Below are 68784 nucleotides of genomic sequence, written 5' to 3'. Positions count from 1 at the left end.
TATCTCATCATCACCGAGGCTGGTGCTTTTCTTCCATGTGGGCTTTGTTGCTTCTCAGCTAGATGGCCGCTTGTTCATCTTCAAGACCCAGGTGCTATAGCTTTTGATAGCCAGACACCATCAGCTTTCTTCACCACATTTGCTTATGCACTTATTTTGTCATCAGTGATAGTGCTGCTTTTCTTTTGGTTTTGTGAGCATTATTGTCTATGCATGTCTATTTGTACAAGATTGGTGGGATGAACAATCTGAAGGAGAGAACATGGGATTGACGGTTCCAGGGGTACATGGGAGACGGGAGGTGGGGGAAAAGAAGGAGGTTGCCAACAATATCGGGTGCAAAGGAAAAATAAGTGTTCTGAAATTGATGGTGAGGAGGGCACGGGATGCTTGGGGAGGCTATATCAAGGGCAATGTAGCTGAGAGGAATTACCAAAACCGGAATGAAGACTGAACATGATAGTGGGACAGGAGGAAAATAAAAAAAAATAGAGGAAAGAACCGGGAGGCAAGGGACATTTATAGAGGTCTAAATACAGGCATATATTATATATACATATATACAATATATACATTTATATATAATTATAGGGGAATAGGTCTATGTCCATATATTTATTTGTAAAGTATTAAAGCAGCAGATGGACATTGGGCCTTTACTCAACTAGTCCCTCATGAAAGAACACTTTGTTCTATTAACCCAGAACTCTGTGAGGTTCACCTATCCTGGCATGGTTAATAGATGATATGTTTTACATACTTTTTTGTTTAATAATCAATATTTTGTTAAGGATTTTTGCATCTAAGTTCATTAGAGGTTTCATTTTGTAGTGCTTGATTCCTATAGGATGCTTGCCTTGCGTGGGTATCAAAGTTTTACTGGCTTCGTTGAATGAGTTTGGGAGTTCGGCATCTTATTTTATGCTCTGGCATAATTTGTGGAAGATCGTTGTCAGCTATTCCCTAAATGCTTCATAGAATTTTCTTGTGAATCTGTCTGGTCTGGGATCTATTTTCATTGTTAGTTTCTAGATAACCATATCTATTTCTTCTTTTGCTATGGGTCTGTTGAGGTTCTTGACTTCCATCTGGGTTAATCTAGGGAGGTATTATTTTACCAACTATTTGTCCATGTTTTTCACATTGTTATATTCATTAAAATACAGAGTTTCATAATATTTGTGTTTATTCTCTTAATCTCTTTGGGGTCTGTTGTGATTCCCCTGGTTTCTCCCCTCACTCTGGCTATTCATACTTGCTCCTTCATTTCATTGGTTAGATTTTCCAGTGGTTAGTCAATTCTGCTGATCCTTTAAAAGATCCAGCTTCTTTTTACATTTATTTTGTGCATTATTCTCTTGTCTTCCCATTATTTTTAATATTGCCCTGATTTTTAATATTTATTTTTTTCCTTTTGGAAAGGTTGTTCTGTTGACTCTGTTCCAGTTGCTGGAGGGTTTATAAACTTATTTAAATCATTTTATTCGGGGTTCAAACAACTCTTACCATCCATCCACTGTGCCAAGCAACTGGAGGGTTTATGATAGCGTATAAACCATAAGTCTCTCTTTCTTTTAAATATAATCATTAGTTGCTATCACACATCATCTGATAACGGCTTTTGCAGTATTCCTTAGGATTGTATTCTCATTCTCATTAATTTCTAGACACTTCCTTCTTTCCATTCTAATCTGAGCCAATAACCATTTGTGTAGCAGAAGATCGATGGCTATTCATCCTTCAATTGTTTGCTCCTGTTTTTCTGGTTGTCCGTTTACTGGTCTCCAGCTTTATGGTATAGTAGTCCCAGAGAGACATCTGAATGACCTCTAGGTGTTTGAATTTACTCAGGTTTGACTTGTGTTCTAGCATATATATTGTCTATTTTCGGAAATGAGCCTGTGCATTTGAAAAAAATGTGAATTTTTTTGGCACTTGGATGAAGAGCTTCAGAAATGTCTATCTGTTCTAGCCACCCAATTGTTGTGCTTACCTCAGTAGCCTCCATGTTGAGTTTCTTTTCCTGTGATCTAGCTTTCTCTGATAGCAGTGTACTAAAGTCATCTACTATGACTGTTGTGTCTGTGATTTCATAATTCATCTTTTGAATAGTTTGACGAATTTCATGGGTCTCTCATTAGGCTCGCATATATTTATTTTGCTCACGGGTTCCTGTTCTACTGATCCTTTTAACATTATATAGTGCCTATACTTGTCTCTTGTTATAGTTGGCACCTTGAGGTCAATTTTGTTGGAGATAAGGATTGCAACCCCTGCAATAGATGAATGGGTTATATTTTCTAAGCGTGTCTGCTAACCTTTCTCTTTTAATGGAAAAATTCAGGCTGTTGACATATAGAGTTACTACCATCATCTGTGGATACATTGCTGTCATGTTGTATCTTTTGTGATGGGTGTTTTCCTGTCTCATATCAGTGTGCTTACATATCAGTGTGCTTTGTTTATGAGGGTGCCCTCATTCTTGCTTTCTATTCTCTCAGAGACAATGTTAACTTAGCAGTTGTTTGTGGCTAGTTGACATCTGGATTGGTTTGCATTATATGGCAGTAGTGTTTATACTTGGTGGATGTTGGTCTTCTGAGCACAGTGAGCTGTAAGGATTTTCTGCAGGGTTGCGTGTCTTATGGCATATTCCTTTGTGTTTTCCTTGTCTGGAAAGACTCTTCCCTCACTGTCTATCTTAATAGATAGCTTGACGGTGTAGAAAATTCTCAGGTTGGCCTTTTTTTCTTTCAGCTCTTGGAAGATGTTACTCTACTCTCTCTTCCTCTTCATGGTATCTGCTGATAGGTCTGATCATATTCTTTTTTAAAAATCTTTTTATTGGGGCTCATAAGGCTTTTATCACAATCTGTACATACATCAATTGAGCAAAGCACCCTTATACATTCGTTGCACTCGTCACTCTCATAATTCACCTTCCACTTGGGTTCCTGGAATCAGCTCGGTTTCCCTTTTTTCCCCCCCATCCCCATCCTCCCCGATCCCACCTCTGATCTCTTGATAGTTTATAAATAATTATTTTATCTTACACTCCCCGGCGTCTCCCCTCACCCACCTCCCCATTGCCCATCTCCCAGAGAGGAGGTTACACATAGATCTCCGAGATCGGGTCTCCCTTTCTACACGCCCTTCCCTCCTGGTGTCGCCACTCCCACCGCTGGTGTTGAGGGGTTCGTCTGTCCTAGATTCCCTGTGCCTCCAGATCTCCACTGCACCGCTGTACATCCTCTGGTATAACCAGGTCCACAAGGCAAGGTAGAATTGGGGTCATGATGATTGGGAGGGGAGGAAGTGTTCAGGAACTAGAGAAAGGTTTTGAGTTTCATTGTTGCTACACTGAACCCTGAGTGGCCCATCTCCTCCTCACTACCCCTCTGGAAGGGGTGTCCAGCTGTCTACAGGTGGGCATTGGGTCCCCATCATGCACTCCCCCTCTTTCACGGTGATGTGATTCTCACCACCACCCCACCTTTGTTGTTGGAGACCTGGTCTCCTCTGTCCTTCATGGTCACCTATGTTGGTGTGCTGCTTCCGTGTGGGCTCGGTTGCTTCTGGGCTAGATGGCCGCTTGTTTGCTTTCAAGCCTTTAAGTCCCCAGACGCTATATCTCTCAGTATCCGGGCACCATCAGCCTTCTTCACCACACTTGCTTATGCACACTTTCGTCTTTAGCAATTAGGTGAGCAAGGTGATCACACAATGATTGTTTGTGTTCCTTTGTATCTGCTACATGGTCCATTCAACACCTTGTATTCGCTTAGGCCGTGTGCTTCTTCTCTGTGGGCTTTGTTGCTTCTGAGTTAGATGGCCGCTTATTTGCCTTCAAGCCTTTAAGACCCCAGACGCTATATCTTTTTGATAGCCGGGCACCATCAGCTTTCTTCACCACATTTGCTTGCACACACGTCTGTCTTCAGTGATCATGTCAGGAAGATGGGTATCCTGCAATAGCTGTTTAGCAGGGCGAGGTGCTATTGTATTGGGGGACTGATCATATTCTTACTGCCTGTTTTTCTCTTGCTGCTCTTAAAATTTTCTCTCTCTCTTTGAAGTTGGGTAATTTAACTAATATGTGCCTTGGTGAGTTCTTCCTGAGTTTTAGTATAATTGGTGTACTCTCTGCTATCTGTATTAATGTCTGATTCATAACCATTAAAGTGGGGAAGTTTACTTCAGGAATTCCCTTGCTGATTCAGTTGTTGTCTTCTTCATTTTGTCTTACTCTAGTAGACCAATTATTTGAATATTGTTCCTATTCATCGCATTATCATTGTTCTCAGGTTTTTCTGCCTCTGATTATGTTGTTTGACTTCATTTCCCATTTGTTGAAGTTGACCTGATTGTGGTCAAAAATCGGTGGTATGATTCTCTGCCTCTTTTATTATGTTGGTCATGTCTGTTTTTCTCTTGTTGTTGTGTTTTCCCTTCTGTTACCTCATTCATTATTCCCTGTATTTCCTTTCGGTGAGTGGGCTTCATACCCTGTATCATGGACCTCATCTCCTCTATCACTATGTCTTTATTCTGTGTTGCTTCTCTTATATCCTGTATTACTCCAATTAGCATTCTGAAGATTTATTTTTGTTCCAGATTAATGTCTGCTTCTTCTGTGAGCATCAGAAGTTTTAGGATTTCCTCTGCTATTTTGTTTTGTTTTTCTTGTTGAGGTTGGTGTGGTAGATTGCTGTCCTTTTGTCATTTTGGAAGAATTAAGCACCATATTCCCGAGAGAGCAAGGGGCCCTAAGCTCTTTCTCTGTGAGATTGGCAGGAATGTTTTGAGGGACTACCCATGGCCCACTATGGTGGTGGGTCAGACTTCTGTGTAGATGAGATGCCAAGGTGATTCAATGGCTGGTAGGGTGGGCCTTGAAGAGTGGGTTTAGTGAGAAACTCCTGTACTGGTATGAAGTATGAGCATGGACCTGGTGTAGGATGTTTGACCACTATTTAGAGTCTTTCAAACAACCTCTGTGGAGCCCCAAACATTGAGAGCCAGTTTGGGACTTGGGCTGAGGCTTTCAGCTCCTGTTTGCGTTTCCTGCTTTGTTATATTAATATTTGAGCTGTGGTCAGATAATGTGAGTTCTGCATGTATTATTATGTTAATGGATCAGGTTTCTGCTGGCTTACATTCAAAGTTGCACAAATGAGCACAGCCTGGGATGGAAAAAGTGTTGCTTTTATTGTTTTATAATCGGTTTGTGGGGTGCCCTGGTGTCGGGCTGTGTCGCACTATCCCCCAAGGAAGCTGGATCAGATTAGCTGTGTGTGTTTGTGGCCAGCTGGATCTGAGTGTCCCCCACACCCCACCAGCTGCACTTCTGTGTTACTCCCAGCTCTGTCATGCACATCACCTCAGGCTTGCTCCAGGGATCTGTGCTCTGTCACGGGTAAGAATCCCAGGTGCTCTTCAATTGCAGCAAATCAGTGCCTAATTATCTAGAGTTACCCATACTGGTATTGTGGAGCTGGGTGAGGGGAAGAGGGAATGGCTGATCTGGTTACTCTTTTCCTGGCTGGGGAGGGAGGAACCAAAGCCCAAGAGTGCAGGAACAGGGAGCACATCAGACAGGTGCATTCTGGTGTGAATTCTTATGGCTTGCTCTTGGAGGCTCTCTTTGAGTATGGAATTATGATTATTTTAGATAGCAACGTGGGGAAATTACCTCACACTCTGGGACTCAGATCTTGGGCACAAAAGGGGTGTCGGACGTCATCCCAACGGACCTGAAAAGGGATTAGTAGAGTCTGAGGGCAGTAACAGTGAATTTAGAGTGTTTCATTGAGTAAAAGAGGCAGGGGTAGGTCAGACCCACAGACCCAAGTACACTAAATTTATTTTCAGAACCCAGCCTCCCAATTTTGGCCTCCTTTCCTATCAATTTTCTGATCCATCAATGGAAGCACTAGGCGGATGATACTACCTAGATGCAATCTTGACTCCTCTGTCGAATTTAGTCTTTTTGGTATTGATTCATAATTAATATTGAAGGTTGCATTCCTTGACCTTCATCAGCAAGTGCTTCAAGTCGTCCTCACTTTCAATAAGTAAAGTACTGGCAAATGCATGTCTCAGGTTGTGAAAAAGCCTTCGTCCCATCCTGATACCACATTCTTCATATAAGCCACCATCTTTGATGGTTTGCTTGGCTTACCGAGCGAATATGTATGGTGAGAGGATATAATCATGGGATACACCATGTTGTTAAATCATCTAGTATTCCCTGGTTCTGTTCTCACAACTGCCTCTGGATCTATGTGTAAGTTGCTCATAAGCACAATGAAATGTTCTGAAATTCCCATTCTTCTCAAAGTTATCCCAAGTTTATTTTGATCTACAAAGCTGAATACCTTGGCATAGTAAAAAAAAAGCCACAAGTATGCATCTTTCTGGTATTCTCTGCTTTCAGCCAAGGTCCATTTGACATCAGCAATGACATCCCTTGTTCCACATTCTCTTCTGAATATGACCTGAACTTGTAGTTGCTTCCTATTACTCTACTGCTGCAACAGTTGTTGGATGATCAGCAGAAGGGTTTCATTTGCATGAAATATCCATGATATGGTACTATAGGTTGAGCATTCTTTTGGGTTACCTTTCTTGGAACGGGCACAACTATGGATGTCTTTCACTCAATAGCTGGCAGTAGCTGTCTTCTAAATTTTTTAGAATAGACGAGAGAGTAGGTCCAGTGCTTCATCAGCTTGTTGAAACCTTTTAACTTGCATTCCATCAATTCGTAGACCTTTTTCGGGTGTGTGTGTGTGGGGGGGGTTAATGCATTTAATGCAGCTTGAATGTTTGCCTTCAGCACCATTGGCTTGGCTTATATGCCAGCAGTTCTCAACCTGTGGGTTGCATTCCCTTTGGGGTTTCAATGATCACTTCACAGAAGCAAAATTACAGTTATGAAGTACCAACAAAAATAATTTATTGTTGGGGGATCACCACAACAGGAGGAACTGTATTAAAGGGTCATGGCATTAAGAAGGTTGAGAACCACTGTTATATTATTTTACATTCTTATCACTAATAATTATCTGTGCATCTTGATTGCTTATTTGATCACTTTCCAAATGAAGTTGTTGATGTAACTCTTCCATTTCATCACTAGCATTTGCGGTTGGTGTATACATTTGAATAATAGTTGTATTGATTAAATTTCCTTGAAGGAACATATGTATAATTCCATTACAGCATGGTACATCAAGATGGATTTTGCAATGTTCACTTTGACAATGAATGCAGCACCATTCATCTCAATTGTGTTATTCCCAGCATTGTAAATCTTCTGAATTCCTCATTCCAAATGGCAAATACCAGCCCATTTCAGCTCATGAATGCCTAGAATATGGATTTACATATGTTGCATTTCATTTCGGAAGACTGCTAGTTTTCCAACATTCATGCTTCCCACATTCCAAGTTCTAATCATTAGTAGATTTTTGCAGCTGTTTCTCCTTATCTTGAGTCATGCCCAACCAACAAATGAAGATCCTGATGGATTCATTCTTACACACTTTACCCAACCCATATCATCACAGTCGACCCACTCTGAGACATGAGATTCTCCTCCATCACAGTTTGAGTATCCGTGGACCTGAGGGGTCCGCCCTTCAGCTCTGTCTCTGACAATTCCCTGCTTTCATTATGTAGGCCTTCATATCTGACAATGCTTCAAAACTAAGTTGTAAATTTTTCAGTGCCCCTTTCGTTCAATGTGGGGAGCCAAGTCCTTTTTCAATGATCTTTTCTTAGTCTGGAAGTTGAGCTGAAACCTGTTCACTTTGGGTGACCTGGATGGCATTTGAAATACCAGTGACATAGCTTCCACCATCAGGACAATACAAAAGTCACCACAGTATGACAAACTGGTGGACAAGTAGTGAAAGAATAAAGTTAGATGGAAATTTGTTAGATAATGAGCTTATGTTCATGGGAAGTGACAGTGCCCCAAATGGAGAGAATGGCTGCACAACTCAAAGCCTGTGGTCAGTGTCACTGAACTGCACATGTAGAAACCGTTGAATTAGCCACTTTACTCATTCATTTATTTATGTAGTACATATTACCAGTAATAACAATAAGAAATCTTTCGTTTGGGGACTAGGAAAAGGGGAGCTGAGTGCAACCCCAGAAGTGGGATCGGGATGGAGATCAGAGAATGGAGAGACCACTGGAGGGATGGTGTAAGTGTTTATATGCCTCACTGCCCATGGATTTGTGCAGAGGCCTAGGAATTACAGAAGAAAAGAAGAACTTTGATCCCATGTGTTGTGCAATGATTTCCCTGACACCAGGGAGGACAAGGATGGGGGCCTTGGCTGTAAATGATTACGTAGGTTAAATATGTTAGCTAACAATAGTTCCCTGGGAGAGCTGACTTCCAAGTTCTTCTTGCAATGATTTTCATTATTTTAATTTCTGGACTCGGTCTTGGACCTCACCTGGGGAGATAATCCTTAACAAGGGAGGAGAAAGGATGTGAAAGTTACCTGTCCTTCTTTCTTGGTATTTCACACATCACCATTATGACCTTGTAAAGATCGTCACTCTTTCCTGCTTTTTTTTACCTTTTCAACTTCTACTTCTCCTTCAAGCCCCATTCTTTTTTGTTGTTGGTCTGGACTTTTCATAATCTAATGTTCACATATCATATAATTTCATAGTCAAATAACTTTCAAATAGAGTTGTAAATATAACATCAAAATCTGTTTTAATGCTCATTCCCAGCTCCTGAACTTATCGGTTACTCCCCAATATCATCCTCCCCCAGCTCCTCACCCGAATTGGAGATAAATCACTGCATCAATTATTGCCTCTACTTATGCACTATGTCTGTTCTTCATAAACTGGGAAACCTAACAGAAACAATAATAAAACAAAAGAAACAGAAAGAAAAAAGCAATAACAGTATAAAGGTTAAAATAAAAATTAAGAAAGAGGAGACCAGCAGCAATATTTAGAAAGCCAGAGAAAAATTTCTGGCATTGAACAAGTGAGCATAGATCAAATTCAGGTTGACCAAGAGGGAGGTCATTTAACCAAGTATATATTATATACCATAGTTCACTCCACCATAATCAAGTTTACAAAAATCTCTTCTAATAAAATTATTCAACTTCCTCCATAGCCTTCTACATAATGGGTGTTCACAATTCAAGCTCTGTTTTTTTTTCCTTCCTCTTAAGGCCCATTTTTAAGGTACTTTTCTGCTCCCTTTAGTTGATCCAGCCTAATCATCATTCCTTCAGTACAACAATTACCAGTGTCATTTTACTAATTTCTTTTTCTCCCTTGTCTCTCAGGAGTAGGAAGTGAAGAAATATTTTTGGAATAAGTAAATTAATGGGCAAGCTCATGTAGAACTTTCCATCGACAAAGCACGAAAACAAGGCTAAGAGATTTTAAGTAGTGTAACATTTTAAGCTTTGTAAGCAGAGAGGCTGAAGCTGGACTTTGGGACTTCTAGGTCCAGAATTCTGTGCATGTGTAGTTAAGTTTGCTTAATGGAACTGAATACACGGAGGAGCATTGCAAAATCATCTGGCAAGAGCTGCTTTGTAGCAGAACAGAGGTTATTTGATCCCAATCAGATGATCATTAGCTGTTTCACTCTAGTGATATCACTGGGTATCTCAGGCTCTCAAATTCTCACCTTTAAAATAGAAGTAATAATAACTTAGCCCATCTACTGACAGCGACAAACTACACTGAATCCCTTGAAGTCAGGGATCATGACTCTTTTGCTTGCAGCCTGGTCCTAGCACAGAGAATACCGGTTGACACACAGTAAGTGCTCATTATATATTTCTTGAAATTGGGAAAATATGTGGGTATATGGCCATTATCACAGCATCTAATTATCTGATTATCACAGTTCTCCAACTGTTTGCCAAGATGGACCTTCCACTATTTGTTCATCTTCCAAAGGCAAACTGCACTCTGCCCTCATTCATTTTCCCTCCCCAAAGGTGGGCGGGACAATCCTTCCTAGACTTGGACAGGGGTGGTCAGGGACAGTCAGAGTATGATCCAGCTGCACCATGAGCATCACCATGTCAAGCCCAATGGGACTCTTAGGAATTATCCCTGGACTCTTCCAAGTGGCGTTTCTGCTCAGCCTGGGTTTCCTGCTGATCAAGGTGGCCGGGTTCTACCTGCGCAGGCAGTGGCTGCTCAAAGCTCTGCAGCAGTTCCCGTCACCTCCCTCTCACTGGCTCTTCGGACACAAGTATGAGGTAGGAACTAGGGGTTCTGGCAGTGGGTCAACAGGGAGGGTTTGAGTTGAGAGTATGAGCAAGTCAAGGCATGGAGCCTTGTTAGGTGAATCTGTACCTGACTTCAGTCACCCCTCAGGCATCTGCTCTCTGCTCTCAGCAATGGGGAGCTCATTTACTCACAAGAAGGCTCTCTTATTCTTGTTGACATTCTTTGATTACTCCTGGGTAGATCGGAAATCTGTCCAGACCACTTTGCAGAGCTGAAGGCAAATGGTCTTTCCTTCTGCGTCCTCTCATCTCCAGCTTGAGCAGCTTCAGTTGTAAAGAACAAGGCTTCTAGTTGCTTCCTGGGGCCAGTTACTCAATCCAGTGTCTCAGTTACTGGTGCTGCTGGAATAAAATAATAACCACCAATGGGTGGCTTTGCAGAATAGGAATTGTTGTTTCCTAGTTTTGGAGCCTGTTGTTTTCATTGTTAGGTGCCCCCAAGTTAGTTCTGACTCATAATTTACCCTATGCACACAGCAGAATGAAGCATTACCCAGTCCTGAGCCACCCCAGAATTATTTTTTTGAGCGATCGCAGCTGTCACTGTGTCAGTCCATGTCATCCAGGGGCTTCCTCTTTTTCATGGTACCTTTACTATACCCAGAAAGTTGTCCTTTTCCAGAGAGTGTTCCCTCCTGGCAACAAGTCCAAAAATGTAGGATGAATTCTTGCCATCCTAGCTCTGTCATTCGTACGGTTCTCAGTGGCTACTTCCTCAGAAGTAGACAGCTTTTTCCTTCTTTGTAGTCTGAATTTTCTGCTGAAGCCTGTTCACTCTGAGTGATGCTGCTGGTATTTGAAATGCCAGTGACATAGAAACCAGTAATATATTAACACAGAAGCCACCACAGCACCGTTGGACAAACTGACAGACGAGTGGTTGTTTGAAGCCAAAGAATCTAAATTAAGAGTGTCAATAGATGTAATCTCTCTGTCTGTCTCTACATCCTGTGCCCTCCCACCATACACACACAGAAACGAGCTCTAGAGGAAGATCCTTGTCCCTCTCAGCTTCTCGACATCTTCTGTTTCCTAGTCTTCCAAGACTATATAGATGTCCCATCACTCTACATCTATTGTACCACTAACAGCACACTATTTCATGTTTGTCTCTATTTTGCATTTGTGTAAGGTACTCAGTAGGACTTTTCCCTTCCCTCACAGTGAGCACTTTGGTGTACCTCCGTTTAACCCAGTGCCCACCACACAGCAAGGCACATAGTACATGATCAGACCAAGTGTGTTAACTGACAGAAGAAGACGGGCTGGGACAGCTGCCCCAAATGGGAAACAAAACTTGCAACCTGAGCTCTGAAGACCAAGGGGGGAGGGTTACATAGAGGCGTGCTCATGAAGAGATTGTGGATAGAAGAAGCATTCGGAAGAGGTGAAGACTGGAGGGGGTCAATTCCTCTCCTTTCTCCAAGCAGCCAACAGGATGATCAGCAGAGTGGAGCTGAGGAGTGGAACTGTCCAATCTAAAAGCAGGGGAAGACCCAAAGCTCCGTTTGTTCACACAGATTGGGGAAACAATGCCTTCCAGAACATTTGATGAGATTTTGAAATTATTATTTTTTTAATGCAGTTTTCACCAGCGGCCATAGACTTGTCGTGGGCCATTCTTGTAACCCTGTCCTGCTAGTCTTCATCTTCTTACCTGGTTAGATCAGACCAGACTGCCCATTTATTTAAAAAAATTAATTTTATTGGAGTCTCCTACAACTCTTATTACAATCCATAAGTCCCTCCATGAGTCAAGCACATTCGTAAATTTGTTACTATCATCATTCTCAAAACATTTTCTTTTTTCTTCAACCCTTGGTATCATCTCCTGATTTTTTTCCCGTCCCTCCCCGACACTCCCCTTTAGAAGCCCTTGATAAATTATAAAGTATGTTTATTTTGTCATGTCTTACACTGTGTAATGTCTCCCTTCACCCATTTTTCTGTTGTCCATCTCCCAGGGAGCAGTTATATGTAGATCCTTGGGATCGGCTCCCCTTTTCTATCCCACCTTCCCCTTTTCCTTCTGGTATTGCTACATTTATTATTGGTCCTGAGTGGTTTGGCCCTGGACTCCCTGTGTTTCCAGTTCTTATCTGTACCACTATACATCCTCTGGTCTACCCATATTTGTAAGGTAGAATTGGGATTATGATAGTGGGGGGGAGGAAGCATTAAAAAACTAGAGGACTGTTGTATGCTTCATCATTGCTATACTGCACCCTGACTGGTCCATCTCCTCTCTTCAACCTTTCTGTAAGGGGATGTCCAGTTGCCTACAGATGGGCTTTGGATCTCCAACCCAAACTCCCCCTCATTCAGAATGATATGATTTCTTGTTCTTTGATGCCTGGTACCTGATTCCACTGACACCTCGTGATCACACAAGCTGGTGCCATTTCTGAGTTATGTTTTGACATAAAGAACCAGTAAACATGCTTCCAATATTTCCCATTACAGCGATGTCCATTAGAAAATTTATATATACAATAATGAAGTATTTTTTATGAACAGAAATAATATGCTTTGAATCAGCTTTTAGTTTTGACTGGTCAATAGCAATTACAGTAAAAAAAACTACTGTTTGTAATATTTTCTCATGTTTTTCCCCAAAACAATTTAATTGGATTCTAATATAAATATCATAGCATTCCACAGTTTAATATCATTAAGCAGCATTGTACAATTGCTACCCCAATAAATTTCAAAACATTATTTTCCCATTTTTAGAATTAATCATTTTATTGAGAGCTCTTACAGATGTCGCAACTATTCACAATTCATATAGATCAAGCATAATTGTATAGTTACTGTCAATAGAAGTTTCAAAAGGTTTTCCTTCAGGAGCAGAAAGCGGGAACCTATTGGAAAGATCAACATATAACAAGCCCTCACCCCCAGGAGAACAAACAACAGAAGCATGGGTGAAGGGTGACAATGGACAGTATAAATATGAAAATAATTTATGGTTTATCCAGGGTTCAGGAGGGTTGGAGGGTGGGAGAGGAGGGAAAAAGCAGAGCTGATACCAAGGGCTCAAGGAAAAAGAAAAAGTTTTGGAAATAATGATGGCAACATATATACAAATGTGCTTGAGGCAATTGATGCATGGATTGTTATAAGAGCCCCAATAAAATGATTTATTTTTTAAGTTTTCTTTCTTCTCGAATCCCTTGATATTAACTCCCTTTTATGCCCTCGCTCCTGCCGCCCCACCATGAACCCTTGTTATTATGTTATATTACTGTTATTTTTATTATCTTACACCATTTAATGTATCCATTCACCTACAATTCTGTTGTTCATTTCCTCGAGTGGGGTTATATATTCATCATTCCTATCAGCTCCCCCTTTCTCCCTTTTCCGCCTCACTTCCCATACCCTCAGGGAATCATTACTTCCATTACTGTTTCTGAAGGGTTATCTTTACAAATGAACATACTCATGTATCAGAAGATTAATGAGGTAAAACAAGAACCATAATAGTGAGGACAGAACATGTTCCAGATCTAGAAAATTATTATGTTTTAATCAGTACTATACTGCACCCTTGACCTAATATCCCTTCTGTGAGGGAATGTCGAATTATCGTACAAGTGGGTTGTGTGTCTCTGTTGAGTCCACACTCCTTCATGTCAATTTGATTGCTTGTTTTTTGACGTTCTGATAGCTATTTCTGTCAGCACCACATAATCACACAGGCTGGTGTGCTTCCTCCATGTCGGTTTTCTGGCTTCCCTGCTAGATGACCGCCTGTTTAATTCAAGCCTTTAAGACTTGAATCCCAGGTTCTATATCTTTAATACCCGGGTATCATCCTCTATATTCACCACATTTCTTTAAGCACCATTTTGTCTTCAGTGATCATGTCAGAAAGGTGAGTACCATACAATGCCAAATTATTAGAACAAGCTGTTCTTGGACTGAGGTTATACTTGAGTCGAGACCCAAAGCCCATTGGCTTCCTTATTGTATTTACACACACACATATAGGGTCAAATATACCTATCATTATAAATATACCTATGTTTATACCTATATATATTATTTCTACTTTTTCCTCTTTCCTCTTTTCTTTTTTTTCCTTTCTTCCAGCCCCACCATCATGATTACCCATCATTCACCTCTCAGTAATTTCTCTTGGACATGTTTCAAGTGATCAAGTTCATATTTTATTTATTCAATATTTCTATAATGTTTCCTGTGATCAAGTACACATTTTTATTTATTCAATATTTCTATAATTGGTGAAGTCATGTATTCAAAAGACACAGGTGATTGTGTTGAATGTGCTCCAGTCAGCCAAATGTCAGGAACCAAGATATGGAAGTTAACCAGGGACACTCTGTTGCCAAGCTGCATTACAGCTTAACTAATTAACTCTAAACACCCTCCATATGACATGGCTTATGCATTTTAAAAATTGAGATGACTACAAAGATTGTATATGCAAACAAATTATTATAAGAGTTGTCCATGGTAGACACCAAAGGTCGCATTAACAATCACTATATTTTATCTGAATAAGAATACTCTTTGTGTTTAGGTATGGTGAGAATTTAGTAGTGTTAACAAACTCAACTATTAACAATAATTCCAACCTGTACTGATAAAAGGAAAATTCAAAACAAAAGGAAAATTCAAAACAATGGGCTTCAAATATCCTCAAAAAGCTCTCACCCCCTTGTCTTTTCCCCTTGGTCTATGTCCTGTCACATTTATGTCTGCCAGACCAGTAGAGCCCACAACTGACTAGTATTTGTGCGGGGCTCACTTTGTTTGCTCTGTGTGTTTGGTAAAACAGTGGGTCAGTGAGAAAGAGGGAGACCTACAAGGAGGGGGATGGACACCGTGATGATAACAACAGACCCCAATACAGTAACGATTATGAGCATGAATTAGGTCTATGCAATGTTTGATTTTCTTGTCCTTCAGGTCACTGAGTCAGAGTTCACTAAACTGCCTATCACATGATTTAATAAATAACTATCTAACAAATCAATAAACACCTATCTAGCATTTGAATCATTCATGGAGATTTACTCACTCATTTATTTAAGTGGACATATTTTGGGATGTCCCTCAAGATAACTTTCTCGAAGATTTCTTCCTACCCACAAGTTGGGTGGGCCTCTCTCCTAACACCCCCATTTAACCTGTGCTACAGTAGATTGTACAACAAGGAGCCCTCACGCGGGTAGGGCTCATCCTCTCCTCAGAACCGGATTCAGCAGCACAACGCTGAAATAATATTTTGCAGAAGGGAAGTGACAGCACAAGAAGGATACAACTGTCCTTCTCCACTGCATCCAAGTCAGCTGCAGGAGGAAAGAATTGGTTTCTGTTTGCTCATGGCGGCATTCCAGCTTCCAGGAGAGTGCCCGATACATGGTAGATCTTCAATGAATGCTCGCGGAATGAACTAATGGCCGCATTAACACTAAAAAGAAAACAAAAACACCCAGAGATTCAGAGGCCAGCAAGTTTCTAATGTCTGTGTCTGCATTTTTCAGAATTCTTTCTGCTTCAGACCTTTGACTCCTTGAGACTCTTGTTGGCTCCCAGCCTTCCCCACCCCCTTGCTTGTTTCTTAAATTAGTCCAACTTTTTATCTGTCATTTACAATATAAATTGTACTATTAAGACTCCTACGAGGAGTCCGGGAAGATGGCCGATGGGGACACCCACATACTCTGAGAGCTCCTCCAAACAAAGAGGGTTTGGTGACCAGGTAGCTGAATAGTAGGAGTCTGGTGAGTGAAATATCCCCCTGGGACAGCACCCCAGTCCCACCCCACGCATTTGTCCTGAGCAGGGGTCTAGGTGAAAGAGGACCGGACTCGTGGGACATCTCTGGTCACTAAGCTGCCACGAGCTTACTGGTGACTGGCCTAGGCTCCATCCCCAAACTGGAGCCCAGCCCAGAGTCGCTTGCCTAGACTGGCGCAGCAGGTCACGCGCTCCTCTACTCCAGCGGCCCACTCGCAGATCCCCACTGGGTGAGAAGCTTTCCTCTCCCATGATTCCCCTCTCCCCTCAGGGCAGCGATCTGCTCTCGGGCCCGCGTCCCTCCCTCCATTCTTCCAAGCTCCGGGGAGCGGACCTGCGGGTTGTCTGGCGACCCCCACGGGGGACCATCCACCCGCACCGCTGCCGCGGACCTCTTCACCTGCCCTCCGTGCGCCCGCCATCCACCCCCGCCCACCCCCGGCAGCCTAGCGCCAGCTCCACTCCCGGCTGGGACCCTGTGCTGAGCACTTCCCGCCGACGGGAGCCTGGGCCAAGCCGTGCCTGTCCCGGACCCTGCGCTTCCGCGGAGCGGCCCGCGCTGCTGAATCTGCCCGCCGAGGGCCCCTCTCGGGGCCAGGCACAACAGTAGGTGCCCTCCCCAGGGTGCTGCGGGGACTCCGGCGGCTGCGGCTCTGAGCCTGAGCGGAGGACTGGCACTATAGCCCCCTGCGGTTTCACGCCAAGCGGCTACTGTCCTTGCGGTTCTGGGCTCAGAGCGGGGCGGATGGTGAGCACCATTGTCCCCTGCAGTGTCGCGCTGCTGTCTGCACAGCTGTCCGAGGGGCCTCCCTGCGCCCGCTCACAGCCCAGGCAGATCAAACATTCCACCTGCAGCGGAGCCTGGGACTTGGCTTTGCAGTCCCTGAGGAGCCGTCGGTGAGCTCCAGCCAGCTCTCACCACCTGGGGGCCCTGTGGGGTCCCCAGTGCCAGCCATAAGCCTGCTACAGCCCGCCCCAGCCACCCCAGGAGACGGCACGGTGGCCTGAGCCTCCACACAGTACCCTTAGCTGCCCTAGCACTTCCCAGCTAGAACACGAGGACCGCCAGTGGGGAGCGGCCGAACCTGGGAGGACTTGGTGAGCTGAAGAGCATTCCCAACAACACATAGATCAGCACCACATCATGGGACAATACGAACTCAGCCACCTCTGCGCTCTATTAGGCATCACCAGCGCTTAGAGGGAAAGGGGGTCATTTTCAGACATTCACATCTACACATCCTCCATCTAGCATAGGTTTTTTTCTGTGTGTGTTTTTTGTTGGTTTTTTCCTTTTTTGTGTTTTTTGTTTGTTTTGTTTTTTATTCCTTCTTCCCTTTCGTTTACTTTCTGTGCTGTATTCTGTCCCCCCTTCCTTCCTACTTTTTCATGAATGCTTGTACTTCTCTTCTGCCCCTTTTCTATAGATTCTCCCTCTCTCTCTCTTTTCTTCTCCTTCCACCTCTACTAGTATCACAGCTTGTCCCTCTTCTATTAAAGATTCTCTTCCCTCTCCCTCCAATTTTTTCTTCCTCTGCCCAATATTATGTTAAAAACTATTTTTATATCATTAACCTTTTAAATCCTTTTTATTACTAACCCCCCTCCTCATAAAGGGGGCTGCTAAGGGTACCCTGTCACACCTGGTCAAAGCAGCCTGAGGGCACTCACTGAGGCCCCAGCCCCCACTCCAGCTGCTGAAACATCTCGGCACTGCGGGTCACCAACCCGACAGGGAACTCGGTCTACACAGCAGTCTGACCCACCCTTACAGTAGGTCATAGGCAATCGCCTGAAAGAATCCTTAACAACAACATAGATAAGGTTACTCCTGTCTCCCAGAAGCATGGGGCCTATGAAAGGATCAAGGAAAAATCAACAGACCACATCACTCCCAACAAAAAAATCAGAGAAACGAGGCACTTTAACAGACCTAACGTCACTCATAGAAGAAACAGATATAGATCAGCCACAAAAGGAAATATTCAGAACTCTGCTTGCAGTAGTACAGGAGCTAAGAGAAGCAAACCAAAATAAGGATGCAACGATAGAGGGGATGAAATGCACAATAGAGGGGATGAAGTCCACAATAGAGGGGATGAATTCTCCCCACCAAAAGGAACTGCAGAAACTAACAGAGGAGGTAGCAGAGGCAACACAAAAGGTCACAGAAGCTACATTTAGGCTTGAGGAGGCTGAGAACCGTATCAATGAACTCGAGGATGCTCAAACCAAACGAAGCAAGCGAGAAAAACAATCAGATAGGAAAAGTAAAGAAACAGAAGACAGCCTGAGATCAATGACAGATGCTATGAAAAGGAATTATATTCGAATAATCGGTCTACTGGAACACAACATAACACACAAATCGACTGCCAAGATAGCAAAGGAATTTCTGGAAGAAAATTTTCCCAACCTAACAAAGGAGAATCCGACTCTCATACAGGAAGCAGAGAGGACGCCGGCTAAGTTAAACACCAAGAAGAACACGCCAAGACATAGAATTGTAAAATTATCCAACTTAGAGGAAAAAGAGAAAATTTTACGAGCATCAAGAGAAAGGAAGACAGTCACATACAAAGGTGCGCAGGTAAGAATATGCTCAAATTTATCAGCAGAAACCATGAAGAGGAGGAGAGAATGGAGCAACAACTTCCAAAAACTGAAAGATAAAAATGCCCCCCCCCCAGAATCCTATACCCTGCCAAGTTATCCATTAAGATAGAGGGTAAGATAAGGGTCTTCCAGGACAAGGAAGAACTCAAAAAATATACCGCAAGTCACCCGACCCTGCAGAATATACTGGCTGACTCACTATGGCCAGAAGATCAAGCTCCAACTAGAACCATCAGTAGACCACCATATAGCCCATCTCCATCTAGAAGCCAACATGACAGCAACACGTACCAGGACAACAGGGTCTCAGATGGAAAAGAGGACAGGATAGAAACCCTCCACTCAAACGCAGTACACTGATATGAAGGAAGATAGGCAAAGACCCAAAACACAAAACAGAATATGGCAACCATGAAGCCAGAGATAGTAATAATCACTCTGAATACAAATGGGCTCAATTCACACATTAAAAGAAAGAGGCTGGAGGACTGGATTAGAAAACATAACCCATCAATCTGCTGCCTGCAAGAGACACACCTTAAGCGAGCAGACAAGCATACGCTGAGAATAAAGTGCTGGCAGAAAGTTTACCAAGCAAATGGTAACTCCAAGAAGGCAGGAGTGGCTATCTTAATCTCCGACAAAATGGATATCAAGATCCAAAACATAAAAAGAGACAAAGAGGGACACTACATAATGCTCAAAGGCTCGGTAAACCAGGAAGCACTTAGCATACTGAATATTTACGCACCTAATAATGGCGCAGCAAATTTCGTCAAACAAACTATTAAAAAAATGACAGAAGAAATCACAGAAACAACAATAATAGTGGGGGACTTCAACACTCCACTATCAGAGAAAGACAGGTCACAGGGAAAGAAGCTCAGCAAAGAGGCCAGAGAGCTAAACAATGTAATTAGGCAACAGGGCCTGATAGACATCTATAGAGCCTTTCATCCAAAAGCAAAAGGTTTCACATTCTTCTCCAATCCACACGGATCTTTCTCAAGAATACATCACATGCTGGGACACAAGGCCAGCCTGAGTAAATTCAAACACATAGATATTATCCAGACGTCTTTCTCAGACCACCATGCCATAAAGCTGGAGATTAATAGGAGGGCACCCAGAAAAGCAAGGGCCACCAATTGGAGAATAAACAACGACCTCCTGCGACATGAATGGGTTAAGGTCCAGATCAGGGCGGATATCAGGAAGTTTCTAGAAACTAATGAGAACGAGCATACAACATATCAAAACTTATGGGACACTGCAAAGGCAGTTATCAGAGGTAGCTTGATATCACTGAATGCATATATGAAAAAAGAAGAAAGGTATATGACAGATATGTTAACACAAAACCTCCAACAACTAGAACAGAGTCAACAGAACTACCCCTCCAATAGCAAGAGAAAAGAAATAATAAAAATCAGGGCGGAGTTAAACCAGTGGGAAGACAAAAGAACAATGCAAAGGATTAACACAACTAGAAGCTGGTTTTATGAAAAAATTAATAAAATTGACACTCCCCTGGCAAAGCTTACCAAAGATGGAAAGGAGCAAACATCAATAGCCAGGAAGAGAAGATAGAAAGGAGCAAACATCAATAGCCAGGATGAGGGATGAATCAGGGGCAATAACAACAGACCCCAATGAGATAAAAAGGATAATCACAAAGTACTATGAAGGTTTGTATTCTAATGATTTCACAAACCTGGAAGACATGGATAAATATTTAGAAAAACAATCTATCCCTAGATTATCTGAGACAGAGATCAAGAACCTCAACAAACCCATAGCGAAGGAAGAAATAGAGAGTATCATCAAAAACCTACCAAGGAAAAAGGCCCCAGGGCCAGATGGCTACACAGTAGAATTTTACCAAACATTCAGGGAAGAGCTGACACCGATCCTCCACAAAGTATTCCAAAACATAGAAAAGAATGGCAAGCTCCCAAACTAATTTTACGAAGCCAGCATTACTTTGATACCCAAACAGGGAAAAGACCCCACAGGTGTAGAGAATTATAGACCAATATCTCTAATGAACATAGATGCAAAAATCCTTAACAAAACATTGGCCAATAGAATACAAAGGAACATCAAACATATCATCCACCATGACCAAGTAGGATTCATCCTAGCGATGCAGGGATGGTTTAACATCTGAAAATCCATCAATATCATACACCACATCGAGAAGAAAAAGGATAAAACCATATGATAATATCCATAGATGCAGAAAAAGCATTTGACAATATCCAGCACCGATTCCTAATCAAAACACTCATGAAGATAGGATTGGAAGGTAAGTTCCTGAAGCTCATACAAGCTATCTATGAAAGACCAACAGCCAACATCATAGTCAATGGAGAAAAAACAAGAACAATCCCACTGAAAAAGGGTACAAGACAAGGATGCCCCCTGTCCCCTCTTCTATTCAATATCGTTTTGGAGGTTCTGGCTAACAACATAAGACAGCGGAAGGACATCAAAGGGATCCAGTAGGGAGAGGAGGAAGTGAAACTATCGTTATTTGCAGATGACATGATCCTATACATTGAAGACCCCCAAAACTCCACAGTTGGAATACTTACAGCAATAGAGGAATACGGAAGAGTAGCAGGATACAAGATCAATAAACAGAAGTCGGTAGGGTTTCTATACACATCGGACAGGGCCATGGAAGAGGCGATTAAGAGGGAAGTACCCTTCACAGTCGCCAAGAACAAACTGAAATACCTAGGAATATATTTAACAAAAAATACTAAAGACCTTTATAAGCATAATTATAAAACCCTATTACAGGAAACCAAAAGTGACCTTCACAAATGGATGACCCTCCCCTGCTCATGGTTAGGTAGGCTGAACATAGTAAAGATGACAGTTCTTCCTAAAGCACTCTACAAGTTCAATGCTATACCAATCCAATTACCATCAACCTACTTCAAAGAATTGGAAAAACTGACCACCAACTTCATATGGAGAGGGAAGAAACCCAGAATTAGCAGAGAACTCCTCAAGAAGAAGGACACAATTGGAGGACTCGCCCTACCTGATTTTAATGCCTACTACACAGCTACAGTGGTCAAAACAGCATGGTACTGGCACAATGATAGACACTCAGACCAGTGGAAAAGAATAGAAAGCCCAGGAGTAAAATCATCAGCATATAGACAACTGATCTTCGACAAGGGTCCCAAGAACGTCAAGTGGGAAGCAGATGCCCTCTTTAATAAGTGGTGCTGGAAACAATGGATATCCACATGTAGAAAGTTGAAACAAGACGTCTACCTCACCCCATGCACAAGAATACACTCAAGGTGGATCACAGATCTAGAAGTCAAACCCCAAACCATCAGAACCATTAAGGAGGGAATCGGGACTAATCTCAGAGCACTAGCCCAGGGAGCACCTAGGCTCACTGCAACAGGGAAGGGGACACACACAGGTGATCTGGAAATCGACAAATGGGATCTAATAAGAATAAAACACCTGTGCACCTCGAAAGACTTTGCCAAGAGGGTGACAAGGCAACCCACAGACTGGGAGAAGATTTTTAGTAATGACACATCAGACAAAGGGCTCATTGCTAAAATCTACAACACCATCGTGACCTGCAAAAAGAGGAAAACAGTTAACCCCCTAAGGAAGTGGGCAAAAGAAATGAGAAGAACTTTCACTGGAGAGGAGATCAATATGGCCAATAAACATATGAGAAAGTGCTCGAAGTCCCTTGCCATAAGAGAAATGCAAATCAAAACAACCATGAAATACCACCTAACACCCCTGAGGCTAGCCCAGATCAGTAAACCAGAGAGCAACAAGTGTTGGAGGGGCTGTGGTGAAGTAGGAACCCTCCTCCACTGCTGGTGGTCGTGCAGATTTGTACAGACACTGTGGAAAGCAATCTGGCGATACCTAAAGAAAATGGAAATTGATCTACCTTATGACCCAGCCATCCCTCTACTGGGCATATACCCGGTTGAAGCAGCAAATAAAACACGACCAGTCATATGTGCTCCAATGTTTATTGCGGCACAATTCACAATAGCAAAGACTTGGAAACAGCCTAAGTTTCCATCGATAGACGAGTGGATTAGCAAACTTTGGCACATACACACAATGGAGTATTATGCAGCACTGAAAAGCACCGATGAGCACATGAAACACGTTATTTCATGGGAAGAGCTGGAAGGAATTATGTTAAGCGAGGTAAGCCAGACCCAAAGGGACAGGTACAACATGAGTCCCCTGAGGTAAGTACAATCAGCATGACAGAAATAGAAGAATAAACATCCATCCCACAATAAACGGGAGGAAGCATAGATAGTTGGAGGGAGGGCAGGCCACACCTAGGGAGGTACATGAGAGCCCAGCATAAAGAAGGAGTAGTGGGGTAGGGAGAGGGAGAACCGGGAGGGGGAGAATCTGAATGGATGGTATGGGGGGGGGCAGGGTACTAACCCACCCGGCGGAGAGTATCGGTTGTGTCCCCACAGATCTGGAACATGCATACGGACCCCAACATGACACACCAAACAAGGAGGGCAACGCAAAGTACAGAGGATTACACAAAGAGGCTGGACGACAAGCCGGCCCAAACCAGAATTAGGCCGACCCCCACACTAGAAGGGAATACCACAGAAAACAAAAATAGATCGTCTGGAGTGGGAAAGGAACTGACCTACCACACCACATCCAGAAGGAAGCTGAAACAAAAGAAGGAGAAAGGACGTAGTGGAATACACCTGAGTCCACCAAGCCCAAGATCGATAGACCAGCTCAAAGAGCCCATTATACAGAGAGGACCATTCAGCTGACCACACTACGAGATGCGACATCCTGCACCAACACATGGCCCTACACGGGACAGCACCTGAGACACAATGGGGGATGGGCGACTGAGCTGACCCCGCCACACTGAGGCAAACACTGGGGGCGTGCAATGGAGCAGTGGAGGAAGCAGAGCAAAGGGATCCCGAGGGAGTATAAAGGATGGTCTTCCGGGCAAGGACGTGGCGCCTCACAAGTTACACCTAGAAAACACTCCTAAAGGCCAACGAACTGACCTTGAACTACTAGCAATTTTTCTTTTAATATTTGTTATCTTTTTGTTTAGTCTTTTTTAAATTTGTTTGTTTTTTACCTTGTAAATTTTGTATGTTAGTGGCTTTTCTGCTTATCAGCATGTAGATGTTGCTTCTGTCAAAGCCATGTTCTTATGGGCCACTTGGGCACAGTCAAAGTCATATCCATTTGTATGCACATATTACTATGTCAGCAGGTCCGCCTAGACAAGATAGGCTGGACAAATAATGAGAGAAGAAAACAACAGGACCAACGGTCCTGGAGGGACATGAGAGCATGCGAGGTAGGGAAAGGGAGGAGGTGTCGCCCAACACAGGGACAAGGGAAAAGCGAGTGGTTCAAAAGCAGAGGAGCGAGGGGAGGGGAGGACTGGAAGGGAGTGACCAAGAGCAAGGTAACTGAGAGGAACTACTGAATCCAGAATGAAGGCAAAACATGGTAATGGGTCGGGAGGAAAGCGAAAGGAAATAGAGGAAAGGAGTAGGAGGCAAAGTGCATACAGAGAAGCCTAAATACAGACATGTACATATGTAAATATATTTATGATTATGGGGGCAATAGATTTATATGCATATATTTATAGGTTCAGTTGTAGGGTAGCGGATGGACATTGGGCCTCCTCATGCATAATCCCCCAATACAATAGCACCTCGCCCTGCTAAACTGCCATTGCAGGATACCCATCTTTCCGACATGATCACTGAAGACAGACGTGTGTAAGCAAATGTGGTGAAGAAAGCTGATGGTGCCCGTCTATCAAAAAGATATAGCATCTGGGGTCTTAAAAGCTTGAAGGCAAATAAGCGGCCATCTAGCTCAGAAGCAACAAAGCCCACAGAGAAGAAGCACACGGCCTAAGCGAATACAAGGTGTTGAATGGACCATGTAGCAGATACAAAGGAACAAAAACAATCATTGTGTGATCACCTTGCTAACCTAATTGCTAAAGACGAAAGTGTGCATAAGCAAGTGTGGTGAAGAAGGCTGATGGTGCCCGGATACTGAGAGATATAGCGTCTGGGGACTTAAAGGCTTGAAAGCAAACAAGCGGCCATCTAGCCCAGAAGCAACCGAGCCCACACGGAAGCAGCACACCAACATAGGTGACCATGAAGGACAGAGGAGACCAGGTCTCCAACAACAAAGGTGGGGTGGTGGTGAGAATCACGTCACCGTGAAAGAGGGGGAGTGCATGATGGGGACCCAATGCCCACCTGTAGACAGCTGGACACCCCTTCCAGAGGGGTAGTGAGGAGGAGATGAGCCACTCAGGGTTCAGTGTAGCAACAATGAAACTCAAAATCTTCCTCTAGTTCCTGAACGCTTCCTCCCCTCCCAATCATCATGACCCCAATTCTACCTTGCCTTGCGGACCTGGTTATACCAGAGGATGTACAGCGGTGCAGTGGGGATCTGGAGGCACAGAGAATCTAGAACAGACGAACCCCTCAACACCAGCGGTGGGATTGGCGACACCTGGAGGGAAGGGCGTGTAGAAAGGGAGAACCGATCTCGGAGATCTATGTGTAATCTCTCTGGGAGATGGACAATGGGGAGGGGGGTGAGGGGAGACCCCGGGGAGTGTAAGATAAGATATAATAATTATTTATAAACTATCAAGGGACCAGGGGTGGGATCGGGGAGGGAGGGGGATGGGGGGAAAAAAGGGAAACCGAGCTGATTCCAGGAACCCAAGTGGAAGGTGAATTATGAGAGTGACGAGTGCAACGAATGTATAAGGGTGCTTTGCTCAATTGATGTATGTACACATTGTGATAAGAGCCTTATGAGCCCCAATATAAAGATTTTTTTAAAAAGGATGTTCACCTATAATGTTACTGTTAAATGTAATATTTGCTATAAAATTTTGGCACAAAGTCAAAAAAAAAAAAAGACTCCTACACACATTCCCCTCTCCCTGTCAATTTCCTCTATGAAAACGGTATTTCCTGTGACCTCTAGTCTGCATTTTTGGTGTTAGCTGTGCTTGAGCCAGGTCTGATGAACAGCCACCCCGTGTCCAACAGAATGAAACTGGCCAGGCCTGTGCCATCCTGATATTGTGCTGATGGTTGAGCCCATTGTTGGCAGCCATTGTGTAACATCGATCTTTCAGGAGCCTTCCACCTTTTCTCTGCCCTCCTGCGTGACCTGAATAGGACATCATGTAGCAGATTTCACTGTCCTTAGTTCTCTATGGAGCATCCAGGCTGTATTTCTTCCAAGACAGAAGTAATTGTTCTTTTGACGGTTCATGGTACTTTCAATATTTTTTATTAGCATCATCATTCCGATGCTGGGCTCTAATAAAACAGTGATAACCAGTATCCAAACTGAGTTTGCCAACAAGTGACCAACAACTAAAATGGCCACACTGGAATGAATATGATGTACTATGATCAAACCAAAGGGCTGAGGGAATCCAGGGAAAGGACATGTTGGGGTGAATAGGATTGAGTTTAAACTCATATCATCTGGGCGTATCATTAAGCTTTGTTTCCTCCTTCCTCTGTAAAATAGGATAAAGTAATAATCCTTACCTGAACACAGATTGAGCAACGCATAATGCTCAATAATGTGAAAAGGGTTTGCATACTGTAGAGTCTCTTCCTGAATATTTATTACCTGCCTTTCAAATGTAAGTTTCTGGAAGCAGTTCAGAGTGAGGTTCGAAAGCTCAGCAAAAAGGGCACAGATGCAGCATTAGGGCAAGTCTTAGATCCACAACAAAAGTCTAGGTCAAAGACCAGACCATCAGAAAGTGCTCTACCCCACTAATCTCTGTAGACAGGTAATGAACTACTATCCCCTTGCCTACCCTTCTTCCACACTTCCAATACTATTTCAAAAACAAGGTTTTCTTTGGTTTGTCTTTCCCTTGATTACAGTTTCAAGCAGATCAAGAGCTGGAACAGATTCTGAAATGGGTAGATAAATTCCCATCTGCCTTTCCTCGCTGGATGTGGGGGAGCGAGGTCTTCTTACAGGTCTATGATCCTGATTACCTTAGGGTGATTCTGGGAAGATCAGGTAAGGCAAAATTCACAACCCCCTGGCAAAGCTACTTCCTTTAAAAAAAATAACATTAAATGATCTCGGATTAACTCTATACATGTAAATAACATTTCCCATATTAAACCCCAATATTAATATCATAGTGTTGGATATTTAACACAACTGTATGGGGTTGATGATCCTTCCTTCCTTCTTCTATTACATTTCTTCCCCTCATTCTTCCTCTCATTTCCTTCCCTGAATTGCATTCCTGCCATTTCCTTCCCGCCATTCTTTCTCGTTTCCTTCCTTCCCTCCTTCCATCCCATCCCATTCCATTCGGTTCTGTTATTTTCTGTTCTCTCTCTCTTCATTTTTCTTTTACCCAAATACCTCCCTTTGGGCTTCCTTCTCTCTCTTCTTTTCTTCCTTCTTTCCACCAAACTGATATGCTCTGTGATGTACTCTGTCCCATGAAAGAAAGAAAAATTGTGCATCCACACCGGAGTGGGCCTGTTGTGGGATGTAAGGTGGCAAAGCTGCTAGCATTTTTTACTGGTTGGCATTTAAGACATGAGGTATATTTTTATCCCATTCTCTGCCATAATCCTATGAGTTTCTGATAGAGGTACAGTGAGTCTGCCTCCCTTTCACTCACATTCTAATGACCTTCCTTTCCATTCAGATCCAAAGGCAATGGGATCCTACAGGTTCCTGAGCCCCTGGATTGGTATGTATAAACAATGACTACATTCCACTCCTCAGGTAACTTTGTCACAAGTCTTCTCTTTGGCTCATAAAGAACAGCAGATGTCCAATCACCACTATCACCACCCTGCATGTGAATGCAGCCTCGAATCTCCACTTTTCAAAGATCCTAACCATATCATCTTGGTGACTGGAATTCTCTAATAATTCTGCTCCTTCCACATTTGTTCTCAGTTTACTCAAAATGTTAATATCTGTCTCTTGGACCAACATTTACAAGATGCATGTCATGGCTATCATAATCACATCCCATGTACCAGTTAAATAGAAAAATCAGCATTCCTAAAATGTGATTTTGTAAAATTGTGCAAATGATGTCTTCAGCTGTTTCACTCCCTCAGGGGAAGGTCTGGTCCTGCTGAATGGACCGACATGGTTCCAGCACCGACGGATGCTGACTCCAGCCTTCCACTATGACACCTTAAAGCCCTACGTGCAGCTCATGGCCGACTCTGTCCAAGTGATGCTGGTGAGTAGGTCTCCCTCTCTCTCTCTCTCTTTCTCTCTCATACCTACATACACACTCTCACTCTCCCTCACAGACCCCTGCATGCACTCACAACACACCTTCTCACAGTCTGCTCTTAAACACACTGTCCCAGGACATCCATAAAACACAGAAAGACACTCAGACCGACAAACATGAATATTACCCTTTTAATATTTGAGGGAGTACCTCCTACCACCCCAAAATATTAAACAACAGAATATTTTTTCAAAACAATGTATCTAAATTTTGTTATATAACAACTTTATCGTCTTCAGCGTTTTCTCCATTACACCGAATACATTTGTTAAATGTGCAATTCCATTTTTGGAAACATTTTTCAAATTCATTTGTTTGGATGGTTGGCACTACCCCTGTTTTTTCCTTCACCTTTTCTACATTGTCAAATCACTGTCCTGTCTTGTTCCTTTTCATTCATGGAAACAAAAAGAAGTCTCACAGAGGTTGTTAGGTGAATAAGATACTGGGGAAAGAGAGGCATGCTCTTTTTCTTTTGCCAAAACCGGCCCACTAAGATAGTTGTGTGAGTGTGTGCTTTGTCCTGGTGGCAAAACCAGTCAGTCCACCATCTGCCACAAATCAGGCCTTTTTTGTCTCACAGTTATGCAATCTTTATAGAACCTCTAAAGAGAAAATTTTATTAACAGTCTCATCTGGTGGAAAGAACTCCAAGTGCACTACAAGTCGAAAATTTTATCTTTTTGAGGACGCCAATGGACATCCAGAACGAAGTTTGTCACCAATCAATATTTCACCTTTTTTGGAACTAGAAAACCCCTCATGCACTTGAGTTTCCCACAGCGCTGTCCTTGCAAAGCTGTGTTCCACATCACATGTGTTTCTCTGACATTTTTCTTCAGCAGGAAACAAACTTTCACTGTGACATGCTGTACTTTTAAATCAGCCATCACAAAAAAATGAGGTTTGAGTGGAAGTGCCTCTAGTAAACAATTCACTGTGGCCAGAAGGAATATTCCCAGGTGATGCCACTGGATGCCCTAACTGAGAATGTGTTGCTGGATGCTCGCCTAGTGGGAAAAATTCAGACAATGAAAGCTGTGCTGTGCCCAGCACAATTCCACCCCTCCTTTTTTTTCTTGGAGGGTAAACCTCATACATATTGTCAACCTCTTAGATGCACTTATAAGTCCCAGATTTGTTCATTCACACAGACAATTATGTGCACTATTACTCACTCTGTTGTGATTTTACACTCTAGCACACATGTGCTCACACTCATGGTGAGATGTGGATTCAGACCAACCTACACACATAAACACACATATTTAGACACACCAAGATACATTTATCCAAAATACATATACATGCACTCTACACGTGTTTGCACATGTGACCAAATACCTTGACTTCTGTGTGGCCAAACAAGTTCAGTTCTCATATTCGTATAGATAAAATTCCTGAACCCTCCTCTGGCAGTTACAGAAATTGTATTCTCAGAGCACTACTGCGAAAGTAGTTGTCACTAGGCCTCCAGACTGTCTTGACAGCATGGGTTTGTAGGTGCTTTGACAGAGGATCTACCACTCTATTGGATCCATGCTTTGTTCATAGCTCATCTCCTCGCCACCCACTTCCATGTGTTTTAGCCATTCATCTGATCTGAGGTGCAGACTTGTACATGAATTTGAACCACTCCTTAGGGACATGGACCCTGTTTATATATTTTCCAAATTTAGCGCTCCCACTCTATGGGAGGACTCTGATTTGTTACCCACTTTTGACTCAGTACAAAAAATAAAATTGCTGAAAGAACATGAATTTTCTGGGTTTTTTCTATGAGGGAACCCAGTCTGATGTTTTAGGCTTTATCTTGGATTCATATATTTGATACCTGAAAATTTGGAACATGAGCTCTCAGGACAATAAAGGGTTATCCTAATTCATAAGGCCAGAAATAAAATACAAAAAATTATAATTTATCAAGGGTTTATGAAGTAGGGCGTGGAGGGGAGGGGGGAAATGACGTGATACCAAGGGCACAAGAAAATGTTTTTTCAAAGGATGATGGAAACATATGTACAAATGTGCTTGACAGAGTGCATGCATATATGGATTGTCATAAGAGATGTATGAGACCCAATAATGATTTACAAAACAAACAAACCAGAAAACAGTTTGTTTCTGTTTCTGTTGGTAACCAATAACCAATGAAAATTACTCAATAATTTGAATCCTGATTTACATTATTAAAAGTTCGAATTAAAATCAATGGGTAAACAGACTTTGTTTACAATATTTGCTTTACAGTCTTACTTTGTGACAATGTCATCGGCTGGTGAAGTTGAGGAATTCCCAATAAGACATCCAGAGACAGAGTAGAATCTAATTTGATTAGGAAGACCTCTTGAGGGATTCTGTGTAAAACCCATGTCCCTTTCTGCCCAGGAAAAATGGGAGAAGCTTGTCATTCAGGACTCCCATGTGGAACTCTATGAACATGTCTCCTTGATGACCCTGGACACCATCATGAAATGTGCATTCAGCTACCAGAGCAACACCCAGATGAACAGGTCAGCAAAACCTTCAGCTCAAAATCCGGGTTTATAACAACTGATTGGAAACTTACATGATGGACAGGTGGGGCATCTTGGAGGGTCACCTCCAAACAAAGCAAGATTCTATCCTAAAATCCAGCTACATAATCAAAAGCCTGATTGCTCGTGCCAGTTTACAAGGGCTGGGGGGACAACAAGGGCTATAAGATCAGAAGACACAGTCTGCTCTGTGGTGTTATGCATGCAGCTTGCAACTGTCTTTACCTAGATTTGCACTCAGACTCAGGGTGAGAGATTTCTCTTCCCTTTAGTCTCATCTGCATCCTCTTCTTTTAGGAGCACTCAGCCCTACATCAAGGCTGTTGATGTCCTGTCCAAGCTATTTTTTTCACGTGTGAGGAATGCCTTCCATCAGACTGACATGATCTACAGATTGACACCCGAGGGCCGCTTAAACCACCGAGCCTGTGAAGTTGCCCACAAACACACAGGTACTGGTTTCTTTTCCCAGGTGGTCTCTTTATTCACCAAAGTCACAAAAAGAACTTAACCCGACACCTGTGATGTAGTCAAACCCATCAGTACTTCTTCGGGAACCTGTCCATCCGTAGGGAGGTACATTTCTCTGGTTGGGGGTGAGCAGTGATATATTAAGTGGCATAGTCCATGTCAGAGATGCACATATGACCCCCATACATGGTAATGGTTGATGAAACGGCTTCCCAGTAAACCATCAAACAGAATTTGATGGACTTTGCTAGCAGACAGGTCCAGATTCACACCCCACTGCTGTTAGAGCTTCGCCTTTGACCCCCAGCCATCCCGCACACTACGCCTGTGCTCACCTCAGTGAGACCAGCTCCCAGTTCAGTGTCGGTGATGACTGATAGACTGCTGTGGGTGTCTGGCTGCTGTGCCAAGTTCTTCCCTTACACCGATGGCCATATTCGTGAAACAGACCAAGTGATCAAGCAGAGGAAGGCTTATCTGCAGGAAGAGAGAGAACTGGAAAAGGTCAGAAGGAAGAAGAACTTGGATTTCCTCGACATTCTCCTCTGTGCAAAAGTGAGTGTGGGAGAGGCTTGAGGCTTGCCCCCAACATTCCAGGGTCCGGGGTAAACCTGCACATGGCTCGTGGCTTCCCCAGATGGAGGACGGGAGCAGCCTGTCCGACCAGGACCTCCGTGCCGAAGTGGACACGTTCATGTTTGAAGGCCATGACACCACAGCCAGTGGCATCTCGTGGATCCTCTATGCCCTGGCCACGCACCCCAAGCACCAGCAGTCTTGCCGGGAGGAGGTTCAGAACCTCCTGGGGGATGGATCTTCCATCTCATGGTGAGTGCTCAAGAGATTAGAGAGCTCTTCCTCTCTGTAAGAGGAGAAGCAACTGGCCTACCCAGAATGTGAATACTTTTCAGCCTAGGATTCTTCTCCCTAGGGATCATTTAAGCCAAATGCCCTACACCACCATGTGCATCAAGGAGGCCCTGCGAATCTACCCTCCAGTGCCCAGTATTGGCCGAGTTCTCAGCAAACCCATTACCTTTCCTGATGGACGCTCCTTACCCAAAGGTATGAACTTCACCACACTAGCATGCAGCAACTATATCAACCAAAAACAACAGTTTCCACCAAGTTTATCCTGAGCCATGATGATCCACTGTGTGATAAATAGAACTGAATTTCACAGGAATAGACTGTTAGATTTTCAGAAGTAAATCACCAAACATTTCTTTTAAAATATTTTTAAAATCACTTGCTTGTGGGCCCTTACAGGCAAATTTTCCTTATGGGTGGACTAAGTACTCTAACCTCTGGTTAGCTGAACTAGTGTAACTTTACATCATCCAAATATTCTAAGAATTATGGATATATCTATGGGGGTTAATATGGTGGTTATTCAACATGCTGAGTCATCTCCACAAGGAGAGTTTTGCTTTAGAATGGCCTCTTTAGCTCTAAATCCTACTTTCCTGAGAAGTGGAAGGACAGAACAGAGAACCAGAGAAGGACAGAGGTCGATGTGGTCCTTTCTTTATGAGGCTTCATGACAAATGAGAGAGATCAGGAAATCCAGGGTTGTGGTTAAGTGCTGTCCATGATCATAGGATTCCTCAGGGTGATGGCAGAGAGCATCTGGTGACCAGATGAGAAGCCATGGGCTTGTTCAGAACCCATCTGCAGGCTTGCCTCTCAGTTCTCTGAATTACAGGTCTGCTGCACCCTAGCTTTATGGTCCTAGAAAAGTCAGACACCTCTCTCACCCTAATGTGCCTCCTTTAAAACACTGGAAAATGAGTGGGTTATCCATGAATGGTGGCTTTGCAGGGACAGTTGGATAATGTAAATTTCCATCTGACACGTGAGTGAGTACCAACAATCAGCCTCCGTTGTTTTCTTGCTTCTCCTGGTTTGTGGCACCCAGTCCTTCTGTGTGTCCACACCCATTGGACTGGCTGAAATAGGAGGGCAACCCCTCTTAGGTATATCAGTCCTTTGTCTCTTTCTAAATTTCCCCACAGGAATCAGAGTTTCACTGAACATATACGCCCTTCATCACAATCCCAAAGTGTGGTCCAATCCAGAGGTATGAGGTCCTGGGGAAACTGGAATGGGATGATTTCCTAATACCAACACCTCTTCAACCTCCCACCTCCGGAAGTCCCACCCCTTATGAATTGGAAGGAAGACCTTGACCCTATTTGCTCAGTCTCTGCTGCTCTCTCTGTAGGTGTTTGACCCTTTCCGGTTTGCACCAGGCTCCACTCATCATAGTCATGCCTTTCTGCCCTTCTCAGGAGGATCAAGGTGAGGAAGCTTCCTGGAAAGGTGAAAGGCTCTTTGGGTGTCTCCTCCAGTGGCATTGGTATTCCTCGTTCACAGGTGGCAGGCTCTGCTATTCCTGGGCGTATTGGTGTTTGTGGGACAGGGTCCTTGTGTGTGTCACTGTTCAAAACTTTGCACCCTGTTCCTTCCCAATGGTAGCCAACATGCAACCGGAGTGAATTTTCAAAGTTCAGTTATATGCGTGTTTCTCTCACCCTAGTACTGTACTCCAGTATATAATGTCTTGGGATTTTCCTTTTTAAAATGTTTTTCCAAATCCCCCAATTTTTCAAGGTGAATTCTTCTCATCCTAGTCATGCTCAGCACCCCTTGTCTATCAGTTTGTCATACTCTAATGGGTTGAATGTTGCTGGGAGCCTGGAAAGGGATTTTGCTCTATTTCCAACACTACATTAAATTACCAGCAAGATTATCCAAGGTAAACAGGTGTCAGCTGAACTTTCAGAATAATTAGAGACAACAAATAGTACTAGGCCATCCACTTCAGAATAGGTAGCCGCTGAAAAACTTATGAATAGAAGCAAAACATTGTTAGATATATATGAATAGCAGATAAATATTATCCGATATATTGCAAGAAATGGATTATTTCAGCTCAGAATGCACTCAAAATATTACTAAAAAAGCTGCCTTCTCAAAGTAGAATCAACCAAAATGATCAAATTAAGTAAAGCTTTTAGGACTTTATTTTTTGATGGGAATGTCTCAGAATGAGAAGAAACAGCTGTGGATATTTAGTAATAATAGATACTTGAAAAGTATAAAGTATGAATCTAAGTAAAGTGGAAGTTGTCAAAATAGATATGGAATACACAAAGAAATATACCCTGTGATAGGATAATATCTACATACATACAAGGGTTTCATGTGAATACAACAACCAACCACTGAACCTAATGTGGAAGAATTCTACCAACTTCTTTTTTTTACTCATATATTCATTTAATAGTAGAGGTCATAAAAATTTTTATGGTTAAAAGAAACACAAAAACATTTTTATATCTCTGATGGTAAAGAAAAACTGGAGAATTTTTTTTCTTTCATATCTCTTGATGCTAGTTAGCTGATTTATTAAGTATATTTTTTGTTTTGTTTTTCTTAATTTTTAAATTAAAAGATCCTTTGATTGGAGACTCTTACAGCTCTTATTACAATCCACACATCAATTGTATCAGGCCTATTAGTACATATGTCCCCATCGTTCTTTTCTTAATATTTACTTTCTATTGTGTCCTTGGGATCACCTTTTCTTTTTTTATCCATCCTCCTCATCATGGCCCCTTAATAATTTATAAGTTATTATTATTATTTTCACATCTCACACTGTCCACTGTCTCCCATCCCTCATGGTGTCTGTTGTTCTTCCCCCTGGAGAGGTGTGTGTGATTATGTGCCAATCAGTACCATTGGTTCCCCTTCCTCCCCTTCTCTCCGTCCCCCCCTACCCTTTTGGTATTACTATTCCCATTCTTGTCCCTGCATGCTGAGTGTCCTGAATTTTATCTCTTATCTATACCTGTGTACATGCTCTGATCCATTCTTGAGTAAAAAGCAGCATTATGGTCATAAAAGTGGGGGACTGGGAAGCATCAAGAAACCAGAGGACTATTGTGTGGTCCATCGGTACTCTACTGCACCTTAGTTGACTCATCCCTTCCCTGCAACCCCTCTGTGGGGGGATGTTCCAGTGTCTGCAGATGGACTTTGGGTCTCTGCTCTGACCCCTCTTGTTCTCAACAATATGTTTTTCTTTGTTTGTTCATTGATTCCTTGTTATTAATCTTCTGATGCCTGTTACCCAATCCCGGTGACACCTTACGATCACACTTCCATGAGGGCTTGCTGCTTCCCTGCTGGATGGCCGCTTATTTAACTTCAAGCCATTAAGACCCCAGATGCTGTATCTTTTAATAGCCGGGCGCCATCTGCCTTCTTCACAACAATTGCTTATGCAACAATTTTGTCTTCAGTTATTGTACGGGTGGGCAGTGGGTGTGGGAGGGTGTCAAGTGAGCATCACCATATGCCAGTTTGTTAGAACAAGGTGTTCTTGTATTGAGAGGGTATGAGCTGAGGCCCACGGTCTGTCGGCTTCCTCAATGCATTGCCTTATAACTATATGTACATAGACCAATGCCTCTATTTTTATGGATTGATGTATTTACATAAATACACACCTCTGCTTATACCTCTATCTATAGATTTACTTGCTAGAGCATTCCTCTGTTTCCTTTTGCCTTCCTCCTGCCCCATCAACAAGTTCTCCCTTTGTCCACTTTTTAGTACTTCCTCTCAGCTAGATTGCTGTTCCTCCAAAATCCACAGGATCTCTATAACTTCCTTGCTGTTGGATGTAATTCCCTAGTTGTTATCCTGTCCATGGTGTTGTTTGCTCACCACACCCTTCGCATGGCCACCTTCTCTCCCCAAGACCCTCCAGGGCCATTGGCCCTATTGCTTTCTCCCAGAGCTTGTTTCCCAACCCTGCTTTATTTTTTAACATAATTTTATTAGGGACTCATACAACTCTTACCTCAATCCATACATACATCAATTGTGTAAAGCACATTTGTACATTCATTGACCTTATCACTCTCAAAACATTTGCTCTCCACCTAAGGCCCTGACATCAGGTGCTCATTTTCCCCCTCCCATCCCCTCACCCACTCCCTCATGAATTCTTGATAATTTATAAATTATTTTTTGTCATAACTTGCCCTGTCTGACATCTCCTTTCACCCACTTCTCTGTTGTCCATCCCCCAGGGAGGAGGTCACATGTAGATCCCTGTAATTGGTTCCCCATTTCCAGCCCACCCTTCCTCCACCCTTCCAGCATTGCCACCCTCACACTGGTCCTGAAGGGATCATCTGCCCTGGATTCCCTGTGTTTCTTATCTGTACCAGTGTACATCCTCTGGTCTAGCCAGACTTTCAAGATAGAATTGGGATCATGAGAGTGGGGGGTGAGGGGGGGGGAGGAAGCATTTAAAAACTAGAGGAAAGTTGTATTTTCATTGTTGTTACAATGTCCAGTGGCCTACAAATGGGCCTTGGGTCTCCACTCCACACTGCCCCCCTCATTCACTATGGTAAGATTTTTTGTTCTGATGATGCCTGATACCTAATCCCTTCAACACCTCATGATTGCACAGGCTGGTGTGCTTTGTCCATGTGGGCCTTGTTGCTTCTGAGCTAGATGGCTGCTTGTTTACCTTCAAGCCTTTAAGACCCCAGACACGATATCTTTTGATGACCAGGCTCCATCAGCTTTCTTCACCACATTTGATTATTCATCGGCTTATCTTAAACAGTTTTGTTGGGAAGGTGAACATCATAGAATGTGAATATAATAGAAGAAAGCAATCTTGCATTGAGGGAATACTTGAGTGGAGACCCAATGTCCTTCTGCTACCTTAATACTAAACTTATAAATATATGCACATAAATCTATTTCCCCATCATCATATATAAATATATTTGCACATGTACATGTCTTTATCTAGACCTCTGTAAATACCCTTTGCCTCCAGCTCTTTCCTCTATTTCCCTTCACTTTCCTCCTGTCCCACTATCATGCTCAGTTCCCACCAGGGTTCCAGTAATTGCTCTTGGTTACATCATCCTTGATCATGCCCTACAAGGCCTCCCACACCCCCCCACTACCGCCTTAGATCACTTGTTGTTCCCTTATACCTGGATTTGTTAGCAACACTACCTTTCCCCCCACTACCCCCTCTCCCTTGTCCCCCAAGAACTGTCGGTCCCATTGTTTCCTCCTTCAGATTGTTTATCCAGCCTATCTTATTTAGACAGACCTGCAGAGATAATAACGTACACAAAACAAGACAGAGCAAAACCAAGCAACTATATACAAGAAAACAACTACAACAAACAAATGACAAAAACAAAACAAAACACAAGAAAGCGAACATTGTACTTAGTTCAAGAATTATTTGTTGGCCTTTGGGAGTGTTTTCCAGTCCAGTCTGTTGGGGCACCAGGCACTGGCCCAAAATCCACCTTTAGCATTCCCTGGGAATATCGCCGCTGCATTCCCTTGCTGTTCTGTTGCACCCCCTTAGTGTTTTGCCTTGGTGTGGCTGGATCAGATCGATGCAATTCCCACAGTGTGTCTCATGCATCGTCGCCTGTAGGGATATGGGTCATTAAGGGGCATCATGTCTCATAGTGGGGCCAGCCATGTGTTCCTTTCTGTGGACCGGCTGCTGTAATTGGGAACATCATCCTCAAGGCCTGATGGGCAGGATGTGCTCCATTCTCTCCTTCATCTGTTCCCCTGCTCCATCTCCGCCTTTCATCTGCTCCCCTGTGCTCCAATCAGATATGTCCCTCTGCCAGAGCTGCAGATTCAATGACATCCTTTGAAATAAATTCTTCTGGAGGGAGGGCCAGGTTTCCACTTAGTAGTTGGGTTTAGGGCCGGCCCCCAGACCTCTGCACTGGTTCCTTACTCCATGCCAGCATGTTGCATTCACATCTTGGAGCATTGCCATACCTGCCTTATATAAGTAGTCAAACCAACAATGTCATAGAACAAACAATAACAAACAACACACTGAGGGGGAAAAAAAGAAAGGAAAAAGAGAGAGAAAAAACATACATAGCTCCAGGTCTGTCCACTGACCTTATGACTCTCTCCCCCAGGGTCCTGGGGGAGTACCAGGAGCTGCCCGTTCTAGCCTGAAGTCTATTTTGGGGGCTCTTTAGGGCCTTAGTGGTTTGGCTTTACTCCGGTTAGTGATCAATTAAGCTCCCTTCTTAGTTTGCCCTGATGTGAGGGATTCGGACCAAACAATCTCCCAGACATGTGTCCCCATTTTTGTCCTCTGTATCAGTACTGTCCAGTAAGGGGACAACATGTTTTGAATTGTTGTCAGACCTACAGTCCTCTCTGTGCTTTTGCAGCTCCATGCGGGGACATCATCCTCTGGGTTCGGTGTGTCAATATGGGGTGTAGACTGATTGTCCCTTTCTCCTTTTCTTTCTTGTTGGCTTCCTGCTGGGCATGGCAAGTCGGCCCTTTTCCACCAAATGAAGTTTTAGTGTTGTTCCCTGTCACACATACTTCTAAGACAGGGTTCTTTTGGGCTCTGTTTGGGGTCAGCCATGTAGGCCAATGTTTTCATGCATTCCTCCATGTGGTTACATTGCCATCATGATTTGGTGTGTCATGGTAGTATCTGTATTCACACGCTCAATTCTGTGGAGACACAACCTACACCCCCCCCGCCCTTAGTGGGTTAGTGCCCTGCTCTCCTCATGACATCATCTCAGTATCTCCTCCATCCATTTTCTCCTTTCTCCTTAACCCCTCCCCCCTTCTTTGTGTTGGATTCAAATGTACCTCCTTCGATTTGGTAGACCTCCACTTGACGGCCTGTGCCGCGACCCTTATATTGTGAGATGAGTGTCTCTTTTTCTATACCTACTGTGCTGGTTATATTTACCGCAGGGACTCATTTTATACTTGTTCTTTTGTGATTGGTTGAACTTGCTTAGCATACATTCCTCCAGCTCTTCTCATGAAAAAAATGTTTTTTATCTGTGCTTCTTAGTGATGCATAGTACTTCATTATGGGTCTGTGCCAGAGTTAAATAATCCACATGTCCATCAATGGAAATTTAGATGTTTCCAACTCTTTGTGATTTTGAACTGCATGGCAATAGTCATTGGGGGACAGATTATACTGGTCACGTTTTATTTCTTAGCTCTTCTGGGTATAGGGCCAGTAGAGGGATAGTTGGGTGCTAAGGTGGATCGATTGTCATTTCTATATGTATCGCCAGATGGATTTCCACAGGGGCTGAACATATCTACCCAACCACCTGCAGTGGAGTGCCACATCCCCTCCAAAATTTGTTGCTCTTTGATTTTCTGATTTGGGCTAAACTCAGGTTGGCAGATGGTATCTTATGGTTGTTGTACGATATTGAATAAAAGTGGGGACAAGGGGCGTCCTTGTCTGGTCCCCTCTTTCAGTGAGATGGTTTTCATCTTTTCTCTATTGACTATGATGTTGTCTGTTGGCTTTTCAAAGATAGCTTGTATTATTTTGAGGAACTTTCCTTCCATTCCTATCTTTATGAGGAATCTTTAATTAGGAATGGGTGTTGGATGTTGGCAAATGCATTTTCTTTGTCTATGGGTCTTATGTGGTTCTTATACTTCTTCTTATCAATGTGGTACATAATATTAATGAATTTTCAGATGTTGAACCGTCCCTGCATCCATGGATGAATCCAACCTGATCATGGTGAATGATTGGTTTTATGTATGTACTTTTGTATTCTATTGGCCAAAACCTTGTTAAGGATTTTTCATCTATGTTCATTAGAGATATTGGTCTGTAGCTCTCTATCCCTGTGGGATGCTTGCCTTGTTTGGGTATCAAAATCAGACAGGCTTCATAGAATGAGTTTGGGAGTTTGTCGCCCTTTTCTACGCTCAGGAAATTTGTGGAGGATAAATGTCAGCTCTTTGCTGAATGCTTGGTAGAATTATCCTGTGAAACCATGAGGCTTTTTTGTTGGTAGCTTCCTGATGACCATATCTATTTCATCTCCTGCTTTGAGTTGTTGAGGTTCCTGAACTCTATTTAGGATAATCTAGGGAGGAATTGTTTTTCCAAGTATTTGTCCATTTCTTCCACATTTTTTATTTCATCAGAATACAGTCTTTCATAGTATTTTGTGATTATCCTTTTAATCTCATAAGGCTTTGTTGTAATTTCTCTAGTTTCACCCTTCATCCTGCTGGTTGATGTTCGCTCCTTCCTTTCCTTGGTTAGGTTTGCCAGCAGTCTGTCAATTCTGTTGATTCTGATTTTCTTTGAGATCACTGATATGGGTCCCTTCCTCCTCTAGTCTATTTGAAAAATCCATGATCTTGTATGTAGCTTCTGTTATATCATCTGTTAGCACATCTATTACCCTTTGGTGAGTGGTCTTCATCCCCTCTATTGTGGACTTCATCTCCTCGATCATTGTGTCCTTCCTCTGCTTTGCTTCCCTCAACTCTTGTATTACTCCAAATAGCCTTCTGAAAATTTCTTTTTTTGGGTAGATCCACTCTGATTCTTCTATGAGCATCATAAGCTCTGCTGTTGTGTTTTCTCTCTCTTGTTTTTTATTGGCAGTGATGAGGCATGCTGCTGTTGCTGCTGGGACACCTTCGTAGAGGTGGGCGTCAGGTTTCTGGGAGACCAATGGGCCCTGAGCTCTTTCTTTGTGTTACTGTTTTCGAGGGCCATCTGTGGGCTAATATGGAAGTACATAGGACTGCCATGTACACAAGATTCTAAGGAAATTCATTGGATAATTGTGGTGAGGAATCTCAGTGACTGGAGTGGGGCTGGAACCTGTATATATGCCCTTGGGCTGCTTTGAACTGAGCTGTTGGGCCACGATTTGCAAACTTAAAATGCATCTCTCAATTTTTAAAGGTGCCTAATAGTAGACTAAGGAGGGGGAATCCTTCCTGCTATGGGAGAGAGTCCTTATCGAAGGCAGGAACAACTCCACTGCTGCTGGTGAAGGTTCCAGGGGAAATCCTCCACAGGGTGGAGGTGCTTGGCACTCGTGGAGCAGTTGGCACTGCTTTCTGAGGGGAACGCCATGCTAGCAGGGGACAGGCAGATGATGTGAGTGGCAGGAGGGGAGCAGCTCCATGCGAAACAATAAGGCTGAGGGGGGAAATTATTGGGTTTTGGCTGAGCTGGGGTCTGAGATAGTGTTCCTGCCATGGGAGCCTCAGGGCTCAGATCGCTTATCCCTAGGGCTCCATATCCAGGCTATTGATGGGGGCTGTATGTCCTTTGGACCAAGGATGCACTCTCCCCTGCTGCCTAATAGCCAGGGGTGCTAGGAAAGTGCTGAGCCACGGGCCATCACTGCAGGGCGCAGTTGTGGGCTGCAACCACCATTGCAGTCGTGGCCTTTGCAGGGGTCTCTGGAAACATGGGGGCGGGAAAGCCTCACATTACCTAACATACTGCAGGTAGTCTCCAGGTCAGTTCCATGTGCCCTGGGTGAATGGAAGGAAGAACCCAAGCTTGGTGGCAAGATCACTGCCACGTGGATTGAAGGAAACTGTGGGTGAAGGGTGTAGCTCCCCTAGCGGAGTGCTGTGAGTGGACACTGCTGTGTGTGGGTCCTGCCATGGTTTTGTGAGCCTCAACAAAGAAGCCGACCAGGTCTTTGCATGGTGAGCAGGCTGTAGGGCAGGGTGGGTAATCGGTGTGTGGTGACTATGGTGGCAGTGTGCAGGAGCAACACACCCAGCTGAGTCGGGAAGTCTGAGGAATAAGGTCTCAGACCTCCAGGGACTCTGAAGCGGGGAAGATGTTTGGGAGGGTTGCCTAGTGGACAGGGGAAGGACTTGGGTTGTTTTGTGGGTCCCCTTACTCAGCAGAATCCTCCCACATTCTCCAGGAAACCGAGCTTGCTGTTCACCAAGTAGCTCTCATTATGTGCCATTTACCTGGGTGCCATCTTGACTCTCCCCCCCCTCCCATTTTACTTAATTTTTTATAAATCCTTTCACTGGGGCTCTTACACCTCTTAGAACAATCCATAAATCTATTGCACTAAGCACATGTGTCCATATGTTCCCATCATCATTTTCAAGAGTGTCTTTCTTCTTGAACCATTGGTATCAGATCCTTTTTTATGCCTCTAACAAATTCTTTAGTCTCAAGTTGATAAAATATTCAATTAAGGTATGGTGATAATTTTTGGTGATTAAAATGTAAACGTTGGAAACTAAGGGTAAAGAATCAAACCAAACTCACTGCCATCATGTCCCTTCCAATTCATAGATGAAGGAAGTGTACTTAGGGAAAAGGGCCTAGATTAACAAAACCGGAGATCGCTTGATAGAATTTGAATTTTTCAAGACCAGTAATCCCTTCACTGCTACCTTTTTCAACAACCAAAGACCGGTTGCACATCTTCCGATGGAATACACAGAAATCAAATCAAATACATCTGTCAGAAGAAGCAATGGAGAAGCTCAACATCAGCAGCCAAAGCATGACCAGCTGCTCATTGTGAAACAGACCATCAATTGTTCATATGCAAGTTCAAGTTGAACTTGAAGAAATTCAGAAGAGCCAAAATACAACTTTGAGTATATCGCATTTGAAAATTCAGAGCATCATCTCAAGTGTAGATTTGGCACATTTAATATTACTCTCAGTAGACATAATTAACTATGGGATGACATAATGAACATAATAGACGAAGAAAGCAAAAGGTCATTAAAAAGACAATAAAGAAAGGTCAAAGCAGATATCAGAAACTTGCTCTTGATGGTAGAGTAACAAAAATAAATACAAGTCATGATGAAGCAAAAGCTAAGCAGGAAAATTCAAAGGGCGATTTGAGAAGACTAAGCATATAATGAAATGTGCAAAGACCTAGAGTTAGGAAACCAAAAAGGACAGGCCTGCTCAGTATATCTTAAGCTGAAAGACTGAGGAAATAATTCAGTCCTTAAGTTGCAATATTAAAAGATTTTGTGGGCAAAATATTGAACTATGCCAGAAGAATCAAAAGAAGATGGAAGGAATATCCAGGGTCACTGCATCAAAAAGAAGTAGTCAACATTCAACCATTTCAAGAGGTAGCATGTGATCAAGCACTGATAATATTGAAAAACTAAGTCCAAGTTTCACTGAAAGCTTTAGTGAAAAACAAGTTTAGAGAAATTGATGGAATATCAACTGAAATATTTCAACACGCTGATGATACACTGGTGGCATCCATTCACTTATGCAAAGGAATATGAAAGAGTCCTTCCCAACTCGAAGGAGACATCTATATTTGTACCCATTCCAAAAAATATAAAGGTGAATCCAAAAATGCAGAAATTATAAAAAATATCACATGGAAGTAAAATTTGCTGAAAATCATAAAAAAACGTTTTCAACAGTACTTCAACAGCTGCCAGAAATTTAAGCCAGATTCAGAAGAGAAAATAAGGGGTATCATTGTAGATATGATATATCATGGCTCAAACCTAAGAATACCAGAAAATGTTTACTTGTTTGTGGACTTTACAAAGACGTTTGTTGATATGGACCTTAACAAATTATGGGTAGTATTGATGATCAGTAGGAATTCCAGGACACTTCATTGTACTCATGCAAAACCTATGCATGGCAACCATTAAGACAGAACAAGGTAATATTGCATGGTTTAAAATCAGTTAAGGTGTGTATCAGACTTGTATCTTCTCATCACACTTATTAAATATGTACTGTGAGCAAATATTTTGATAAATTTGACTACATGAAGAAGTACACAATTTTGGAAGAAAGTTTGTTAACAACCTGTGATATGCACATAGAATAACTTTGCTCGCTGAAAGAAGGAAGGACTTGAAGCATTAGCTGATGAAGATCAAGGATTTCAGCCTTCAGTATGGAATGCCACTCAATGCAAAGACAACCCAAACAGTCACAGCTGGACCAATAGCTATAACATCCTATAAAACAGGGAAAATATTGAAGTTGTCAAGGATTTCATTTTGGTGGGTCCACACTCAATGCTCATTGTGCACCAACAGGTAAGAACTCATATGACAAATTTAATTGGGAAAATCTGCTGCATAGGACCTCTTTACAATGTTGAAGAGCAAGGAAGTTACTTTGAAGTCTAAGGTGCACCTAACCCAAGCCACCGCATTTTCAATCGCTTCATATGCATGTGAAAGTTGGACACTGAATTCTGAAGGCAAAAGAAGAATCTATGCATTTGAATTGTGGTGCTAGCAAAGAATACAGAAAGTACCATGGACGGACCACAGAAAGAACTAACAAATTGCTAGGAAGAAGTACAGTCTGAATGCTCCTAAGAAAGGAGGATGATGAGATTTTGCCTCATGGACTTTGGAAATGCTACCAGGAGAGACCAGTCCCTGGACAAGGACATCATGCTTGGTGAAACAGAAGGGAAATGGAAAAAAAGGACGAAATGATGAGGTGGATTGAGTGCAACCAAGTTCTCAACAGGGGACTAGTTGTAAGGATGGCTCAGGACCAGGCAGTGTTTCTTCCTGCTGTACAAAGGATCTCTGTGAGTCGAAACCATCTAGATGGCAGTACTTCACAGCAACAACAAAATTCATGAATATTCAATATTTCATTCCCCCCCAAGGAATTTTATTAGAAGCTAATTCAGACAGCATATCATTCCTCATACCATCATACTAGTCAATCATATCAAACAGTGTTGTACAATCACTACCACAATCAGTTTTCAAACATTTTCTTCCTTCTTGAACTCCTTGCCATCAGTATCCTTTACCCCTGCCCTTACCCCACCCCCTCCTCTGTACCCTCCAGGAACCCTGGGTCTAGTTCTTGCACCTACAGATTCGCCTATCCTGCGTTTCACATATTGAAAAACATAGAAGAACACGTAACAAAGACAGCTAGCAACAAAGACAAAATACTATAGAGACAAACAACAATATGAAAAGAAAACACAGAAAATATCATAAAAACAGATCAAGCTCAGAGTGTATCAGAAGGGAGATCAAGTGAAAAGGGATTAACCCTCAAGTCAGACTGATCAATTCAATCTACAGTAGTCTTCTCTCCCAGACTCTCTGTGGGCTCACTGGGTTATTCTCATCCCTCAGTTAGGTTGAGAGGGAAATAAGCCTCCAGGAAATCACTGGAGACTTGTTTCATGTGTAGGAATGTTCTTCCAATGATCTATTTCTGTCTTGTTTCCTGTAAGAATGTTCTGTAGTTGTCCTTGTACGAGCCTTTTGTTCCTTGGGCTCGGTTTATTCTTAAGTATTTCATTTTTGGTGTGGCTAGTAAAAATAATATATCTTTCTGTTTCAGAAATATTTTTATTATTATACAAGAATCCAATTGATTTTTTAAAATATTTATCTTGAATGCTGCCACTTTGCTGAATCTCTCAATTGTTACCAATAATTTTTGTTGACTTTTTAGGGTTTTCCTGATAAAAATTCGTATCATCTGCAAACAGTGATAGCTTCACTTATTGACCAGTCTGGATTCCTTTAATGTTTTGTGTGGTCTGCTGGCTTTGGCTAAAAGCTTCATCACAATGTTGAATATGAGTGGTGATAAGGGACATCCTTATCTGGTTCCTGTTCACAGAGAGAATGCTTCTGATTTCTCCCCATTGATCAAGATGTTGCCTGTTGTTATTGCATATGTTACCTTCATATGGAAGCACTGTTCAAAATAGCAAGCAGATAAAAACAACTTACATGTCCCACAATAGGAGGTTGGATAAAGGAACTCTGGTACATACACACAGGAGAATACTATGCATCACTTAAAACCAGCACCTCATAACATGGACGGACCTGGAGAACATTATGCTGAGTGAAATTAACCAATCACAAAAGGAAAAATAATACATGACAGCAGTAACAAAGAGACTAAAAAAATTACTCATGTACCAAAGGGAATAGACTTTGGAAGTTGTCAAGAGCAAGGGAGGCCAGGGGAGGAGGATGGAGTAACGGATTGGGCCTTTGATGGATGCTGACTTGTGTGAAGTAACAATGGTAGCCCATGTGGAGAGGACGCAGGTAGGGAAGATGGACCACTGGAGGGTTTCATTAGTGGTTTGGACTATAGAATCCAAAAGTGATGACCTGAAATGTACTGTCACCTAATTTATAATAAATGATTATATGAAAGCAAGAGAGAGAGAAACAAAGAGAAAGAAAGAAAGAAAGAAAGAAAGAAAGAATGAATGAATGAATGAATGAATGAAACAACATGGGAGTTGTGTGGCAAAGGCTTGGGGATACAGGTGGGGGGCGGTGGTGGTGTCTGATAGCAGAGGACCGAGTTCTGGGCTTCACCAAGAAGAGCACAGCTCAGATTTGAGCCTAATGCCTTTTCCTTTTGGATGTCCCTCCCTGTCCAGGAACTGCATTGGCAAGCAGTTTGCTATGAATGAGATGAAAGTGGCCGTGGCCCTGACTCTGCTCCGCTTTGAGCTGTCGCCAGATCCCACCAGGGTTCCTAACCCTCTTCCAAAAATTGTGCTGGGGTCCAGAAATGGGATCCACTTGCACCTGAAGAAACTCTAATAACCGTGGTGAGACAAAGGGCAGACTCATCCCATCTATTTCCCCCAGAGAGCCTCCTGCCTTGCACCCTGTCTTTCTATCTCATCTCCTGTATGTCTGCTCATCTTCCTGTTTCTTACTCCTACTTGCCTGACTCCCTGACTCCTGTCCATCAGACATTCTGGTCTTCTTTACGATGACCTTTCTCTTGCTTTCCTTGCTGTATGTCTGTCTATTTTGGTAAATCCAACTCTCTGGCTGTCCAACTATTAATTACATCTGTGATCTCCAGGCTGTCCAACCATCTACCACACTTTTGCCTCTGTCTGTTTGTCTGTCTCTGTACACATTTCCTGTTGCTTCTATGACAAAGATGGTGGAGAAAGACAGGGCTTTCTACTTGAGTAAAGAGTTACACTTTTCCTATAGGGGCACTCTGAGTCTGACACTCAGTTTGGTGAATTTTCCTTATGATGAATAACCATGCCCTTAATGGCTATAAACTATTCAAATTTCTTCTCTTGCAGTTCTGGAGGTCAGAAGACTGGAATGGATTTCACCACATGAAAACCACAGCAGTACAAAGCCAGCCCCCAACCTCCACCCCTGCTCCTACCAGAAAAGTTCTCATCTATGGGCTCATGATGAGTTGGAATCAACAGCTGTCTGTCAGTTCCCTAAATGCTCCAAAATGATCTATTTCAAAATCTTGAATAAAATCTCACATACAAATTAATTTTTGCCATGTAAGGTTACATAGTCACAGTGTCCATGGACTTGACCGTAGACATTTGGGGTGACTTTTTTCAGTATGCCACTGTGGTCTTAGTACTGCTGTCTGCTCTGTCACACCTGAATCTCATTTACCTACACAATTTATCACTTATCCAACCCTCTGATTCTATCCTTTTCCCCACGCCTGTCCAAGTAGAACTGACTACACATTACTTTAAGATGTGTCCTTTTCCTGGGGATGCAGAAGGAAAGCAGGGAAGTGAAGGGATCAGGACGGTAGAGGAAGGCTATTCCATCAGAGGAAGAATACAGTTCCCTCTGTTTCTGGAAGTTACTTCAGCTCATGTTGATGTTTCCTAGACTCTCTACATATTGTTGTTGTTCTCTAGTCAGTTCCAAATCACTGTGACTCTGTTTACAATACCATTAAACACCACTTGGTCCTGAACAATCTCCACAATTGCCCTTAGGCTTGAGCCATTGTTATAGCCACTGTGTCATACCACCCTGGTCAGGGCCTTCCTTTATTTCACCACAACCCCACTTTACTGAGCCTGATGTCCTTCTCTAGGGACTGGTCTCTGTGACAATATGTCCAAAGTATGTAAGAGGAAGTCTTGCCAGCGTTGCCCCTATGGAGCATTCTGGCCTTATCTCTTCCAATACAGGTTTTTTTATCCTTGTAGCAGTGCACGGCACTTTCAAATTCTTCTCCTGCACCACAGCTCACGTGCATTGATTCTTCGACAGTCTTCCTTATCAAATGTCCATCTTTCACATGCATATGATGTAATGGGCAATACTAGGCTTTGGGTTAGGCATACCTTAGTCTTCAAAGTAACATCCTTGCTTTTTAAGACTCTGAAGATGTCCTGTGCATCAGACCTACCTAATGAAACACCTCTTTATTGATCGTGGATCCAAACAAGACAAAATCCTACACAACTCCAACCTTTTCCCCACAGATCATGCTGCATTTGTAAGGATTTTGCTCTTCCCTGCATTCACTTGTAATCCACACCGAAAGCTGCCATCCTTGATCTCTATCAACAAGTGCTTCAATTCCTCCTCACAATCAGCAAGCAAGGCTGTGTCATCTGGTTGTTCATAAGGCTTCCTCCCATCCTGATGCCTCACTCTGCTTCATCTAATCCAGCTTCTCTGATCATTTGCTCGACACATTGATTGAACAATATGGTGAGGGACCATAAGCCTGTCACAGAGCTTATCTGTTTTTTAGCCAGTATTCCTTGTTCTGTTCATACAACTGCCCCTTCATCCATGTCAGAATGAGCACAATGAAATGATCTGGAATCCCCATTATTCTCGAGGTTACCTACAGTTTATTATGGTCCACACAATCAAATGTCTTTGCATAGTTAATGAGACACACGTAAGCATCTTTCCGAGATTCTTTACTTTGATCCGAGATCCTTCTGAAATCAGCAATGTTACCCTTTTTACACACTCTCTTCTTAATCTGGCCCAAACTTCTGTCCATTCCCTATCAATTTCTTTGGGAAACAAAACTGGGGAAAGTGTGTATGCGGAGAAATTCTCTATGCTCATATTTAAAGATTCTGGGGGGCAGATTCTGGTGGAGGAACGCCTTTACAATCATGAGTTGGAGATGAATCCCAGTCACCTTCTCCTGACTCAAAACCTTCCCTACAATATCTTCCATGATCAGCTACTTAGTGATGTTTCCTTTGAGCACATGGCTGCTCTGTAATACAGAGGATGTTTTAAAGAAAAATCAGACCCTATGGTCTGCTCTAATCCCTTCTGATAAGGAGCATAGATTGTTCCCTTAAGAAGAGTTCAGGGGCACCATAGAATAAGCCCACTCAGGGACAGCCAACATTAAGCCACCATCTTAACAGTAGAACCCACCCATCTTCTTATGTGTGTGCCTTTCTGTCACATGTATGCCCTTAGGATATCACCTTATTTTTACTTATGTGTATGAACTGGCTTGCATGTTCTGAGGTTATATTAACCTGTTGGAGAATACATTACTTCGCTCACATCTCTCTCATTCCTGTGTGCATGGAAGAGATCAACATTTTGATGCCTATTGTGATGTTTCCTTAATTTTCCCTTTGATTTCACAATTGTCCATTTGAATCCATTCAGTTGTGGAGGCCGCTGCCCCACCAAAATCTGCTGCAACTGTTGAGGGATCTTCTTAAACAAAATCTACTTGTGTGCAATATCAATGATATTGTTCTATGGTTTGAGCATTCATGGTTCACCTTTCTTCTAATAGGCACACATTTGGATCTCTTCCTGCCAGTTATCCTTGCAAATAAAAAATTATCAATAAATGTTTGGTATTAATTAGTAGTATGGGACCAAGTACAAATAAGAAACCTACATAAGGTAGAAGCTACAATAATTCCGTCAAGAACTCTCTGACTCTACATTTTTTACAGCCACTCCTGTAGAAAGTGCACTTGTTGACAAAACAGGTGATCTGAGTAAGTAAAAGAGATTAGGTCCAGGAGTCCCAAGGAGTGTGCACTGAAGGGCAAACCAGTGTGTTATTCTGGGTAGAGTTAGAGAAACTAATTCAGAAACATGCATATGTATTACAAAGAGTGTTAATTACAAGAGGAATTGAACATTGAGAAAGAATTCCAACCCAGTCCAGTCCAAACCCATAAGTCCTCTACTAAGCCACATGTCCAGCACCAATCTATAAAGTCCTCTTAAGACTCATGTAACACATACAATGATGCTGAATGCAGGATGATCACAGGCTAGTGGGTAGAAACTCTATGGATCCAGTGGTGTTGTATGCATCTCAGCACTGACCGGGGTCTTTATGCTGTTTCTTCAGCTTCAGAAGTCTGATTACATCAGGGTAGGTCCATGTTGCTTCTCAAGCTCAGGGCAATAGCATACGACCATATGTCTTGCCAGCTGCCATGTCTCCTAGGGAGTGGCAGAGAGAGAGAATTTTCTCCCGCTTCCAAGGAAGAAATACAAGATTTCCCAGTATTCTCAGAAGGCCATGCCCACATGCCTCATTGACTAGGATCTGATTAACACACTAGACTCCACCCCTATACTCTTCATCCTCAAATGGAAAAATGATCACATAAGTACCACACAGAGCTAGTGAAAATTTGAGCATGTTGAAAAAAGCTACCCTCAGACTCCAAGATTTAAGGACCAAAGAAAAGGATATGGCCCAAGGATTTTGTCATGACATAACTAGCAAGAGGAAGGCAAGAGAGACTTTTTAATATGAATGAAGGTGGGTGGGAGAGCAGGTTGGATAAAATTTGAGGGCCCTGATTCTCTACCATAAAATAACAAAGATGTCTCTAAGGTGAACCACAGGCGGATAGAATACATAGATTTAGTAATGGATTTTTTTTTTGGTCCCCATTATTCTTAGCTCCAATCTAAGAACAAGTAGCTCTTAGGACATGGCCCTCCTCGATATGCACCCTCTTGAAGAAAGCACAGAAGATATGGGTGCAAGAGCAAAGAGGGGTGAAGACTCTAGATGGTGCTCGGCTCTGAGAAAGACTAGCATCTCGGGTCTTAAAGGTGTGTTTACAAACTAGCAGCCATCTAAGTGAGACTTCACATAAGCCCGTATAGAATAAGCACACCAAAATCTGATTCAAGGATTGTAAATTATATAACCCAAATCCAAAATAGGGAATGGTATCAGAGTTTAAATGATAAAAATCTGATGTGCAGAGGATGTGGATGACAGAGGAATTCCAAAATGCATTTGCTGGATCTAAAAATGGAATAAGATCTGGTGATTTCTCTCTAACAAAATTGATGGATGGGAATAACTTGGTTATCTATCAGACAGAGTATTAGAGAGACTATTATAGTAGATTAAAATGATAAGTTTGACTTGAATGGCTAAAAATCTTGTCATTTGATCTTCCATTTGATACACTTTGACCTTGATCTGGTTTAAATAACTTTTTTTTAATTAGGGTTTATCTGTTAAATTTTGTTACTGTTGGTAATGAACTTGATATTTTTGTTTTGTATTTTTCTATGTTTATCACTATATAAAACCCAGGATGCTGAATCGATAGAGACCATTACAGGAATAAGGGTTCCTGGAGTGTTCCTCCCCAGAGGTGGAGGAATATTGGGGAGGTGATAGCAAGCAGGACAAGGAGGAAGAAAATATGTTGAAACTGATTGTAATGGAGATTGTGTAATACTGCTTGATATGATTGCGCTATTGAATGGTATGATGTCTGAATTATGTCCTACTAAAATGGTTAAAAATTGAAAAAGAAAAAAAACTCTAGGCCCCTGGGAATGGTGACTTCAGAGGAATTACTCTTTAAGCATTTTTGTGCTTCACTTTGATAACTCTGGTCCATGAACTTGACTAGAAAAAAAGAATCATTTCCAAACCAAACAAAAACAGGGAGGGATAATTCAGGACAATTTTCCTTACTCTCACACAAATGTACTGGTTTTCCTTCTAGAAATTCCACCGGCTGAACTCCTATTCCTTTTCAAACCCCAATTCTTTTGTTGACATTTCTCTTTCTCTCTTTGGTACCAATACATTATGAACAGTGTCAGTAACATCTTAGAATCGACCAATGTACCAATTACTTTGAAAGCTCAGAAATATTTTAAGTGACTATTCAAATGAGCAAATTGTGATTCTGTGCATTAATGAGAGGATTATAACTCAACTGCATCCCTTCCCACGTTCTCTGGAGCACATTACACAATTGCAGTGGCTAAACAGCCTGATTTGTTCTCTCAGTGTTCTAGAACTAGCTAGCCAACCTGAGTATCATTTAGCTGACCTCAAGGTGATAGCACTATGCACGATCTCTCCCAGAGGTTCTTTTGGTTTCTCTGTCACTTCTGGTAGTTGCTAACATTCCTTGAATTGAAGCTCTAGCATTTCACTTCCCTGTTACATTTAGCCTATGTATTCCCTGCACCGTGGTTCTTAGGTTTCTCATTTTCTTGAGCAATTTCCTTTGTTTAAGGTCCTGATAGATGGGGGCTTTACTTCTAGGACGGTGGTCCACCTTGAGTTCTATTACCCTCCTAACTCTCAGTTCTCCCCTTTTTCGCCCTGACGGGTCTATGTGTTCTGGATTCCCTGTGTTGTGAGTTCTTATCTGTATCCATATACATGTTCTGGTCTACCAAGATTTCTAAGATAGAATTTGGATTATGATATTGGGTGGAGGTTGGAGGGAGTTAGAGGAAGCATTAAAGAATTAGAGGAAAATTGTGTGTTTTCTCGGTAGTATGCTGCACCCTGACTCACTCATCTCTTCCTTGTGACTCTTTTGACATAGGGTGTCCTATTGACTAATGATGAGCTTTGGGTCTCCACTCTGCCCTTCTCCTCATTCCAATTGATATAAATTTGTTGTTTGGGTCTTTGATGCCTGATACCTGAGCCCATCAATATCTCATCATCACATAGGCTGGTACATTTCTTCCATGTGGGCTTTGTTGCTTCTCAGCTACATGGCCGCTTGTTCATCTTCAAGACTCAGGCGCTATAGCTTTTGATAGCCAGGCACCATCAGCTTTCTTTACCACATTTGCTTATGCACTTATTTTGTCTTCAGCGATAGTGCTGCTTTGCTTTGGTTTTGTGAGTATTATTGTCTATGCATGTCTATCTGCACAAGTTCGGTGGGATGAACAATCTGGAGGGGAGAACAATGGGACTGACGGTTCCAGGGGTACAATGGAGATGGGAGGTGGGGAAAAGGAGAAGGCTGCCAACAATCCCAAGGGCAAAGGAAGACAACGTGTTCTAAAATTGATGGTGAACAGGGGCATGGGATGCTTGGGGTGGCTTGATCAAGGGCAATGTAACCAATAGGAATTACCAAAACCCGAATGAAGACTGAACATGAGAGTGAGTCAGGAGGAAAGTAAAAGGAAATAGAGGAAAGAACTAGGAGGTAAAGGACATACATAGAGGTCAAAATACAGGCATGAATATATGTAAATACATTTATATATAATGAAAGGGGAATAGATCTATGTCTATATATTTATTTATAAAGTATTACAGCACTAGATGGACACTGGGCCTTTACCCAACTAGTCCCTCAATAAAAGAGCCCTTTGTTCTATTAACACCAGACTCGGTGAGGTTCACCTACCCTGCCATGGTCAATAGATGATACGTTTTACATACCTTTTTGTTCTAGTAGCCAATATTTTTTAAGGATTTTTGTATCTATGTTCATTAGAGGTATCAGTCGGTTGTGCTTGATTCCTAAGGGATGCTTGCCCTGCATGGGTATCAAAGTTATACTGACTTTGTACAACGAGTTTGGGAGTTTACCATCTTTTTCTATGCTCTAGCATAATTTGTGGAAGATAGTTTTCAGCTATTCCCTGAATGCTTCATAGAATTCTCTTGTGAATCTGTCTGGTCTGGGAGCTATTTTCATCGTTAGTTTCTAGACAACCATATCTATTTCTTCTTTTGCTATGGGTCTGTTGAGGTTCTTAACTCCCATCTGGGCTGATTGAGGGAGGGATTACTATACCAACTATTTGTCCACGTCTCACATATTGTTGAATTCATTAAAATACAGACTTTCATAGTATATTGTGCTTATTCCTTTATCTCATTGGGGTCTGTTGTAATTCCTCTGCTTTCTCCCCTCATTCTGACTGTTTATACTTGCTCCTTCATTTCATTGGTTAGGTTTGCCAGTGGTCTGTCAATTCTGCTGATCCTTTCAGAGATGTAGCTTCTTTTTACATTTATTTTCTGCATTATTCTCTTGTCTTCTCATTATTTCTTAATATTGTCCTGATTTTAAATACTTATTTTATTTTACTATTGGAAAGGTTGTTCTGTTGACTCTGTTCCAGTTGCTGGAGGGTTTATAAACTTATTTAAATCACTTTATTGGGGGCTCCTACAACTCTTATCATCCATCCATTGTGTCAAACAACTGGAGGTTTTATTATAGCATATAAACCATAAGTCTCTCTTCCTTTTAAATATAATCATCAGTTGCTATCACACATCATCTGATAACTGCTTTGCAGCATCCCAAAGGTTTTAGCACATGGTATTCTCATTCTCATTAATTTCTAGACACTTCCTTCTTTCCATTCTAATCTGAGCCAATAACCATTTGTGTAGCAGAAGATCGATGGCTATTCATCCTTCAATTGTTTGCTCCTGTTTTTCTGGTTGTCCCATTACTGGTCTTCAGCTTTATGGTATCGTAGTCCCAGAGGGACATCTGAGTGACCTCTGGGTGTTTGAATTTACTCAGGTTTGACTTGTGTTCTAGCATATATATTGTCTATTTTCGGAAATGAGCCTGTGCATTTGAAAAGAATGTGGATTTTTTTGGCACTTGGATGAAGAGCTTCAGAAATGTCTATCTGTTCTAGCCACCCAATTGTTGCGCTTACCTCAGTAGCCTCCATGTTGAGCTTCTTTTCCTGTGATCTAGCTTTCTCTGATAGCAGTGTACTAAAGTCATCTACTATGGTTGTTGAGTCTGTGATTACTTAATTCATCTTTTGAATAGTTTGACGAATTTCATGGGTCTCTCATTAGGCTCGCATATATTTATTTTGCTCACTGGTTCCTGTTCTACTGATCCTTTTAGCATTATATGGTGCCTATACTTGTCTCTTGTTATAGTCCGCACCTTAAAGTCAATTTTGTTGGAGATAAGGATTGCAACCCCTGCAACAGATGGATGGGTTATATTTTCTAAGCGTGTCTGCTAACCTTTCTCTTTTAATGGAAAAATTCAGGCTGTTGACATTTAGAGTTATTACCACCATCTGAGGATACATTGCTGTCATGTTGTACCTTTCATGTTGGGTGTTTTCCTGTCTCCCTACATATCAGTGTGCTGTGTTTATGTGGGTGCCTTCATTCTTGCTTTCTATTCTCTCAGAGACAATGTTAACTTGGCAGTTGTTTGTGGCACGTTCACTTTTGGATTGGTTTGCATTATATGGAAGTGCTGTTTTTGCTTGGTGGATGTTGGTCTTCTGACCACAGTGACTTGTAAGGATTTTCTGCAGGGTTGGGTGTCTTATGGCATATTCTTTGAGTTTTCCTTGTCTAGAAAGACTCTTCCCTCACTGTCTATCTTAATAAATATCTTGACAGGGTAGCGGATTCTCAGGTGGGCCTTTTATTCTTTCAGCTTTTGGAAGATGTTACTCCACTCTCTCTTCCTCTTCATGGTATCTGCTGATAGGTCTGAGCATACTCTTACCTGAGCACCATTATATGTGACTGCTTTCTTTTGCTCTTACTGCCCTTAAAATTTTGTCTCATTCCGTGAAGTTGGATAATTTAACTAATATGTGCCTTAGAGAGTTCTTCCTGAGATTTAGTATAATTGGTGTACTCTCTGCTATCTGTATGACTCTCTGATTCTCATTCATTAATGTGTGGCAGTTTGCTTCAGGAATTCCCTTGCTAATTTAGCTTTTGTCTTCTTCACTGTGTCTTTTTCTGGTAGACCAATTTCAATATTGTTCCTATTCTTACCATCTATCATCGCTTTCAGTTTTTCTGCCTCTTTGATTATGTTGTTTTGCCTCATTTCCCATTTGTTGAAGTCTGCCTGATTGTCCTCAAGATTGTTGGTATGATTCTCTGCCTCGTTTATTATATAGGTGAGGTCCAGGTGAGGTCTTGGGTTTTTCTTTTGTTTGCTGTTATTCCCTCACTCATCAGTTCCTGTATTTCCCTTTGGTGAATGGACTCCATACCCTCTATCATGGACTTCATCTCATCTATCACTGTGTCTTTATTCTGTGTTGCTCTACTTATATCCTGTATTACTCCAATTGGCATTCTGAAGATTTGTTTTTGTGCCATATTAATGTTTTCTTCTTCTGTGAGCATTGTAAACTTTAGGACTTCCTCCACTATTTTGTTTTGCTTTTCTTGTTTTCTTTTTGAGGAGGGTGAAGTAGATTGCTGTCCTTTTGTCCTTTTGGAAGAATTAAGCACCATATTCCCGAGAGAGCAAGGGGGCCCTAAGCTCTTTCTCTGTGGCACTGGAAGGACTGATTTGAGGGACTACTTGTGGCCTAGTATGTTGGTGGGTCAGACTTTTCTGTAGGTGAGTTGCCAAAGCAACTCAGTGGCAGGTTGGGTGGGCCTTGATGAGTGTAGGCAAGCAAATTCTGGTCTGGGTCGGAGTATGGGCATGGGCCTGGTATGGGATGTTTGGCCACTCTTTAGAGTCTTTCAAATATTCTCTGTGGATTCCTATACTTTGAGAGCCAGTTTTGGACTTGGGCTGAGGCTTTCAGCTCCTGTTTGCTTTTCCTGTTTTGTTATATTAAAATCTTAAACTGTGCTCAGGGAATCTGAGTTCTCCATGTCTTGTTATGTTAATAGACCAGGTTTCTGGCAGCTTACACGGAAAGTTACACAAAGGAGAACAGTGTGGGATTGAACAGGTGTTGTCGTTGTTTTATAATGGGCTTGTGGGTCTCAAGCCTGTGTAGCACTGTCCCCCAGGGAAACCAGTTCACATTAGCTGTGTGGGTTTGGGGTCAACTGGATCTGAATCCTCCTAGCCTCCCTACCCTCCAGGCTCTCTCTTTCACATCTCCACAAGCTGTGCTCCAGGGATCTATGTTGTGTCACAGGTAAATATCCCAGGTGCTTTTAAATTGCTTCATATGAGTGTGTAATTATCTATCATTACCCATGCTGGTATTGTGGAGATGGGGCGAGCATTCAAGGGAATGGCCGATGTGACCACTCTGTTCCTGGATGGGGAGGGAAGAGCCAAAGCCCAAGAGTGTAGGAGCTGGGAACATAGCAGAGAGGTGAATTCTGGTGTGAGTACTTGTGGCTAGCTCTTGGAAGCTCTCTTCGAACCTGGGATTATGATGGTTTTAGACAGAAACCTGGGGAAATCACTTCACACCCTGGCACTCAGACCCTGGGTGAAAGAAGGTGTGTCCGATGCTATTCCAAAGACCTGACAAGGGATTATCAGAGCCTCCGGGCAGACACAGTGAACTCAGAGTGTTTCATTGAGTTCTCAAATTGCTTTGTGAGTAAAAAACAAAAAAACACACAAGTGTAGCTCTGAGCCACAGACCTAGCACTCTAAATCTATTTTTAAAACCCAGACTCCCAACATTGACCTCCTTTCTTCTTCATTTTGTGATCCAACAATGGAAGCACCAGGTGGATAATTCTATCTGGAGGTAATCTTCACTGCTCTCTCAGATTTTAGACTTTGTGATATTGATTCATAACTCATATTGAAAGTTGCATTCTTTGATCTTGATCAGCAAGTGCTTCGAGTCCTCCTCACTTTCAGTAAGTAAAGTGTCAAATGCATATTTCAGGTTGTAAAAAAGCCTTTGTCCCATCCTGATACCACATTCCTCAATAAGCCATCATCTCTGATGTTTTGCTTGGCTTGCACAGTGAATATGTATGGTAGAGGATATTACCATGGCACACACCTTTCCTGCTATTAAACCATGTAGTATTCCCTTGTGTCTGTTCTCACAACTGCCTCTGGATCCATGTGTAAGTTGCTCATGAACACAATGAAATGTTCTGAAATTCCCATTCTTCTCAAAGTTATCCCAAGTTTATTTTGGTCTACAAAGTTGAATACCTTGGCACTGTCAAAAAACACAAGTAGACATCTTTATGGTAATCTCTACTTTCAGCCAATGCCCATTTGACATCTGCAATGACTCCCCTTGTTCATCATTCTCTTCTGAATATGACTTGAACTTCTAGTAGCTCCCTATTACTGTACTGCTGCAACAGTTGTTGGATGATCTGCAGAAGAATTTCTTCTGCATAAAATATCCATGATATGGTTCTATAGTTGGAGTATTCTTTTGGCTCACCTTTCTTTGGAAAGGGCACACATGTGGATGTCTTCCACTCAATTAGCTGGAAATAGCTATCTTCCAAAATTCTTAGAATAGACTACTAAGTATTTTCATTGTCTCTTCAGCTTGTTGAAACCTTTAGATTTGCATTCCATCAGTTCCTAGACCTTTTGGGGGGGGGGGGGTTGGGGATGGGTGATACATCTACTGCAGCTTGAACATTTGCCTTCAGCACTATTGGCTTGACTTATATGCCAGTTGCTCTCAACCTGTGGGTCACGACCCCTTTGGGGGTTGAATGACCTTCTCACAGGGGTTACCTGATTCAAAACAGACCCAAAATTACAGTTATGAAGTAGCAATGAAAATAATGTTATTGTTGGGGGGTTACCACAACATGAGGAATTATATTAAAAGGTCACAGCATGAGAAATGTTGAGAACCACTGTTCTATGTTTTTGCATTCCCATTGCCAATAATTATCAGTGCATCTTGATTGCTTATTTGATCACTTTCCAACCAAACTTGGTGATAGAATTCTGAAATTTCTTTATCAACAGCTTTTGTGGTTGGTGTATACATTTGAATAATAGTTGTATTGATTGAATTTCCTTGAAGGAGCATATATATAATCCCATTACAGCATTGTACATCATGATGGATTTTGCAATGTTCTCTTTGATGATGAATGCAACACCATTCCTCTCAATTGTATTATTCCCAGCATTGTAAATCTTCTGAATTCCTCATTCCAAATGGTCAATACCAGCCCATTTCGGCTCATGAATGCCTAGAATGTGGATTTTTATATATTCCATCTCATTTTGGTTGACTACTAGTTTTCCAATATTCATGCTTCCCACATTCCAAGTTCTAATCATTAGTAGAGTTTTGAAGCTGTTTCACCTTGCTTGAGTCATACCCCATGAACAAATGAAGCTCCGGAAGGCTCATTCTTATACGCTTTATCCAACTCGTGTCATCACGGTGGACTCCACTCTGAGACATTGATTCGCCTCCATCACAGTGTGAGTGTCTGTGGACCTGAGGGGCCCAAACTTCAGCTCTGTCTCTGACAATTTCCTGATTCCATTATGTAGGCCTTCATATCTGACAATGCTTCAAAACTAAGTCTAAGTTTTTCAGTGCCCCTTTCTCTCAATGTGGGGAGCCAAGTCCTTTTCAAGTGACCTTTTCTCAGTCTGGAAGTTGAGCTGAAACCTAATATATTTATATATGAGGATGTGGAAATATATCTATATGCCTATATTTATAAGTTTAGTATTAAGGTAGCAGAAGGACATTGGGCCTCCACTCAAGTACTCCCTCAATGCAAGAATACTTTCTTCTATTATATTGGCATTCTATGATGCTCACCTTCCCGACACAATTGCTGAAGACAAAGCAGGTAAATAAGCAAACGTGGTGAAGAAAGCTGATAGTACCCAGCTATCAAAAGATATAGTGTCTGGGTTCTTAAAGGCTTGAAGGTAAACAAGCAGCCATCTACCTCAGAAGCAACAAACCCCAAATGGAAGGAGCACATCAGCCTGTGTGATCACGAGGTGCTGAAGGAATCAATTATCAGGCATCAAAGAACAAAAAAATCATATCATTATGTGCTCACCTCCATAATATGATCACTGAAGACAAATGTGTGCATAAGCAAATGTGGTGAAGAAAGCTGATGGTTCCTGGCTATCAAAAGATATAGCATCTAGGGTCTCAAAGGCTTGAAGGTAAACAAGCGGCCATCTAGCTAAGAAACAACAAAGCCCACATGGAAGAAGTACACCAACCTGTGTGATAAGAAGGTGTCAAAGGGATCAGGGATCAGGTATCATTAGAACAAAAAATCTTATCATAATGAATGAGGCAGGGCAGTGTGGAGTGAGGACCCAAAGCCCATTTGTAAACCACTGGACATCTCCTTACAGAAGGGTCTCAGGGAGGTGACGAGCCACTCAGGGTGCGATGTAGCAACGATGAAATATACAACATTCCTCTAGTTCCTAAATGCTTCCTCCTCCCCCACTATCATGATCCCAATTCTACCTTGCAAATCTGGCTAGACCAGAGGGTTTACACTGGTACAGATAGGAAATGGAAATGCAGGGAATCCAGGGTGGATGATTCCTTCAGGACCAGTGGTGTGAGAGCGATACTGGGAGGGTGGGGAATGGATTACAAGGATCTACATGTGACCTCCTCCCTGGGGGATGGGTAACAGAAAAGTGGGTGAAGGGAGAAGTTGGACATGGCAATGTATAACAAGATAATAATTTGTAAATTATCAAGGGTTCATGATGGAGGGGGTACTGGGGAGGGAGGGGAAAATGAGGTGCTGATGCCAGGGGCTTAGGTGGAGAGCAAATGTTTTTAGTAGGATGAGGTCAATGAATGTACAAATGTGCTTTACACAATTGATGTATGTATGGATTATGATGAGTTGTATGAGCCCCTAATAAAATGATTAAAAATATATATTAACATAAAAAAGAAAAAAGAGAAGTTGGAAGGAATACCCAGTCAGTGTACTAAAAAGAATTAATCACATACAGCCATTTCAAGAAGAGGCATATGACCAAGAAGCGATGGTCTTAAAGGGGATAATCCAAGTTACACGGAGACCCTAGCACAAAACAAGGGTCTAGGAATGGACAGAATACCAATTGAAGTGCTTCAATAAACCACTGTGGCACTCGAGGTGCCTATGACAAGAATTTTGCAAGACAGCTCCCTAGCCAACTGAATGGAAGAAATTCTTCTTTGTGCCTATTCTAAAGAATAGATGTAGGACACACTGAATTCTGCCACCAATGCCTTCCAAAGTAAACTTTTGCTAAAGAGAATAATAAAAACAAAACAGTTTAAGCACTACATATGCAGAGCACTGCCAGCAATTCAAGCCAGATTCACAAAAGGACATGGAATGAAGGCTATCATTGTGACCGGATTAAATGGAACTTGGCTGAAAGCATAGAAAACCAGAAAAATATATGAATTTTTTATTGACTGCAAAAGCATCGAATTACACTCTATGGATCATTGCAAACTAAGAATAACTTTTTGAAGAATGGGAATTCCACAACATTTAACAATGCTCATATGGAACCTATACAAAGAACAAGAACAAGAGGTTATTGAATGGTTTAAGATCAGAAAAGGTGTGTATCAGAGTTGTGTGTTAGACTGAGTTTTCTAGAGTAGCAAAACAAGTTATATTTATATATAAAATAGACATTTATTAAGCAAAAAGGCTCACACAGCTATAAAAGAAGTTAAGTCCAGTTTGGTTGTCAGATATTATATTGAAGACTTTTTCTGACTCATACGGCTACTTGGGGCTGTGTGATCAGAGACTGGTGGAGAAAGAGGCAAGTTATCAGAATCAAATGTTACAGCAGGCTGAGGATAGCTCCCAGGAGCACAGGCAATATTGTTGGCTACCAGTGAATATCCCAAAAGACTTGATACAGGATCCATACCAGGAAGAGAGAGGAAGAGAGCCAGTTTTCTCTAGTGTCTCTTTTCTTGATCTCAAAATAGACCATACCTACAAGGAAGCATCATAAGGCTGTGACCTGCGCCTTAGTTGGGAGAACTTACTGCCAAATCATTGAGAATTTTGATCAGGTCAAGTTGGCACAAAAGCTAACTATTGCAAGTAGTATCCTTTCACTATACTTCGTTCATCTAAATTCTGAGTGAATAATCCAATAAGCTAGAATATTTGCACAACAAGTCATCAATAGTGGAGGAAGACTCATAAACCACTCATGATATTCAGATAGTACAACCCTGACTGGTGAAAGTGAAGAGGGCTCAAGACATTTGTTGAATATTGAAGACTGTATCCTTCAATATGTTTTGTACTTTTACATAAAACAAAAATCTTCACAACTGGACCAGTTAACAACATCATGATAAATGGAGAAAAGATGGAAATCATCAAGGATGTAATTTTACTTGGATCCATAATCAACACTGATGGAAGTAGCAGTCAAGAAATCTAACGACACCCATGAAAGTAGCAGTCAAGAAGTCCAAGGAAGGACCTATTGCATTTGGCTAATCTGTTGTTGCAGAGCCAAGATGTCACTTTAAGTACAAAGGCACATCAGACTCAAGGCATGGAATTTTCAATTGCCTCGTGTGCAGGTGAAAGATGGACAATGAAAAAGGAAGACCACATAAGAATTCATACCTTTGAGTTGTGATGTTAATGAAGAACATTGAATATATCATGGACTTCCTGAAGAATGAACAAATCTATGATGGAAAAAGTACGGCCAGAATGTTCCTAAAAAGTGAGGGTGGCAACACTTCAGCATGTACTTTGGACATCCTTGCAGAACTTGGAGAAAGAGTTCACGCTTGGTAAAGCAGAAGGTCAGTAAAAAAGAGGAAGACCCTTTACAAGATGTGCCAACACAATGACTGCAACAATGGGTTAAAGCATGGGAAGGTTATGGAGCTAGAACAGGACCAGGCGGTGTTGTGTTCTATTGTACATACTCGTACAAGGTCACTATGAGTTGGAGACCTAACAATGAACCAACATATTAGTAAGCAAGGGCCAGATAGTGAAAAAGACATGTTTTTCTCAGGAGGGGATATTGCATCTGGAGAAAATTATTTGAGTGGCCAGTTCCTTAATTCTGAGAATGGTACAACATTCTAGATACAGAAGAGAAAAGTTAGTTCATTACATTTAATGAATACATCATAGCATTAGGGATTAATTCCTTCACAGAGTTTGTTTGGGAAGGATAGGATTAGATCTTCTTATGTGGCTATTTGCCATTAGGACAGAGAGTTCCCTTTCCCTCCAGGAAATCTCAGCTGTTATGGAAGGGGAACAGCTCTCTGTCTGAGATACAGCCTGCTGAACACTTGGTAGGTATTCGGTAGGTTTGCTAAATGAGTAGATGAATATTCAGAGGAGGAGGATCATGTCTTATCTAAGAAAGAAATAGTTGTATGAAGAAATAGCTTGAAATCCAATTAGGTGATGGTCAATTCTCTAACTATGGACTTTAGTTAAATGAGGCGTTTAAGAGGTTTAACCATTGGCTACTTGACTCATTGCAGTTTGTGATGCAGCAATGGGGAGCCCGCAGATCTTGATTTGCATGAGGATTCTTGGCCACACTTTCACCATCTATGGGGCCACACAGGTACCCAAACCTTCACAGAAAGGACAAGGTTGTGTGGTTTGAAAGTCATAATGGCAAGATAGATGCTTCCTGAAAAGGAAAAAGTGGGTAGAGAACTGGAAAAGTCCTCCTCTTCTCTCTCTGTTACTCCACTAAACTCCTGTCCCTCACACATTCATTTATTCAACTTACTTTTGAAGCGTCATGCCTGCTCCAAAAATTTCTCCTCCTTGACATCATTTTCCCTGCTTGTGCTTCCTCTACACCTCTTCCATGGCCTTCCTCAGAATCTCCCGTCTTCCATCAGCACCAGGAAATGCCCAAGTACCTTGGTTGGCCTTTAAAGGCCAGAAATTGCCTTAACACTTTTACCTGATCCAGCTTCACCACCTAATTCAGGCTCCTGCTGTTGGCATCATGAAGCCTGCGCTTTCCCCACTTCTGTCTGCTCACATCCTCAAGACTTAGTTGCAATGAATAACCTGCCCTTGTCTACACTCCCAGCTGTCTGTTTTCTCCTCTTGTATCAAACACACCATTAGCACTTCATTATTCTATTCCAGTGCCTTGTACAGTGCTAAGAACATTGGAATAATTTTATAAAAGAACTAATGTGTAGAAGTATGAATGAATGATTGGTTTCAGCCTTGGCCTATAGTTACATGAATTTTTATCAAATAATATCTGTATTGACATATTTTATTCATTCCAATATATTTGCATCCCATCAGGTAGGGCTATACAATCTTCAAAGCTATCAATTTCCCTCTCCATTTCTCACCCCAAGTCACTTCCGGTACCTCAGGGAATCCTTCCTCCTGTCAGTGTCCCAGAGGGGTCATCTATCTTGACTACCATGTACTGAGAAACCTTAAATATACAAATGAGCATATGCAAGTCTAATATGACCAAATGAAGTATATCACATACGGCCCATAATAGTAAGGGGAAGAAATCTTAAATAACTAGTGGATAGTTTTGTGGTTCATCAGTGCCACAGAGCACCCTGGATTTATCCTTCATTCTGTGAAGCTCTTCTAAGAGGAACTGTCCAATTGTCTTGCTGGTGGACTTTGGGAATCCTCTACATCCAGTCCCCTTATATCAGTTTGTATGCATGATTTTTTAATTTCTGATACGTTTTCCCATTGAAACCGCATGATCACATAAGCTAGAGAGATTATTCCATGTGGACTTTATTGCTTCCCTGCTAGATGGCCACTTGCTTGCCTCTAAACTTGTAAGGTCACAGAATCTTTAGCTTTTGATAGCCAAGAACCATTAGGTTTCTTCCCAACATTTTATAATGCACCCATTTTGTTTTCAAAAATCATGTCAGGGAGGTGGGTATCTCATAGTGTCACATTATTAGAAAAAAAAACTATTTGAGTTAGTTTGTTGTGCCAACCTGGCCGATAAACCCATGTGGGGTTAATTGAAGGACAGAGAGATAAATGGCTCAGTGAGCCTCTCCTTTCGCATTCTTGGGTCTCTTGTCTTCTGGTGGTTAAACCAGGGCGCAGCTGCTTTAGCCGGTTCCCTGCTGCAACTGGAAAGGCTCATTTCCTGCAAAACACCCCTGAGGAGAACCCACATGGACACACCCAGATTCAGCCCTGGGTGCTGGAGCAATCATGTGGAGACCCCTGGCAGTGCCGAGATACTTACACATTCACTAATTCAGCATTCCTCCTTCAGTCGCCGTCATTGCATATGTTTTGTAAGATTGGGGAAGACTTTATGGATTGGTGTCAGGCATATGGGTTAATGTTGGACTAGTGGGCTTAGGCAGCACTGGGTTGGGATGTTTCTTGATGTGGACCTACCCTTATACATATGAGTTAATGTGGATTTGTTTCTCTAAAGTACCCAGACTACCACACCATTCTTGTACAGAGGTAATATTTAAGTAGAGGCCCAAAGTCCGTCTGCTTCCTTGTTGCATTTACATATAGATATAGATATATATACATAAACAAGTATACACATCTTCACATATCTGTATATATGCATATACATTTTGTTTTGTTTTCTTCTACCCCACAATTATGTTTGCCCAAGGTTCATAATGACCCTGTATGTTAGAATCTACCCCATGTTAGTAGGTGGCGATACCCATGGCCAATTGTGTTTCTGCTTGAATCTTTTTATGAAACTGAATTGCAGCCAGTGTCAAAGAAAGACAAAACAAAATCCAACAATGCCAACAAACACAAACCCATTGCTATTGAATGGATTTCTATTCAAAGCAATGATTTATAGGGCTTCCAAGCCTAAATCTGATGGCAGCAGACAAATTCCTTTTTCTCCCACAGAGAATGTCTGGTTCTGTGGTTATCAACCCAATGCCTCATCCACAGAATCATAGTCAATGTCAAGAAGAAAGTAATTCTTTTATAATTTCTTCAAAATTATAGTCAATTTGCTTAGTTGCAGTTCTGTTAAAATTGATGCTTCAATGATGATTTCATAAAGTTAGGAAGTCAACACATATTTGTGCCTCCATTTGTACTTTACAGCATTATTCCTGCAGCTCTTGAAGATTTCCCCAGGTTCTGGTTTGGAATACACCTGTCAAGTTCAACAGAAGAGCTATTTCAAGTATGTTTTAAATTTTAGACACCAAGAATTTCTAAATTCTGTGTTATAAATACAACACTCTGGGTTTTCCTTTAGATCCATTTCCTTCCCTCATTTGTGTGTATGCATGTAAACACTGGACTTGTGGACTCTGTAAATGCATGTTGCATGGATTCCATTTCAAATGGAGAAATTGGGAAATAGGAGAATGATACAGGTATGTGAACAAAAGTATATAAGGGATGCTTTTTGCATAGACTGACAAAATAGAGAAGACTCAGATGCTGTAATATGTTCTTGAAAACATGGCCTAAAGATTCAGGTATATAGACTGAGCATTTGAGATATTAAAGGAATCCATGCACTCTTTATTCCAAGCCATGAGGAGGTAGCCTTGCAAGAGAAGTAGAAAATGAGTAGGGTCAATTGAGAAATATTAGAAAGAGATAAATCCATTCTCCATGAAGGTTGACAATCAAGAAAAGCAGAGTACTTTAGGCAGGGTTCTCAAGAGAAGAAATACCAGGGACACATATATGTATATAGAGAGAACGTTCTCATAAGGAAAAGGGCCCAAGAGGAGTCAAGATCATGTTCAGGTAGAATAACCAGCCCGGTGCTCTTGTTGTTAGGTCATAAAATTAAGAAGTAAGGAAGCCAATATGGGCATGCTGGTTTCAAAAAATAGATACAGTATACTAGGATCTGGTTGCAGACCTCTCCCTGAAATTTTCACCCACGGAGTGATTTGAGAACTTGCTGAAATGCTCTAACTTGACCATGTCTGTCCTCGGACTGTCGCAACCCCTCACAATATCAAGCAGAATGACATCTGCCACCCTTTCCTGTGCCTAAGATCCAAGCACTGCAGCATGCAGTAATTTCACCAGGCTGCTGTCGAAAGGTGGTTATAATCCCAGGCTCCATGAAAGCCTCTGAGAACTAGCCACAAGACCTCACACCGCAATTCCCCTCTCTGCTATCTGCCCCACTCATGCATGCCCCTCCTGAGCCAGGAGCAGAGTGACTATATTTGCCATGCCTTCCCACCCCTCCCTAGCTCTGTTCTTATCAGCATGGTTAGCAAGAGATAATTAGACAAGAATTTGCAGCAATTGAAGTGCCCCTGCATATATACCAGTGACAGAACACAGATCCCTGGAGCACAGCTTACATAGCTATGTAGTCGAGAGCCTGGAGTTACACAGGAGTGCAGTTGGGGGAGAATTCAGATCCAGTTGGCCATAAACCCACTCAGTTAATCTGGTCCCACTTCCCTGGGGGAAAGTGCAGCACAGCCTCATTCCTGGGTATCCCACAGCCCATTACAAAAAGGGAAAAAATGCTTTAATTCTTTGTGTAACTTTGAATGTAAGCTGCCAGAAACATGTTCCATTAGCATATCATTAACATAACAAGACAGGTACAACTTTAATCCGCAGATAGCCTAGGATTTTAACAACAAAACAGAAAAAGCCAACAACTGCCGAAATCCAGAGCCCAAGCCCAAAACTGGCTCTACCAGATTTGGACTCCACAGAGAGTCTTTAACAGACTGAAAATGTGGCCAGACAATCCAGACCACGCCTATGCCCACACTTCAGGCTCACCCCAACGTGTCCCAGTGGAGTACATAGAGTTGCCATCCTAAGCTGACCTTCTAAGCCCCCAACCTCCACCAGCCACTGAGTGGCCATGTAACTCATAGCAATCTGACCCACCATCATTGTATACATACGCAGTATTCAAAACCACTCTTACCAGCCACACATAGAACGAGTTCAGGGCCTCTCAGTATCCCGGGAACATGACGGCGAATTTTCTTAAAAATTGAGACCACAATATACCTCACCAGCCTCAACAAGAAATCAAGAAAACTAAAACACAACAGCAGAATAAATCCTAAACCTAATGACCCTTAAAGAAGAAAGAGATGTTGATCTGCCACACAAACAATTTTTCAAAATGCTGCTTGGAATAATAGAGGATATGAGGGAAGCAACAAAGAATAAGGATACAATGATAGAGGAGATGAAGACCACAATAGAAAGGATGAAGTCTATGATAGAGGGGATGAAGCCCATACACCAAAGGGAAACACGAGAACTAACGAATGAGGTATCAGAAGCAAAAAACAAAACAAAAACAACCCAAGACAACAGAACTAACCAACAGACTAGAAAACGTGGAGAATCATACTAGTGATTTCAATTGAGGACTATCAGGCAGACTTCAAAAGTGGGAAAGACAGTCAAACAAGAAAATCAAAGAGGCAGAAGAAAACCTGAGAACAGTAACAGATGCTATGCAGAGGAACAATATTCCAATACAGTAGAACCCCGGACCTTGATGGTAATCTGTTCTAGAAGGAGTGTGGAAATGTGATGTAGTCCAGTGCTGAGTCAAGTTTTCCCATAAGAAATAACTGAAAACAGATTAGTCCATTCTAAACCACCAAGATTTTACACTACCCTTGCCTTTTATACAAAAAATTACACAGAAATTTCAAAGTAAATTTGTTCAGTTAAATAATATAATTTTACTAAGAAACACACTTAAAACGTTCTTAACAACTACAGAATGGCCCACACCTTGATATTGATGAGGATCTGTATCTGTGGACATGGTTGTGGAGAGGAGGTATATAGAGAGTCATAAAAACAAATGCTAGCTGCTTTTTAGGAGTTTTTCTAACTTTCTCTACAAGAAAAAAACTGTCTAATGTGGTCTTCTGTTGGTGTTTTCTTACTATTTTCTAAAAGGGCTTACTAAATTATAATCAACAACATCGATAACATGGTTAACCAGTTACTTATCATGAGAATTCTTTTTTAAAAATCTCTTTCTTAGGACCCATGTTTTTTTAATCTAAAAACAGTACCCAAAACACAGAAATTAAGAATATTATAGCAAAATGCTTGGAACACAGCCACAGAAGTTTTTTTAAA

At 42.1% G+C, this 68784-nt stretch overlaps 1 protein-coding gene across 2 annotated transcripts; it reads left to right on the top strand.

Annotated features, from left to right (window-relative positions):
* Positions 1 to 10073: 10073 nt before the first annotated feature.
* LOC142435251 (cytochrome P450 4A6-like) lies at positions 10074 to 46526 on the top strand. Of its 2 annotated transcripts, none has more exons than XM_075539726.1 (12): positions 10074 to 10268; positions 26666 to 26807; positions 27457 to 27501; positions 27881 to 28008; positions 30454 to 30578; positions 30996 to 31054; positions 31522 to 31628; positions 31711 to 31901; positions 32005 to 32138; positions 33089 to 33153; positions 33298 to 33374; positions 46361 to 46526. In XM_075539726.1, the coding sequence occupies exons 1-12, from the start codon at positions 10074 to 10076 to the stop codon at positions 46524 to 46526; spliced, it is 1434 nt and encodes a 477-aa protein (XP_075395841.1). The 2 variants fall into 2 exon arrangements, with proteins under 2 accessions (XP_075395841.1, XP_075395840.1); XM_075539725.1 differs by having other exon boundaries at positions 30900 to 31054.
* The last annotated feature ends 22258 nt before the right edge of the window (positions 46527 to 68784 follow it).

This window comes from Tenrec ecaudatus, chromosome 1 (assembly GCF_050624435.1).
Source record: "Tenrec ecaudatus isolate mTenEca1 chromosome 1, mTenEca1.hap1, whole genome shotgun sequence".
NCBI classification, from domain to species: domain Eukaryota; kingdom Metazoa; phylum Chordata; class Mammalia; order Afrosoricida; family Tenrecidae; genus Tenrec; species Tenrec ecaudatus.
Note: the sequence above shows the minus strand (reverse complement) of the source record. Positions and strands in the feature narration are given on the sequence as shown.

What these genes read in the sequence shown, in the direction of transcription:
- LOC142435251 (XM_075539725.1), top strand. Translation starts at nt 10,074, where the DNA reads ATGAGCATCACCATGTCAAGCCCAATGGGACTCTTAGGAATTATCCCT. An exon ending in GGTGATTCTGGGAAGATCAG is followed by an intron (nt 26,808 to 27,456) that starts GTAAGGCAAAAT and finishes CTTTCCATTCAG; the next exon opens with ATCCAAAGGCAATGGGATCC. An exon ending in TGGACGCTCCTTACCCAAAG is followed by an intron (nt 32,139 to 33,088) that starts GTATGAACTTCA and finishes ATTTCCCCACAG; the next exon opens with GAATCAGAGTTTCACTGAAC.